We start from the raw sequence: 72089 nt of genomic DNA on the forward strand, positions 1-72089 counted from the left end.
AACATAATTAGCCATGCACAAGACTTAATATTATACCGAACTAGCAACTCTAGTGGAGAAGTAGGAGGAGGAGGAGGGTCACTAAAAATAGAGGAGAATTAGGTTTCAAAGAGGGAGAGAGGCTTGGTCATGTGCGAATTTTCTTTTAAAAATAATTATACTATTTGTCGTATGTTTTGCACATAGGTGACATGTACATAAAGCTTAAGGTTAATTTTAGTATAATATTAAGTCATATGTATGACTGATTTAGTTATTTTGATGGGAAAATCTAACAAATAATAGATTGTAAACTCAACCATTTTTAAGGATAAAATTAACACAATTAAGAATATAAATACAGACTATACCATTTCTTCTATTTTTTATTAAACCTTTTAAAATTTATTTCATATAAAAAACTTATTACATGAAACATAAAACAAACAGCTTCCCAAGTTTAATAATTTAATCATCAATAATGGAAATTTGTATTCAAGAAATTTGTTTTCAAGGATCTGTCAATCCTAAGTATATTTAACAAGTAAAAATAAATTATAGCTAAATTGAGTAGATTTTATAAGGAATTACACATCTCGGACAAGTGTTCTTTATGAAGAGTTGAAAAAAGAATGAGTAAAAATATATAATTGTGTGCATACATAATCATTAATTACTTTTAGATTACACGCGTAAGTGATTATGGTGTTAGAGTTGCTATATTTTGTAATTTGATATTTGAGATCAAGTTTTATACTTCATTAATGATTGTATTTTGATCAATAATTTAAAGCTCTCATGACCCCTTTTATTTTTAGGTATTCTATATTAAAGCAGTGGATGCTTATTGTACACCCCCTACTATTTATCCCCTCAAAACAACTTGTTCACCTCACTGTTCATTCTTATTATTTGAGGTTATTATAGTTTTGATGAAGCCACATAAAAACTTTACATGATTTCTTAGCTTTCCACAACTGACGAGGTTATTCTAGATGGATTGTAACTTGTAAAACAAAGTCCCCTTTGTTTGTCAGTGAACCCTCTAATGCTTGAGTTGGTTTGGCGAAAGATTTTAATAGAATGATGAATAAGGAAAATGATCAAATGATGCCTAAACTATGATCAAAAATAGGTATTCTTGTGTTGTAGGGTGCTGGGTGATTGCCTCATGTCATTCAGCAGCAAGAGTATTTAAACACCTTATCACTTACTTGAGAAGATTTATCCTGGAAAGATAAACATGAAGTTAAACTTATTTCTTATTAGGTAGAGTTATCTAAGTTAAGGTCACCTATTTGGCTGATTTCAATATTCTTTGTAAAGAAATTACAAGGATTAGGTAGCAACTTACCTACTTTAAAAAAAATATTGATGATAGAGCTAAAATTAATCTACTTAGGCATAATTATTCAAGTTAAAAGAAAAGTTATCTAAATTGAAAAAGATAGGGAACAATGCTAATGAATTTCACACTATTTATGAAAACACTCTTACTTACCATGATTGTGTGGATGATGAGCTAATAACTTTAATGGGTGACATTCACTTTGATAACATATCTAAAAACATTAATGCAAATATCTTCCATGTTTTTCACTCTAGTGTTGTTCTCGACTATAATATGCTTTACCCTATATGTTCTTAAGTTATTGCTCGAGAAGAGTAATTTGCCCAAGAGCTCAATGATAGAGAAAGAAGAGAATGAGGGAAACATAGGATCTTAACTTTTTTTTATCTAGATTGTATTTGTTTTACCCCAATCTTGTGGGGTTCATATGTCTATATTTTGAACATTTTCTATTTATATTTTCATGTCTATGAATGAAACATAATTTTTCTTAAAACAATCATTTTTGTAAAGAATTATATAGAGAAATCAATCATAGAGATCTTTAGTAGGGAAAACTTTCATCAAACATAGTATAATGAAGGCTTCACATGGAGATTTGTAATGGCGAAATTTTCAATCAAAGCATAAGTACAAATGTTAAGTGAAAATACATCTTCAGGTGACTAGAGTGACAGACATGTGGAAGATTCTTTCCATCCTTATCTTATAGATTGTAGGTGTTGGCTTTAATTACTCTTACTACTTTAAATGAGTCATAACACTTATAAGCCAATTTTCATTTTCCTTAAACATTTCATATTGCTTACAATCACCTTAACACCAAATCCTCTATTTTAAATTGTCTATCTTTTACTCTAGCATTATGGTACTAAATCATTCTATATCTAAAGGCTTCATTCTTCACCTCAATTGTCAGCCTAGCTTCTTTCATCAATCCAAGTTAGCTCTTAGTTCTTTCTCATTAATATCAGTGAAGAAATGCAATACCCTGTAACTAGGATATAATATTTCTATAAGAATGACCATTTTAATTATATAGGTGAGTGGAAAGGGTGTTTCTCCTGTAGAAGTCTTTTGGGTGGTCTTGTACGTTTATAAAATTTCAATGATAAGGTCAAATCATTCTCTTGTGGCTCCTTCTATCTTTTTGTTTAGGTAATTTAGTAGTAGCTTATTGGTGAGTTCTTCTTGCCCATTCATTTATGGGTGTGATATTAAAGAGAACTAGTGTTCAACATGGAGTTACCTTATCTTTTTATTATAAAATTGAGTGTTATTATCTATGATTAATGCCCGAGAAAGACCAAACTTGTAAATACTATTCTTTCACGAGAATGAAATAACCTTACTGGTAGTTATCTCTGCAATGGTTTCTATTTCCACCTATTTGGTGAAATATCCAATAGCTACTATGATGCATTGTTTTTTTCCTAGTGCCTTAAAGAATGGTCCCAATATATCCATTATCGTTGAGAGAAAGGTCATGAAGATGAAATGATGGTCAATTTAGTTGGTGAATGATAAGAAGTTGGGGCAAATATCTAACACTTATTACATTTCTCAACCAAATTTATGACATCTTTTAATATGCTAAGCTAATAGAAACATGCTTGTGTAGTTTGGGCCACCAAGCCCTAGCTCATATATGTATGCACAAATCACCTCATGTATTTCTCTTAGAATGTATTTGCTCTCATCTTTAAATACCTAGTCTCAGCATCTTGAATTACTCTACTAATGTAATATCTGTAAAGAAAGAGATCATCTTCTTATCATAGCTGTGATAGCTCTTTAAAGAGGACAAATAGGAATTTAGTTCTTTAAAAGTTGTCTGGTATTCTAGAGTCCACTTAAAATTAAAGATGTTCTTCAAATTCCTAAAGAAAGGCAAACAACATTATCTCATGTATGAAATAAACATGTTTAAGGTTTTTACTCTTTTTTATCAGTCTTTTTACATATTTGATGCGCTGAGGTTAGGTCATGTTCAATATGTTCTAAATATTTTTAAGATTAGGCTCAATTCCTCTACTATTAACAAGAAAGCCCAATAATTTTCTTTTTTTTTTTAATTATAAAATCATTTTTTTAGGGTCAAGTTTTATTTGGAAATGCAATCTTGGAAACCTAGATGCTTAACCTATGAAATAAGTAGTTGATCTTGGAAATGCAATCTTATTTCTTATTAGCCGTAGAAAATAGTCATTTGATTAGTTGTGTTATTGACCAATAAAAGTATAATAATATAGGAATATTTTTATTGGAACTTAAATGTGTGTGTTCAGTAACTTACTACGAAAATTATTGAAGTTTTATGGAAAAATAAAAGATAAAAAAGAGAAAAAAAATGGAAAGAGAGAGAAGAAATTCGGCGGGGTCAAAGCACAGCCCAAACAACTAAAGAGGCCAAGTTGTGTGTGTGTGTGTATTAACAAGTTTTATCCTAAATCTCATTTTTGTTACATTTTAGTCTTTAGAAGTTGAAAATGAGGGAAAGTCACTAAAAAAAGTTGGGAGAGACAAAGCTTTCGGGTGACCGAATTCTATCTACCAATAACTTTAATTTTGATGTATTTGGATTCACCTTTAAAAGAAGAACTCAATAGAGGTAGTTTCAACCTTTAATGATGTTAGAAAAATTAAATCGAGCCTAAAAGCTCTAGAGCTAAAAAAAGGTTGAATTGTTTTTTTTTTTTTTTAGGTCCAAGATTTTAAACCATAATTTTTCGATCACTACAGACAAATTCAATGAATGAAAAATGTTGAAGGCAAATTACGCATCATCTACAACATGTCACATATATATTTAATCTAGCTTTGCTCCAAAGCCCATGCGAATGGGATGGATTTCAAGCCCATGTATGCATGAGTTATCCTTTCAAGCCCAGACACTTCCTACGTTGATTCTTTAAATATTTTTTTATATTTTATATCTTAAAAAAAAAATCCGATGTGAATAATCAATTATGATGTTATTTAAAAAGTTGTTCAATTATTCCATATTTTTAAATAATATTTGTTTTTTTTATTATAGTATTTTCTTTTTTATGATTATATATGAAACTTATATGCACAAGTTTTATGAAACAAAAATCATGTATAAATATTCAAAGAGAATAGAATATATATATATTTTTATCAATTTTTATTATATTTTCTCTAGTTAATTATTTTATTATGCATTCGCATAAAAATAATCAAAACATTATTTTTCATTTCTTTTCTTTAGAATTGCTTCACGGATCATGATACATTTTTATTTGAATAATTGGGCTTTTGATAAAATAAAAAAATACTCCCTCTAAAATTAGAAAAATAACAAAAACAAAGTTTTGGCTGAAGAAATGCATTTTTTATTACTTAATTTAAATCATTTGAGTTTTGACATATATTTATTTTAATTGTTTTAAGTTTTCATTCAATCAACCATGTTGTTAATAAAAAAAAATCATAAATAGGTAAAATAAATTCTGAAAAGATAAATTCATATTTTTTTTTAGAATTTAAATCATTATATTATTTAAAAATATTTATTTTAATTACAGAAAAAAAATTAAATATTTTTTTACTTTTAAATATGAAATAGATAAGTTATATTTGCATGATATATTTATAAAAATAATTATCATATGTACTTAGCGATCAAAGTTAACCTTTAAAATAAATAAGAGAAAGCAAGTAAAATGAATTTGCATATGAATTTATCACTTACTTTATACAAGGATGATTAGCTTCTTGCTTTAGTTTTTAAATCATGTTGATTACTCTTTATTAAGCGCATACATTTTCTTCCCATTCCTTAATTAAAAAAACAATTATGATCCTAAAAAACATGCATTTATAACATCGATGCCTTATTGTTTAGTTGTGTTAGAAATTAACGTAGAATTTTACTCACAATCTAGTGTGGTTTCACTAGCTAATAGTGCATTATTTCAACTAATATAGTTTTCTAATAGAATGTTTAGTATTGTGGTTATGCTGTTGTTTTAAAAAATATATATTTAATTTTTTAAAAATTATTTTAATATACTGATGTTAAAAATAAATTTTAAAAAATAAAAAAATTATTATTTTAATAGATTTATAAGTAAAAACACTTTGAAAAACAACTATAATGCCATATAATTTCTAAGATGGCTGAATTTTAATCTATAGTACATAGGGATTGACTATAAATTTATTTCATTCATCAATGAAAGTATTTTGTTTTTAAAGGAAGAAAAATTCAAAAGGTTAAAATCATTTCTTGATTTTTGAATTTAAACCTTGGAGCCAATATTTTGAAGAATTTTTTTTTTTCTAAATGCTCCGGGCCAAAGTAAGAGGTGTGCTTTTAAAATTATAAAAGAGAAATTCTTAATCTTAATTGAAGTATAAACTAACTCAAAATATCCTTTATTGTCGGGAAAATAATAAAGCATAATTAACCCAAACAATTTTAGTCTATTAAAATTTAGAATCTAACAAGTTAGTGTGCCTGTGGGATGCCACAATGAATTTTTTTACAATTAAAGTAGTATTTTTTAAAAATACAATGATTTAAATTCTAGAAAAAAAAACCTAAAATTCTATTTTTTTTTTTTAGCCATGCATATTTTTTGTTTCAACAAAATATGCCTTTTTTATTAGGAATATCATTTTATGAATAAAATCTAAAAGTAATAAAATAAATAATTGTAAAACTTTCAATAATTTAAATTAATGAGAAAAAATTTATCTCTTTAATCTAAACTCTCTTTCCTTATTCATGTATTTCTTTTTTGAAGAAAATATTTTTTTTATATCAAAAGAATTGTGTTTAAAAAGAAAAACATATCATGATTTAAAAGGCAAGTTTCAATAAAACAAAGTCATGACAAGATATTTTTTAAGCAAGTATATGAAAAACAAAGAATAATTTATTTGATAAAATTATATAGAAGATTAAGAATAAAAAAATAAAAAATATATATATATTTTTTATTCTTATCAAATTTTCATGAGCTGATTTTAAAGAAAAATCTACATATTATGCTAGAATATAATTATTCATAAAATAAATAATTATTAATATTACCATCAAGAGCTCCAATTTTATTTAAAACCAATTGTATAATCAAAAAAAAATTTGAATATTATTTTCATAATTCTATTTAAAAATAATTGTATTCTTAAAAAAAATACAAAAAATAATAATTGAAGAGCCATTTAAAAAAGACAAGTGCACTAGAGCTTAGATGGTTATTCTTGTAATACATCATTTCAAAAAAAATAAAAAAATAAACAACTTGTTATCTGCTCATGTTTTTTTAATATAATAGATGACACATAATTAACTACAACAAATTTTGGTCACCTTTTAAGTCTAAATTTCATTCTTATAAAATCCAATTTTTAACATGTTTTCACATAAAACATCAATAAAAAAACATAATAAAAACCTCAATAATCTTATTTTCAACCCAAAACAATCTCTAATCAATCTAAATTCTAAAATCAAATTGAACAAAAATTATTTTTTGGATTCCAATATACTTTTTTTAGTATGGTTGAAGGTCGTAACTATCTATATCTACACCCATCTCTAAGACAAATACATTAACTCTAAGATCAATCTTCTATGTGGTTAGAATGTGACCAATCAAAAGGCTTCTCCCTCCTCCCTTCTGTTAGTGACTTTCTCACCACTCTCTTAACTTAAGGGGACTGCAATGTGAGAAAATGAAGTTTAAAGCCTAAACATACATATCCAAAACTACAAGGATTGTATACTAAAGACATGAATTACTAAAGGAAAAAATGGACTTTAACTAAAACTAAAGGGACCAAAATTGAAAAAAAAATAAAAATTAATAGATCAAAATGTAAAACATGAAAAATTAAGGGACCAAAATAAACTTTAAATGAAAATACATGGATGAAATAAGAGATATACAAAAAAAATTAAGGAACGAAATAGATTTTCATTGTTTAAACTTTTTAGATTCCGATATACTTTTATCGACTTGGTTAAAGGCCAAACCACCTACATTAAACACTCATCTCCAAAACGAACACATCGATGCTAAGATCGGTCTTTTTTTAGGTCAGAATATGACGAATCAAAAGCTTTCTCTCTTCTACACTCTTCTTGTGACTTTCTCACTCCTCTCTCAACTTAAAAGGACTGGAATGTGAGGGAAATAAAGTTTAGGGATGGAACATAAATATCCAAAACGAGAAGAACAAGATAATTAAAATATGAAAAATTAAAGGAAGACTTTAATCGAAATTACAGGGCCAAATATAAAAAACATTAGATATCAAAATGTAAACTATAAAAAATTTTAGAGGCCAAAATGCTAAATAAAAAAACTTAAAGGACTAAAATGAATTTTAAATGAAACTACAGGATGAAATGTGAAAAAAATATGAAAAGAGCCAAAATTAATTTTTATTTTCACTTTTCACTAAATAGTGAAGATCCATTTTGGTCCTTGAAGTTTTCACATTTTGTCCATGTAGTTTCATTTAAGTTTATTTTAGTCCTTAATTTTCATATTTTACATTTTGGTCTCTAAAAATGTAATGGATTTTCACTGTTATCCATTGTCTTTATAGAGACCAAAATGTAGAATATAAAAAATTAAGAGATTAAAATGGACTTTAAATAAACTATAGGAACAAAATATTAAAAAAATGTGAAAACCATATTGGTCCATTATTTTGTTGTAGAAAAAAAAATGTAAAATAAAAATAACTAAGGGACTAAAATGAACTTTAAATGAAACCACATGGATGAAAGATGAAAAATGTAAAAAATTTAGAGATCAAAATATATTTACACAATGAAAAATGAAGATCAAATAGTCAAAATTGACAAATATTAGTAAAGTAATTAGATCGTTGACATGTGATATGCCCCAGGTTGGATTATTTGTTTTTTCTAATATTAAAAAAAAAGGTCAGGCTTTGCTAACATATTTTCGAGGAGAAAATAAAATTCTGATAATGAATTAAGAGCATGATGCATATGAATGAAATCTGTTTTTTAAAAAAAAAAACAGAGAGAGAGAGAGACGGTCACATATTGGACAATAGCATACTGGATCGTCTTGAGTCAATCCAAGCTAACCTGCTAAACTCGTAACTCGAGTTATAAGACATTAATAACCCTATAAAAAGTTAAAGGAAACAAATTACAAAGTCCAATCATCAATCAACTCATTGTCAATTGATAAAAATTAAAAAAAATAAATTAAAAAAATAACAAAAAAATAGAGTAAACCTGGGTTAATTTGGCAAATCCATGGCTCGTGTCATTACCCAACTGGATTTAATAATTTTTTATTTATGAAATTATTTTTCATTCAATTATACGACAACTAGAGAAAATAATAACAAAAAGAATAATAAATTCATGACACTCTTTTTTAATCAAATAATAATTTTTTAAAAAGAAAAAACAAATAAAATAGACGTGCGGGACTGACATAACAAAAACAGACCTCATTTTTTAAAAAAACAATAACAAAAAGTGACTTTTAAATAAAAAGGATGAAATTTTTTAAAAGTATTACGGATTGAAAATACATCAAACAAAAAAATTAAAAAAATAGAGATTGTACAAGTGGGCATGTGCCTGACCTATAAAAAAAGGTTTGGCACACATGTGAAGCCTTTTTTTTTATAAATATTACTCGCTCAACCTCTAACTTATTTTTAAAAAAATTCAGACGATTCTCATAAACTAACAACGCTTCAGTCGTTGGAAAATCAAGGCAGGGGTATTTCATACCTAAAAAATCATTTTTCAATCATTTTTAACCCAAATATACATATAAAAATATTCTAGAGACCTACAAAAATCAATTAATGTATTCAAATAACCCAAAAAACATACAAAAATTACTCACATGTAAAAAAACTTTTCAAGCTCAGATCTACCTTTTTAGATAATAAAAAGACCCATGTGAAACTATTTTCGTTGAATGGAACCCGTTAACATTAATAATGACTTTTTTCATGGTCGAATTCGGTGCTAACTAATGAACAAAATCCAACAAGTTTCTCTCAACTCTCAAATTAAAAACTTAAAAAAAAAACAAAATTTTGTATTAAAATTTAATTTTTTTTTTTAAACTAAAATTACTGACAATGAACCATTTGGAAAGTAAAATAATTAAAATGAGCTTTCCATGCTAACTGCAAAATCACCATCTATTTTTTCTGTTTTATTTTAAATTGATTCTTTATCTTTGAATCTTTAATTGGTCATCAATTTAAATCTCAAAGACAAAAATTTGGAGGTAATAAAACATAGTACTATCGGTATCTGAGTTTAGAATTGCACAGTGCACAGAGTATCACCCGTCTTTTAGTGTTTGTTACTAAATAATAATGAACATTGTCGGAGAAAGGCCAGCTCTTGACCAAACAAACATTGTCCGTTGATGCAGCCTTTAATAATGTGATGGATTGGATGGATCTATCTCTGGCCGTATAGGATAATCACCACCGACCACTCACTTACTTACGAACATGTCATGTCACCTGGGCCCATAACACATGTATTGGACGGACGTTCCTGATTAAATGTATGTCTGATGAATAGAATATGCTAGGTCAAGCCCACGTGGGCACCACGTCCTAAACAGATGAGATGTTGATGATGTCATTTGATCGTGAAGAAAATTTGTTTTTTCTTTTATCTTTTTGAATTCAAATTATTCAGGAATGAAAACTATGGTAAGTTGAATCATGAAGGACCGGACAGCACATTTCTTTTTTAAAGTTGTTTGGTGTTCCTTTAAATCATCGTATAAAAATTAATTGTTTAAGGTTATTTTAATAGACAAATTTTTGTTTTATTAAAAAAAATAGGACAAAATTATCCAATTTTTTCCATTCTAGTTGATCCGGTTTAATATAAAAATAAAAATAGTTATTATCATAGTTTTAAAACTCAATTAAAAACTGACCAGGAGCAAGAATCAGGTCATAATTGGGGTTGATAATTGACCCAGGTCAACATAAAAATAATAAAAAATTATTATTATAATTTTTAAAGTTTGACTTGGGGTCAAACTGGGGTCAAGCCTAAATCATGTGTGAAGTTGACCATTGACTCAGGTTAACATAAAAATAAAAATAATAATTATTATAGTTTTAAAACTCAGTCATGGGTCAAGCCCGGGTTGCAAGTCGGGATCAGTAACCCGGGTTAACGTAATGATAAAAGTTGTTATTATCATAGTTTTAAAACTCTACCTAAAAGTCAATATAAAGATAAAAATTATTATTATCATAGTTTTAAAATCCAACTAAGAGGTTGACCCAAAACAACATAAAAATAAAAATAATTATTATCATAATTTTAAAACCAAACTCGAGAATCAACTTAGAATAAGACATAAGTCACATCAATTAAAAAAATCATAACAACATATATATATATATATATATATATATAAAAACAATTAATTTTAAACCTGTATTTTATCTCGGGTCAATTAAATCATAAATTAACACAAGTTTTTTATCGGATTAAGTCTGATTAATCTTTTCTTTATTATTTTTTAAACTCAGTGTGATTAGAACCTTTGTTCGGTCAAGTCTAATCTCCAGTAAATATAAAATAAAATATAAAAGATAAGATAATTATTTGTGTAATTATGTCAGTTTAATCCTAACCAATCAATATCATATGTACCAATCACTACCTAAGTTTCACTCGACTCACGGATTCATTTACATTTTTATTTAAAAAGAGGGTTAAAAAGGTTTAGAGTGACAGCGCAACTTTCAAGGAATTTATTTATTGATTGAGTCCATAAATTATTAATTATTACCAAACACGTGTCCATCTTCCACCGTTTTCACCATTATTAAACAAAAGAATACTGCAGCAGTAATTGGTCGGTGTCAGAACTTTTGGACTAATTGGAGTGTCCCATGCACGCTACTATTACTATCCTCTTACCCCTTTTATTTATTTATTTATTTGGACGAATTTTAAATTGTGTTGTTTATTGAAAAATAATTATTTTTTACATAATTTTTTTATAATAAATTCTTAAAAAGTAAATTATCTTTTGATATTTGATAGTATAATAAAAAATAAATTAGAAAAAATTTTCTAGTATTTGACTATATCATGAAAAACAAGTTGGAAAATAACTTATTAATATTTTTTTTCAAATTTATTAAAATAATAAGGAATAAATCTTACAAATTAAAAAAAGTTGAATGAAAATGAAATTAAAAAAATTAATTTCATAAATGATTTCAAATAAAATAAATAACAATCAAAATAATAGATATCAAATCTAACCGATAAAAAAGTTGAAAGATGATAGAATTAAAAAAAAATATAATTTCATAAATTATTTCAATTAAAATAAATAACAATAAAAAAAATAAAAATCAAATTTGATAGATAAAAAATTTCAATTAAGAAAATAATAAGACAAAAGCAAATAACAATCATAAAAATAAAGATCAAAGTTGATATAAAAATCAAATTTCAAAGGATAAAATTGAAAAATAAAAATAAATTCTAAACAAAATATATAACAATCAAAAGTTTGAGTACCAAGTTTGATATAATTAGCAAATAACATGATTTTTCTAAATTTTTCATAACTTTTAAAAAGTGTTTTCCGTCCAAAATAAAAGAAAAACACTTTCCTGAAAATCAAGTCAAATTTTTATTTGACTAGAAAATATTTTTTGTTAACCAAATTTTTCTAATGACAAACAAACGCAGGAAAATTTAGAAAGTTATTTTTAGAAAACTATTTTTATAAAACAAACGGGACCATAGAAGACGTATCTTCAAACTTCAATACAACTTTTATTTTTATTTACATATACAATACAATAAAAAGCTTTTTTTTTACTATTTAATGTTATATTTTATAGTATTTTTTATTTAAGAATATATGAAAATAATATTTTTTTAAAAATATTTTAACATCAATACATCAAAACGATTCAAAAACATAAAAAATAATTAAAAAAATAATAAGACAATAGTTCAATCCACATTTATTAAACCCGGACCGGCCCGGCGGGTCGAACCGGGACCCGGTCGACCCGGTGGATGGACCGGTTCGGGTTTGTTAAAAGACCGGCTAATGCAACAGCCCGGCAAAACCCGGTCGACCTGGCGGGTCAACCCATGACCTGGGCGACCCGAGCGACCCGGGCAAACCCGGATGAGACCCGGTGTTTATTTTTTCCTTTTCAAATGTCGTTTCTGTGTAGACTTGGGAAGAAGAAGGTTTTGGCCAAAAGGCCAGGGGATGACTGAGAGAGGGACGAGGGAAGTTGTAGCCGGGCATATCTGCAGTTTCAGGGACGCCATTAATACTTCTCCCCATCTTATCACAAACCTTAGAATCTCATATACAAGAGCTAATCTTGTGCCAGTGAAAGATGATGAACCCTAAAAGTGCGGCGATGATGAAGAACATAGCAAATAGGTAAACCCATATCAAGAAAGTGTTTTGATAGCACGCACCAGTGAAACCGGCTAAAGAAACGACCATGATTGAGATCCCACTTACTATCAACGGCCACTGTAAGAATTTCAAACAATCTGTGTTGTTGGCTCTACTGCTTAGCCATATACCACCTCCTGGGATAGGTATTGAGTACCCCTATCAAATGATTGCTAGTTCTCATTGTTGATCTTTCTCTGTTTCTCTCTCCCTATCTGCAAGACTGCAACAAGCGCTATAGATCTCTCTTTGCTCTGTCTCTCTTTCTTTCTTTACTGTTAATTTTTGGAACGGCCAGTTACAACTTGCAAGTGAAGGAGAGCATTGATAGCAACAAAGGTAAAGGTATAACGTGTGCAGGTGTGATATTTTGCTTTATTTGAAGGGATGCTCATAAATAATTAAATATCCTGCATTCATACGGGTTGACCCATAAAACCCGGAACCCGGTCTCTCGCCCGGGTCAGTTTCCGGGTTGGGTTTCATAACTATGGTTCAATCATAACACCAAACACCAAACTTTTCTGGAAATAAAGCCAAATTTTCTTTAACTTAAAAGTATTTTTCCTACGAGCTTTTCTAATAACAAACAAATACAAAAAAATTTAAAAATTAATTTTCAGAAAATCACTTTCGCATTAGAAAACGTTTCATCACACTTCAATACAAATTTTATTTTTGCTTCTTTTTTTTATATACATATATAATATAATAAAAAAGCGATTTCTTTTTGCTATTTGATGTTATATTTTATAGTATTTTTTTATTTAAAAATATATTAAAATAATATTTTTTTAAAATTTTATTTTTATCATCAATATATCAAATCAATTTAAAAACATAAAAATAATTAAATAATAATAAAACAACAACACCATACAACAAACAAACCCGTGAATCCTCATTTCAGAATCCTAAATTTCATTTGAATGGCATTTGATCGAGATTATCAAGTGATTAAGTACAACACCAAGTAAATTGCCAGCTAAACTAGGTGGAACCCACATTTAATTTTTAAAAATTAATGAAATATTAAACCTAAAAAAAAAAAAGGTGCCCTGGTCTGAAAAGAATGTAAAGACTACACAATTTTTAACGGTAATATTGAAATAAAATTGGCCCAAAATTTTATTTTAACAAAGATTGGAATATAGTTAATCGTCCTCTTGGCTCTTTCAATAAAATAAGTTTAGCTACGAAGTATAATTAAAGTAATTTGACCTAAAAGCAGATTCTTAGAAATGAAGTCAAATTTTCGGATCTGAGTGCCTTTGCTGGTTACCCCCCGGTGGTGATTTTATTATTGCTCACAACACCTCAATCTTAGCTATAATTCACGATTCAACCATTTTTTCAAAATTATTTTTAGCTTCAAATTAGTTTTTAATTTTTAAAATTGTTTATTTATTGATATTAAAAATGAATTTTAAAAAATAAAAAATATTATTTTAATAAAAAAACACTTTAATAAGACAACAATTGACAGGCCCTACATTGCAATTATAAGCAACAATTGATGCTTCTTTGTCAATCATCACCGCCAGCATTTGTCTAAATTCCAAGTTACCCTACCCCAAAATGACCAAAAAAATAAAAAATAAAAAAAAAATAGAGTAAAGAATACATGATCTAAAAAAAAGAAAGAAAAGGGCATGGAGAACCTAATGTCATTATCATTAAATAACAAGGAACAACATTAGATGTTCAAACAGTAGTAATAATCATAACAGCAGCCGCAGCAGGAGACACTCTCCTCCCGTAATTAAATTGAGAGATCGAAGGAAACAGGGACGAAAGTGAGTAAAAAGCCAAGAGGTTAGGGAGATTACACATCATTAAACAAGGTTGGCAACTACTAATCCGACTTGAAACTTTCCACCGCTTGCTCGGGCTGTCCTGCAACATAATCCAAGAGCCCCTCGCCGGCTTTGTCACTGGAAGAGTCGGTGCCCGGTAAAGAGGTCTTGCCGAAGAAGATGACAGCGCCAAGAAAGAGAGCTGTGGAGAGAAGTAGAGGACAAAAGTAGGCCAAAATTGTGAGGAAACTCGGCGCAACAACGATTATAGAGACAAGAATAAGAGAGAAAACGAGGGTGAAGAAGATATGATACTTGTAATTTAGTAGCTTTTCTTTGATCTCCATGGTAGCGATAAAGAGAAGATTGGTGAGCTGATGGGGGGTGCTGTTGGTTTTCCTAAAAAGAAGTTAATGGAGGTCTCTCTCTCTCTCTCTCTCTCTCTCTGTACAGAGATTCTCTGAGAGGAAATGTGTAGTGTTTGTGTTGATGGCTCTGAGTGGACTGCTGTCATTTTTTGTTTCTTATTAACTCATGAGTCATGGACTCCTTTTTTCGATCCAAGAGAGAAAAAGTTTGTTGCCTAAAGTACCCTCCTACATTTTACCCTCGAAACCACTTTGTGCACATACCCTGCCTTGTCGGCTACTTGAGCTTTCAAACGAAACTCGTTTAGCTTTAACGAAAGTTTTTGTATGCTCGTGAATAATTCATGTGCACAGCCCTTTTAATTGAGGGTTACTAGGTTACTAGTGATTTAGGTTGAATTTGAATTTGAATTGGGGTGCATATGTTTTTTAAATTTTTTTATATTTAAAAATATATTAAAATAATATATATTTTTATATTTTTATTTTTATATCAACACATCAAAATATTAATTTTAATTTTTTTAAAAAAAATTAAAAAGATATAGAAAAAAACGGTTTAGCCGCAATCCTAAACGGTTCTTTGACTAATCAAATTTTTTTCATGTTTTTTTATTAAGTTTTCACACACTAATCCTTGTTCATATTTTCTTTTATATGTTTTTTTTTTCTTTTTGCAATTTTTTTGATGGGAATATCTCTACAGCTATAATTTAAAAAAAATGAAAAATATTTTTCAAGAAATTAAGATATGTAAACGCTTGGAACACCAAAAAAATGCATTAATATAAGAAAAAATTGAAAAAATAATAAAAATCATGTATTGTAAAATTTATTTCTTTTCCGTATATGTAGATCTATTTACAAGAATTTATCAACATGGTTTCCTCTTTTTTTTTTTTTTAATATTCACAAGTTGGTGTAGTTTTTTTTTCTAGGTGTTTAGATTTTTTAAGTTTTCTTTATTGTTTTTATGGTTTAATTCATTTAGGTTTTTCTAGGCTTTTCAATTTTTTTTCTATATTGTTTTCTATATTTTTTATAATCCCTTCGAAGCAACATAAAATTACAAACACCACCCAAAAACTTCAAGATTCAGAGTAAACTTCTTCGATATTCAAAATGTGTAGGGCTCAACATGCTGTCATGTAGGCCTCTATCTTACTATCGAAAGTTTATTGGATTGTTTTGGCCACCTTTCATCACCTTGGTAGCCTCTATCCTACCATCAAAAGTTGATTTAGTATAAATTTGAATGATGTGTCTTTGGCATGATGGCTGTGTAATCCATCAAGTTATCACACTTGGTTGTTCCGAGCAAGTTGCGCCAAACTTTACGAGCAACCTTAGAAAAATAGGACTGGTTTTACTTGGATGATTTTTGCCACCCTTCACCACTATGGTAGGTCTCTATCTAATCATCAAAAGTTGATAGGGTATAAATTTAATTGATGCATTACCGATATGGTGGTCATGCAATCAATCAAGTTATCATATTTGGTTATCCCCGACACATCATGTTGAACTTTACGAGGATCCTCGAAAAGGTAGGACTGATTTTACTTGGATGGCTTTTGCCACCTTACCATCATGGTAAGCCTTTACCCACCATCGAAAGGTGATAGGTGTCGCTAGCTATGAGTGACCCGCCAACTCCCTTACTTCGCACTCCTTACGCGAAGAGCATAAAGATGAACTAGATAGAGGTCCCCCATGCATGATGATGAAATCACATATCATATAAAAAGACAAAGAGTCATCACCTAGGGTTAATAATCCTAGAAACCTAATAATTGGTCTACCAAAGTTTGGATAAGGGGTTGGTTATATGAAGGAAAGATGAACTCAATTAACAATACCCTTCTAACGTCTGGCCTAAGGCTAGCTGTAATGCACACATCAATAATAAGATAAATTTTTTGTTATAATGCTAATAAAGGAAAAAGGGTAAAACATAATTAAAAAAAAAACATGAAATCCTTTTATTGGAGAGATGGTGGTCTTATGACTCGATAACGCACCTAATAAAATAAGCATAGAATCACATAAGAAAATAAGATTCTACGTATCGATGTAAAAGATGGAATTCTTGATTACTACCTTTTCAAAACAAGGTAAAATGCCAAAATTGATGGAACCGGACACAGACTACATATAAAATACCATCATCATTAACCAACCATCCTTGAAGGACCTTTTTTTATTATTATTTATGTGTGTGTAGGATGCAACACATCATCACATAAAAGAACACATATATGAAAATACAATAAGTAAAATATATTTTCAAGTTGTCAATCAATAATGAACCATTAAAGATGGATCAATTAGAAAACACAAGTTTTGAAATGATCAATTTAAAACCAAATTGTTCATTGGTGAACCAATTAGAAACACAAGTTTTGAAAGGACCGATTTAGAAATAGATTGCTCATTGGTGAACCGATCAGAAAACATAAGTTTTTGAAAATAAATGGTCGAAACAAACTGCTTATAGGTGAACCAATTAAAAATAACATTATAAAAAGAATCAGTCAAAGCGAATTGTTTATAGGTGAACTAATCATAAAGCACAAGTTTTAAAACCAAATGGTCAAAATAAATCATTCATAGGTGGACTAATTAAATACAACATTTAAAATTAATTGGTTGAAACAAACCGTTTATGGGTGATTTAATTAAAAAAAAAGTTTTAAAATTAATTGGTCAAAACAAATCGTATACGGATGAACCAATTAAACACAACATTTTGAAATCAATTCGACAATCCTTGAAATTTATCTCATGTCAATAATTAGAATACAAAAGTAATCAAATAAATGATATTCATTGAGTCATTTTATATAGAAAATCAATTTGTATAACCGATGTCGACCGATACTCATCGAATCTTCTCGTATGAAAATTTATATCACACACACACAATCATATTGCAAACTTTGAGGTTTAAAATTATTTTTTGAAAAAGCATCATATCCACTTGGTGAATAAATTATCATGTAATCAAAAGCAATAACAATTAATCAAATCATCAGTCAAGCGAATTTAAGGTTAGTCAATCATTCAAATATCAATTCAATAAACATCAAGATCAATAATCATCTAAGATAATTTTCAAAATCGAATCACAATCTTATCCTCCCAGTTCTATACGGAACATTGATACCACCCTTATATCTCCTTAAAATTTACTTGGTGATCTCAGATCCCATGAGTTTAGCATACACTGATATGCTGCATACAATTCAAACAATAAAATATCCACACAAATACATATAATTATTACAAAAAGATAAATTTTAGGTTAAAAGAATCACCAAAATACCCCTCAGGTCTAGGTAAAATGATCAAAACACCCCTGGTCCACTGGAAAATCATGAAAATTCCTTTCATTGGCACGTCAACCCACACACACCATTGTCGATGGTTCAATGAGATCTCGGCAATCCAAGTAGTCCATCAGGTAGATATCGATCTCTTCTTTAACCTAATAATGGCCATGCATATCATATATAACCAAGAAAGAAGATAGATAGCTTGAAAGTCAGGTGACTGAATGGTTTCTCTCCTTTTCATGGTGGATTCTGATGACGTTGATGACTAAGAGTGGTCAAGTTTTGTACAACACAGGGCATCACACCTTTTTGTGGTGGTCTAATGTCAAATAGTGGCTAAATAAAGGAGATATAGAGGTTAGAACCAATGACGATGGCTGACATGGGTGAGGATCAGGTGCGTCATAAACTATACTAGATTCATTAGCTTAATTGATTTTTATTTTGATTAAGGTCTTGGAAAGGGGAGACTCTACTTAGTTTCCTTAAAACTATATAATTTCTTGTTTAAATATAAATAAAAGAAAAAAGAAATCTTTTATAAAAAAATATTGATGCGCCGTAAAATTTATATCACATGTGATAATGAAGGTGATTCAAAATGATAAAGTTCCCTAAAAATATTACATGACTTACAATTATATGATTGTAGAAAAATGATCAAAGATGCATTAGAAATTATGGGGTGTTACACCTGGTTATCATGAAGAGTATTTTCAACTGGCCAAGGCATAAAAGCTTTTTTTCTTCAAAATAAATGGATAATAAATGCACGCAATGATTGTCTTCCCTTTCAAAGGCAATCATATACTTGGTCACCCAATGTCATGATCTTATTAGGAAATCAAAATGGTCCCCGATCTTAAAGGTGAAGCCAATGCAAGAATTATACCTTTCAAAATCAAAGATAATACCTTCAACCATTCTAATGTATCCAATCACATCCCTTCCCTTCAAAGGAGTGCCTACAAGTAGGACCAAGTTTTCTACTTTTGGTGCGACTTGTCTAGTGTATCTGCATCATGTTTTTTATTCCTCACCTTTTTACATAGACATATGGGGCAATGACCTATATCCAGGAAATTTCTAAAGCTAAGTTATAGTATGTCCTAATCCACACTGCTTTTGGACTTGAACTTTGGCATGGGTCATCCTCTTACCTTTTTTAAGACTCTCATTCCTTGTACGTTACCTTTCTCATATTTCCACATTTGTTGTTTAAGCCCAAAGACCTCCAAATGTTACTCGATCACATCCTAATTTCCATAAAGCCATATGTTTTGAGGGGCTTTTAGAGATAAATCAAAGTGACATGAGGCTAAATCTTAGTGAATCATGATAACAAGGATATTTTCCCACTTACAATACCCCATCTTATATTTAAGTCATCTACAAAGGATTCACCTTGTAATGGTGAGCAAACCAGGAAATGCCCAGTTTAAAAATTGACTATCTATAGTGTTTGAATTACAATATGGAGAAGCATCCTTAATGGTAAACCAGGTTTAAATTCCTTGGAAGCGTCTGAGAGGGTGAGAGCCTTGTCATGGTTGGACCTTGTCGCACCATGAGATGATATCTACAAGTTGGGTTGTTTGGAAATATAGCCCCAAATTAGGTTATAAATTTTGTCCAAAGTTAAATATAGACGAGAGACTGTTAACAAATAAGTACTGCAAGGAAAATATGAAATGGACTTTGAAAACAAAATAAAAAAAATTGTTTAAAATTGTTGGGAGGGAAGTAAATGGGGCCTGACGATGTGCCTCAAGTGGATATGGAATGACAATAGTCATTCTATCGATTAGATCGTGGGGTGGACTGATACGGATCATAATGGCAGCCCAAGCCTATGCCTTTAAAATACCCACAAAGACATCATGATTATGATCGTGGACTACAACCCGTGTCGTCATGGCTTGCCTTGGCACATGTATATTTTAGACATTGACCTACGAGCTTTTGATTCACCCTATTTCGAAACATGAACCAAAAGGTCTAACACGTGTGTGAGTCAACGAGTGAATAAAACTATAAGGCGTAAGAAAATGTATTGGTAGGACCCTCCCGAGGGTCGCGCTGTCAAGTGACCTTGATCTTCTAAAAAGGGTTTGAGTGAAAGAATAAATGTTAAGACTAGAAAAATGATGAATTATGCCCAAGCAAGGCAGAGATAAAGGAAAATTTGGTGAAGGCCCACAATGATAGTGATGTGCAAATTGTTTATATGATTTAGGTATAAGGGGAAAAAACTAATCGAACCATCTTGTAGTTGGTTTCCTCTAAAGTGTTCCTCATGATAACTAGAGCTCAATGTGAGTTCTATCGGGTAAAGACAATGATTAAAGGCATCGAGGGCATAACTCCCTTAACCTATTCTCAAACTTTAAATATGTAGGGAAGACGTGGCTACTTCATTGAGTCGTGTCACATAATCAAGGGCTCTAAGTGGGCCATTTTTGGTAAGAGGGATTGATGATGCAGGATAAAATAGAAGCCAGGTTATGGTGCCTAACTACACGCTAACCTAAAACCCACAAAAGATTATGGTTAACTAAGATAGCAATATGGTGGTCATGCAAGTTGAAATCCATTAAAAAATATGTAACAACTCACTTATTAAATCAACTAGCCTTAAAAATATATGGCGTTGAAGCACGAGGCTTAAAATCAGCTGTCGAGGCAAGTATAAAGACTCAATAAGTAGAAAGGTGTGGCGGTTGCTGCAAATATTAAGGTGCAAGCTAGGATGGAGAGGCCAACAATGCAGATATTAGTCGTGGTAGCATATATTAAATGAGAACTTTAAAGGTTGAATAAAGGAAATGATCCATGTGAATGACACTAGTATATGGGATAGTTGATTCTAAGAGATGTGAGAAGCCCATTTGACAGCGCATTTGCGTGCGGACTTCAAAAGAGAATCAGGTTAAACTTCATGAACCAGGATATGATGACTAACAACATTGTTAGAGAGTCCAGAGATATCGACAAGGGCCTCGAAAAAAGTTATCTTTTATACTTAACAGCTTGCCCACCTTTAAAATGACTTAGTCACAAATATGATTCAACGACTAGAAAAACACATTGTATGGTGTTTGGGGTGCCTCTTGTGATCGAGGACCAAGTGCCTCCCACGTTCGGTTGTACTCACATGTGCATTAGGTCTCCAAAGCGAAGTGGATCTGTAATCTCGGGAAAAAAATTGGTTTTGAGGATCGGGCTTGGGGGTCCTAGTCCTGAACCCTTTGATAGTTGGTGAACTGATCGAGTTGCTCCTGTAGTCTTGTGTTGATTGGTAAGTGGACAAAGATAGATAAAAAAAACTAAGAAAACAAACTATTATAATTAGTAATGTTTTGTAATGTAATGTGGTGTAGAATAAAAATAACACTTCTTTTAATTTTTATTAATAATTAATAATAATAATAATAATAATAATAACTGATTAAACTGACTCATGGGCCTGGCCCATCGGGTTAAATTATACCGCGTTTGTATAATCGAAAATATTACAGTCGTAAGCTGCAACCGTTCAAGCTTTTCAGTTTTTGAAAGTCTATTGCTTCGCATATGCTACAATGGCATCTGTAAGAACCACAGGTGCTTTTGTAGCAGCCATCTCTATGTCCATAGTATTGTTCTCTTACTTTCTATCCAATTACAGATCCAAAAGAAAGACTCCTTCCCCCCTTTCAAAGAATAAAAAACCAAGAAACGGACTCATTCATGCTGTTGGTAACACTCCCTTGATTAGAATTAATAGCCTCTCTGAAGCTACTGGTTGTGAAGTAAGTTCAAGATATGCTCTTTTGCTTCATATTATGATCCAGTTCTTCCATTATTTCCATTTCTAATATGTTTTCATTGGACTTGTGGCATTGTTGTATCTGTTTATGAATGAAATACATGTCGGGGGTATGTGCTTTTGATCAAGCTATGTTTTTTTCTTTGAATTATGGTCTTGATTATGGGTTTATGGTGTTTTATAAACAAGATATATGTTTGTGGTTGATTATGGTCACTTTTTAACTCACACTCTTTGATACTTCTCTCGAAGATAAGCTTTTTTTTTTCTTTCAATTTTATTAATTGTATTTTCCTATGTTCCCCAAATTGATGCTCAATAATTTTTCTTCATTTTCTGAAGTGGTTGTTCATGTATATTTCAGGGTTGATTTATAGTACTTAATAGATTCATGGTTATTGGTTATTGCTTTTGGTTTCATTTGTTCTTGATTTTTCTTTCTTCAGATTCTTGGGAAGTGCGAGTTTCTGAATCCAGGAGGGAGTGTTAAAGATAGGGTTGCTGTGAAAATAATTGAAGAGGTAAATTACTTGAATGCTTTTGTCAACTAACAATTATGAAAACTTTAAGACAATGAAAACTTTAAGACAAAAAGCATAGTTTTGGTGATATTATCAATTAATTAGGAATTTAGGATAGGAGATATGATTGTTAATTTCAGACATGATGATGGATGGTAATGGTTGTGGCTTGTAAGTTCAGTGTGACCGATCACAAAATGTAAGTTAATATGAAACTTCTTTTTATCAAAATGCAATCATGAGAACAGAACCGAAATCTAATGTTTTTTGTACTATGAGCAAACCACAGCACTACGAATTCAAACAAGAAATTTAGTGCCATATAGAGCTTAAGCTGGAGTTAACAGCTCAGGGGTCATTTAAGTACTTCCCTGTCTTAAATGGCGGGCACCTGAAGTTTCTTCTTTAAATTGAATTTAGGCACATACAGAAATCCTTGCGATGCTATTTATGAATCCAAAATCTGTGTGAAATATTGAAATCTTTGGTTTCTACATTGTTCAGATGGTGAAGTGGAATTACTCACAAGGACTACTAATTGAACGAAACAATTGTCTGCTCATATTCTATTTTTTGACATTTCAATAATCCCATTTGTTAAATACATTATATATTGTTTTTGTGTAAAAAGAAGCCCTAATTAGCTTATGCAAAACTTTAATGTCACAAAGTAATTAAAGCTTGTAGCTGGCATTATTTTGTTATCCTCTGTTACACTTTCTATATGTTTGGCTGCTTGGCTCTTTGACAGGCACTGGAATCTGGCCAGCTAGTTTGTGGTGGAGTTGTTACTGAGGGAAGTGCTGGAAGCACTGCAATTAGCCTGGCTACAGTGGCTCCTGCCTATGGATGCAAATGCCATGTCATTATCCCAGATGATGTTGCTATTGAGAAGGTTTGGATATTGTGCAGCTTTTCAGACTAATTTTCCATAATTGAGTTGTGTTAGGTAAATGTATTGTAGGAAACTTAGCAGCTATAGATAAGTTGCAAAGAAGTTGCATAAATACAATGATGAAGTTTTAGAAGTGTTCCTTGAGTTTACTTATGAGGACCTATGAAAAATTTATGTTTTTTTATGCATGTCGGTAAAATAGACATGTACTAGAGAGTTTCCTTCTTCTGAGCATGTACCTGAATCCTTGATATTCCTTTTTCCTGAGCATTCTTTTTACCATTCACATTCTGTGACCAACTTGAGTTTGTTACTCTTGAAAACTTTTGCTAGTCTCAAATTCTCGAAGCTCTGGGAGCTACTGTTGAAAGAGTGCGACCGGTTTCAATTACACACAGAGACCACTATGTCAACATTGCTAGGAGACGGGCACTGGAAGCAAATGAATTAGCATCAAAGCTTAGAAAAACTGAAAAGATTGATGGCAAAGTCTTAGAGCAAATTAACGGTTGCATTTCTGATGGAGAGAAAAAAGGTTCTATTTTTTCAAGTTACTGTAGTGGTGGATTTTTTGCTGACCAGTTTGAAAACTTGGCAAATTTCCGGGCCCACTATCAGGGCACTGGACCTGAGATATGGGAACAAAGTGGTTGTAGTTTAGATTCATTTGTGGCAGCTGCAGGCACAGGCGGCACTGTAGCTGGTATTTCAAGTTTTCTCCAGGTAAAATTCTTCCCTTTGTTTTAAACTTTTTCATTTATGTTGTGCTAGAGAAGTTCCATCGAATCCTTATTACATGTCCTACAGGAAAAGAATCCGAACATCAAGTGCTTCCTCATAGATCCGCCTGGTTCTGGTTTGTTCAACAAGGTAACAAGGGGAGTGATGTACACGAGAGAGGAAGCTGAAGGAAAAAGGTTAAAGAACCCATTTGACACAATAACGGAAGGAATTGGAATCAATAGATTAACACAAAATTTTAAGATGGCAAAACTTGACGGAGCCTACAGAGGCACAGACAAAGAGGCTGTTGAAATGTCAAGGTCAAACCATGCTTTCTTTTTCTGCCTTATTTCTATATAGTAGTTCTTGATTGCTTAGAGGTTGAGAAAGAAGTAACGAGGAGGGAGTTATGTGACAATGTCCTGGTTGGTGGGATAGTTGCACAAAGAGATATGGTCTCTTGCCATGTCTCTTCTTATGTCTTAAACTTTTTTCTCTCAGCGAGCTTTTTTATTTCCTTCAAAATGGAAAATTTCCTGTAATTTTTCATTAATTTTACTTGTTAATGCGAAAATTTTGAAATTAGTTGACCTTTCTTCACATTACATGGAATGACTGCTTTTAAAACTTGATTTTATTTCCATGCATTTGCAAGCTAAAGATTTTTCCCATGGCACATGAACTGTTCTCCTACTAGTTTTACTTCATTCAAAGTTTCCATACTACATCTTTACTTGAACTTCTTTTCAGGTATCTTTTGAAGAATGATGGCCTTTTTCTGGGGAGTTCTTCAGCCATGAACTGTGTTGGAGCTGTTAGAGTGGCACAATCACTTGGTCCTGGTCACACAATTGTGACCATTCTGTGTGATAGTGGGATGAGGCATCTGAGTAAGTTTCATGATGCTCAGTATCTGTCTGAGCATGGTTTGACACCCACAGCAACTGGATTAGAGTTCCTTGGTATTTAAATGAGATTTGGTCCTGACCATATTTTTATCCAGAATCATAGAAGCATAATGAGGCTATTTTCGTTTGTTGTGAAGTTTCTTGGTAGGGCCGGCCTCCACCCTCCGAAGGTTTGATGTGATTTTTGGTGATGACAGCATATGGAAGCAGTAACTTTACCGTGGATCAAAAGACCATTTACTTCATAAGGATTAGGACACACATTAATGCGTATTAGGCTGGCAGGATATGCTTTAGAATCATTTGTATTATTGTTGATCATCAAGTTTTAGTTGAGACCACTGTCAAAATCTTGGGACCTCTCTGTCTTTTATTGTGTTTGTGCCTGCATGTGTCTAATTTTTAGAGCATCATAGCTTTTTCCTGCGATTTTTTTTTCTTTTTCAGTCTCCAGGATCATTTGAAAGCTTTGTTAATATTAACTGTAGGTTCTAGAACGAATAGAAACTGCTTTCTTGCAATTCATTTGACACTGTAATGGAATGGAATACAACTGAGATATAAAATTATCGTTATTTTTCCAATCTGTTCCAAATTCAATGTTCTTGATGCCAATCACTTGCCAGGAAGAGAACAGCAATGAATTATCCATGAATGCTTTTCCAACATGGCAAGATGCTGGCTATATAATTAACTTGTGGATTTTAGCACTTGGCTAAGACTGAACCTTTGGCTGGTTTATGTGAAAAGAATATACTAGGATGGCACATCCCCTGTAAATTAAATTAATAAATGAAAGATGAGCTTGGATGAAAGATGAGCTAATTTAGTAGAATTGCATGAAGTTTACAGAGCATCGCAAAATCACAATTAAGAAGGAACTTGAGACAAGTAAGTCTCTATTCTAGCACTTGACATCATCCTCATACGCCATGTTAACTTGTTGAATTGAAAAATAGCTAGATCACGCTTCAATCTCAAACTTTCAACACTTGATGGATCCCATGGAAAGGTCAATCTCTATCAAGTTTTCCTCTTCATTCACCTCAGCAATCTCTGCAAATAGCTCCATAAGACCCTGTTGCCTGAAAATGGATTCAGGCAAATTCGAAACTGACTTTTTCTTTGACTCTTCATCAAAATCAACAGAGTTGTTCAGTGGAAGACTAATCTCAATGAGACCATCACCATCCTCATCAACGTCATTTTCAGAGATTGAGCTTTCAGAGACTGCAATACTTTGACCAACATTTTCTGAGCACCTCCAACTGAGCTCAAAATTCTCACTTGCAGAGAAATCATCACTGCTATCACTGTCTGATGGGAAATCCGTTGGTTCAACTTGATACTCATGCATGTCGCAAACATCACTTTGCTGGGAAGCATCGCAATGAATTATAGGTTCCACTTCTGGATTTAGTTCCTCCACAACTTCCTTTTCAAGCATGCTCTGAGGGCGACATGTGGGACTTTCAGCTTCTGCTGAATTGCTAACAACAGCCACCTTTTTCTTTGAGAATGTGACGATGAAAATGGTTGACAGAAACAAAACAGATATTGTGATAAGGTAAGTAGAGATCCCAAAAAGGAGGAAACAAGTGAAAACAAGAGAAGCGACAAGGACTGAAACACAAAGCAGTGAGGGTTTGAAGAAATACTGTGAACTGATTTGACTCTCAGGTGTATTTCCCATTTCCAGGGATCAAAAGTAGCTTGAATGTTGGATTGGATAATATGGAGTAGATCTGTGTAGAAGATCGAAGAAAAGAAAAGAAAACACTTCTGGGGTCTAATATTTCTTGTAATGCAACACAAGAGGAAGCAGAACTGCTGGTACAAGTAGCTGCTTAGTGCTTACATATTAAAGAAAGGTAAACTAGTACAATTACAATTACAATTACAGGAGAGGAGATTGGATACAGAAGAATAGTTTAGCACACCTGGAACGAGCTAGTCATCAAGGAAGAATCCAAGTATCTGGTTGGAGACAGAAATAAATAAGTGTTTTATATATATATAATTTTCTCTAACAGGGAGCTTTTTTATCCCTCTCACTCACAGTGTTCCTAATAAATTAACCTGGTCTTCTGTTTTCACTGAGACCAAGCTGTTGCATCAGCTACTGAGACTCTTGATTCTTGAAAAGGGCAAGACCATTTTAATTTCTCAAATCTCAAAGCTTTGAGATTGCCAAATCCATGTGCAAGTGCAAGACACCTGTGCTGATCTCCACATGGCACATCCACGAAACCCATCACATGGAACTCACTAACCAAAGTCTAGATATATATCACTCCTTCTCGAGTTATGTCCATTTGCTTTTGAGTTTTATCCACAATCAAACAAAAAGTAAAAAGGTTTTTACTCAAGAAGGACTCGCTTTGAGGGATTGAAATGAAAGAAACCAACTTTTCAAGCTAAAGTAGAGTGAAATCCATTGCTAGCCAACACATAGTACGTAATTACCAAAAAGAGCACAGTGATAAGATGATGACCCATTTTCTATTGTCTGCAATTAGAGGGTCAAAAGAGTAATGATATGATGATAGGAGTCCATTTCTGCTACTGCACGCTTTGATAAGGGTCTTAATGGAGGCCCGTTACTTTGAAGAGATCTTTTGACGGGAATGCCAGGCACCATAACTCCCTGGTGAAGTAAAATGGCATGTTAAAGACTCAGGGATATAGTTGAGGTTAAGATTTTATGTAAAAATATTCATAATTTTTGATTGAGTTATCAAAAAATTCTAAATATTTACATGGAGTCTTCTAATATGATGATTTATCTTGAGTTAAAATTTCAGAATTTTTGGAGAAATTTAGAAATTTAATGAAAAATCACAATTTAACTAGTTTTACGTTATTGAGCGTAATTTTCAATCCGACCATCAGATTGAGCTGAAATTTTATGAGGGATCTTAAAATATATTGAATAAAATCTAGTTAAAATTTTAGGATGAACGGAGTTTGGTAGTGCTAAAAAAAAACCGTCAAATAAAAGCAAAATGACTGATCACTAAGGGTAAAATGGTTATTTGTCGTTAAAAATAAAACAAATCAGATTTTCCTTCTTTTTATATATTCCCGACTCGGCAGAAGCAGAATAGGAAAATAAAAAAAAGAAAAGGCGAGAGAGAAAGAGAGAAAAGTAAGGGAAAAACATAAAAAAAATCTAGGAAAAAAAAAGTGAGAGAATAACCTTGTAAACTTACAAAGTCCAACTAATCTAAAGAAGAATCAAGTGAGGGAAGGAGGAATTGAGAGAGGAAAAAATTTTAATTACTTTATTTTCCAGTTGACATGAGATTGTTATTTTATCCCGGTTGAGGGGTTGTTACAATAGTGAGTTTATTTTTACTTTCACTTCAATTTTATGTACTTTTAAATTTATTTTTTAATATTTTAAATGATGTATTAGAATTAAAAATTTACTGTTAACTTTAAAAATTCATGTACATGAGTTAATAATTAATCTTAAAAAAATTATATATTTATTTAATAGCTCAGAGCAGGAAAATTTTTGGCTCCACCCTTGATCAGGTTCATAGTAGGCTTTGTGGAGAGACTCTGAATGCATGCATGTCGGTGGCTACATAACTTACATTTATTATAACATATTTTGCTGATTAATAGATTTTTTTTAAAGTAAAATAAATATGAAAAGTATAAAGTATCAAATCTAATAGTCTTAGGTGTGGTACTATCCTAGATGCAATATTTGTGGATCCCATTGTCGAGCCAAGTCCAAAGCTTTTGGGTCTGGTTGCAGAGTCTGATCTAATATCTTTGGGTTTGGCTACAGAGCCAGATCCAAGATCAGTGAGTCTGGCTGAAAATCAAATCCAATATCATTGGGTCTGGTTGCAAAGCTAGACCCGACAATATTTTTTGACCAAAAATAGAAAAGACAATGCCCCCAGGTGCTACAATATCGTTCACAGTGCAAACACTCTATGTCTACAATGTGATCCACAGTGCAAACACTCTATGACTATTTTTAGTACAATATTAATGTCCATAGTACTATTTTTTAAAATATATTGAGATAATATTTTTTAATTTTTTAATTTTATATTTTATATCATCATATCAAAATAATACAAAAATATCAAAAAATATTAATTCGAAGTGAATAAAAAAATAAAAAAAAATTCAATTTTTTAAAAAGTATTTTTGAAATGCAAAAAAAAACATGCTTTGATAAGAAAATTCAACCAAAAATAAAAAAAACAAATTATCATCACCCAACTTTTGTACAATATAAAAAGGTCTCAACCTCTCAACCTCTTACTTGCTAGTTAATAAGGCGAATTTTTTTTTGCGTTTTAAAAATGCTTTTGAAAAAATTTAAATTTTTTTTATTTTTTTACTTTAAATTAATTATTTTTTGATGTTTTCATACTGATTTCAAAAATAATTTTTAAAAAATAAAAAAAATTATTTTGATGATTTCCGAATAAAAAACGCTTTAAAAAACAACCACTACAACACTCTCAAACACCCTTTAGCTTCATCGAATGCCGGATTGACAGCACAGAACAAAATAAATTGCCACTTGCCAGCAATCTCACTTGTCTTGCTACTCAAGGGATCCATTTCCCCCACTCTAGCTATTTTTATGGTGTGGATTCTTGAAGGCAAGAGGTGGGCTAATGTTCATGCTCTTTTTGACCTTGCAAGAATTGCCATTCATGATACTTGCCTTCTTGCCCCCGTTGTAGAAAATAATCATCCCCTCGTGCAGCTGATGTAATAATGTGAGCTAGGGCTGCAGTAGAAGAGGATCATACACTAACTTTTTTTTCTCTCAAGACGACAAATATGGGCATGCAGTTTTCAAAGTTCTCTAGAACAAGCAGCAGACAGGCATCATCCGTTTGCCCTACGCTGGTTCCTGTGATGTTGACTAGTAAGAGTATAATCAGAGGAGAGATCTTCGTAGAAAGTGATAAGCTGGGTTCCTTTTACCACGCGTGTAAATTGAAATCATGCAATCTTGTGGTATTTCCTCTCTTTTTTTTAAAGCAATTAAGAATTTAAATTGAAAAAGAATGTAAAATATATTATATAAACATATTTTAAAATTACATTTTCTTATTTATTGCTTTTATTTCTTTTAATTGTTTCTTCACTGGTTCCATAAAAAAAACTCAACCATACCTCTATCCCAAAAACTTTGCCGAGATTAATCAAATCATCAAGTCAAAACAGGTTATAAAGTGTTTTTTGTTTGAAAATATATCAAAATAATATGTTTTTTATTTTTTAAAATTTATTGTTAACATTAGTATATTAAAATAATTCAAAAACATAAAAAAAATTATTTAAAGCAAAAACAATTCAAAAACTTTCAAGAACATTTTTTTACTATAAAAACAAGCACACTTGATTTGGCTTCTGGACCTCGGGAACGAGCAGGATCAAGGTCTCCATGCACCAACTCTAAAGGAAAAGTTGTTGTAGTAAAAGCATTCTGAACCAATAAATGAATTGTTAATGCCAATTATATCCCAAATTGTTTTTTTTGAAAAATATCGGTTGCAAACTATCTAGACTGGGACTTTTATAAGATTTCATTGTTTTAAGATAAAATAAACAACTCCTGTTAGGTAACAATCTAAGAGATACAAAAGATTAAGGGCATAAAGGAGAGTGGGGGAGGGAGCCTAGTTTTGGTCAAAATTACAAGTGCACGATTCATAACAAGTAATAAAGTGAAAGAGTAGAGTATCATCCCACAAAGATTTGCAAAAATTATCAATAAGTACCAAAATTATTAAATCCATACCTATTTGATGATTCAATTATAATAGTTTGCAAAACTACAACAAAGAATTGAAACAAACAAGCAAGTAATTAAATGGTGTTGAAATCAAGTTTAACGGGTCCTAGGATTTCTGACTTTGCCGTAACTAATCTTATATGAATTTCTCAATTGAATTAATCCTATCGAAATTTTTTTTTTATTGTTGATAATCAGGTTTTACTAATTTAATCACTAATCTCTCTTGAGAATCAATAAATTATTTTAACAAGCAAACTTCTTACATCTCTGTAAAAATTCTAAACTCGTAAAAAATCATTAGAAGCGATAAAACTCTTAATGATTACACAAGTTCCATAGATATCTCTCATATGGATTCCTTATGGTATTTCAAGCAACATTTAAAACAATTATCACTTCCCAGTCTCAAATTGAATCCCAAATCATGCACATGGTGATCAAACATACACAAGCATTAAGTTCATGATGAAATACTCAACAAAAACTAAATTAATTCAATCAAAGAAATATTTGCATAATCATAGTCAAGTTACATCAAAAATCCCAAATAAAGAACTACTCCATAGCTAAATAAAAAAAAAAAACTTAATTCGATGAACATAACTCCATAGTATAAGAATATTAAAGAGTTAGTCATCTTGAGGGGCTGTATATAAAGGAAATCACCACAGATTCAACAAATAATCCCTTGCCTCCTGCACAGAATTGTGCAACCATCATTCAAGCCTAATATCAAGCTTGTAACGGCAAATAATCTTCAGTGTAAATGCTAGACGTAATCTTAGCTCTGTTTCTAAATTCAAACCTACAATCCTGTGTATATATATGTTAACAGTTGTATTATTCAAATATCAAAACATATTACTCTGAAGTTTATCAATCAACTCAATTATCTAAAACTTCCTATCTTCATCATGATATTAGAGCAAGAAATCTCCAACGAGAATTCGATCCCTCACAATCATAATTCAATCTCAACTCCACCCTCTCCAACTGAAACACCCTTAATTGCTTTCAACATCACATCCTAGATAAATGATAAACTTACTCCCTCTACATTTCTTCAATGGCGCGCTCAATTTGAAGCCTTACTCATTGGGTATGATCTTCTTGACTATGTTACTGGAGAAAAAATCTGCCCCATACCCACCAGTACATCAAACTGTGGTGTCCAACGAACTCACTAGATAAGGCAAGATAAGCTTATCATCAGTGCCATTTTGGCATCTACATCTACCGTCATCACTCCTCTCATCTCAATGGCCAAGACATCAAATGATGCATGACATAAATTACATACACTGTATGCAAGCAAGTCCAGAACCAGAGCAATGCAGCTTAAGGAAGAACTCACAATGATAAAGAAGGGTAACTAGTCAATTCAAACATACCTTCACTCTGTAAAATCTTTGGCAGATGAAATCTCCCTCATAGATCACCCAATCTCTGAAGATGATCTAACGCTCTATATCATAAATGGCCTGGGAACTGATTTTCATGAAATTGCAGGTCCTATTCGTGCCTGAGAATGACCACTCACTTTTGAGGAACTTCATGATCTCCTTGTCAGTCATGATGCATATCTTCATCGCCTTGAAGCCTCAACTCATCCACTAATTGCTTCTGCAAACTACACGCACAGACGGGCTTCTTATCTTGCGGGAGCGTATAAAGGAAATCACCACAGATTCAGCAAATAATCCCTTGCCTCCTGCACAGAATTGTGCAACCATCATTCAAGCCTAATATCAAGCTTGTAATGACAAATAATCTTCAGTGTAAATGCAGTGTAAATGCTAGACGTAATCTTAGCTCTGTTTCTAAATTCAAACCTACAATCCTGTGTATATATATGTTAACAGTTGTATTATTCAAATATCAAAACATATTACTCTGAAGTTTATCAATCAGCTCAATTCTCTAAAACTTCCTATCTTCATCACTGTAGTCCTTGGCTTTTTTCTTTCAGTTCTGATTGCTTTTGCTCCTAGATGCCACCTCCTCCCTCTTGTAGTGTGTTTAGGTTATAAAGACATCCATGTGTTGCCTTCTAAAGGTTTTTTTTTTTTTTATGGTTTGGATTTATCCTTTAAAGGAAAGAAAGTCACTTTTCTACTCTGTCACATATTCTAACTTTATTTTCTTTCCTAATATTTTAGGTCAATTTTAGGGCCAAAAGCGTGTGAACTAAGACTTCTCTATTTCTGTAATAATCGTAGAAAATCAAAAAATCAAATATTCTTTTCAACAAAACTTGTCTTGCAATTTTTGGATTTATGAAACTGGAGATATGGGGAAAAAACCGAGACAATGTCTGGGTTGCAAGGATTTCAAGTCTGATCTGAACTCTATATTTTAACTCACTTTTTGGACTTTAAAACAAAAAAAACTGGGTTCTTTTCTCTACATAAGAATTGTAGGCCTATGTCTTAGATTTTCAAAAAGATAAAGAACACATGAAACAGAGTTATATAACTCCTGTTATACCTAAAAAACCAATCAGTGCTCAGGATTGTCTAGGATAGACCAACCAATGTTTGAACTCTAAACTCAACTCATTGTTTGTCTCCTCATATGATCCCAAATTCAGCATACTCTAATAGTTAAATATCTGAAAAATACATTGAATCCCTAAAAAGTAATAATTTTCAAAGATATCCAAAACTCTAGATACCTAGCTAAGAATTACACAAATTCTCTAAAATAAACTAGGAATGACTAAAAATATGTATGCAATATATTCCCTTATCACCTAACATGCTCTTTGCATCCCGTATCATCTATCTCACCGTGTTTCTGAATATCATTTTTATACACAACCTCTAGTCATGTTTTAAAATGTATGTATGTTGCAAATTAATTAACCTAAACAAAAATAAATCTAAAATTTTATAAAAATCCAATGGCTAAAAAACAAGATCCAATGACCAAGAAAAAGAAAGGAGATAAGGTGATGTGGCAGGAAAGAGAATTGAAAGAAAAAAAAAAGGAAAGAAAGAATGGGTTACCATGAACATACACGTGCTTTATTTTTTGCACTCCCGATATTGTTAGAAAAATTTTGATGAGACGATTTTAACCACACCTTGAAAGACCACCAAACAATGTCGTAATTAACCTTAAATTAACCCTGAACAAAATCCCTAAACAATTATAACCTCGTTTAGTTGTATTATAATGTATGGTTAGAATCATCTCGTCTAAATTTTTTAAACAGTACCAGATGTGTCGAAAACAAAGGCTTGGTGTGTCACTGATAACTCATTTTTTCTTTCCCTCTTTCTCTATCATGTTATACCACCTTATCTCCTCTTTCTTTCTTAGCTAATTGGATCTTGAATCTCTTTTCTTGGCCATTGAATTTTCATAAAATTTTAAATTGATTTTTGTAATGTCAATTAATTTAAATAAGATATGATAATTGATTTTATTTTTGCCATTATAAAATCTTATTCTCAATCGTGGTTGTGTTCCAACTCTAATATTTTTCTAATTTGTGTTATTTTACCGAAACTTATATCAAAATGTGTTAGAATAGAAAAAAACAAAAACATAGAAATAAGAATAGCAACGATACCAGTAGAATTCCTAATGAGCAAGATAGTTTCCTTACTTGAAAATGAAGCAATCTTGTCAGGAGAAGCTCGAGATGAACTTGAAGAAATCAAGCAAGGGCTAGTAAGTATGAAATATTTTTTTGAAGGGTGCTGTTATGAGGAGACCTCACATAGAAATGAGAGAAAACTTGAGTGGCCAATGTGAGGGATCTAGTCTATGACTAGATAGGTGGCTTGCGATATGCCATGGGCCACGCCAAACTTTTTCCAAACCTAAAAAAAGATATTTAGAAGACGATAATCTGAGATAACCTGAGTTAAATTTACTAAAACATGATCCAGGATATGAGACTGAAACAACTCGCATAGAAGAAAATGAAAAGAAATTGTAAAGTTTAAGGTCTAATAATCTAATGTCAAAGATGAAAACAAAAATAAATCTTCAAAAAATATAATGCCAAAGAAGAAAACCCAACTCAACTCGGGTTAATTTAACGAACCCACTAACCGCGATATGAGATCGAGATAAAAAAAATTAAAAAGAATGACCTAGTAAAAAAGATCAAAGTTCAATAAAAAAATGTCAAAAAAAACAGAGGTAACCCGAGTTAATTTTATCAACCCGCTCTCAGAATAACTAAACAAAGAAAAAGTGAAAAAAATGACAAAGCTCGACGGAAAATAACTTAATACAAAATGATGAAACTAAAAAAAAAGTCATAAAAAATCAAGAGAAAAAACATTTGAGTCAACCTAGGCTAACTTAACTAACTCACCACTCGTGACATGAGGTCGATATAAAAAAAAAAATTAGACTTTCAAAAGAAGGACTTAACAAAAAAGACCAGAGTTAAATAAAACAACATTGTGAAAGAAAATGCAAGCTAACTTAGATTAGCTTGACCAACCCGCTCTCAAAATAATGAAATAGAAAGAAAAGAGAAAAAATGTCAAAGCTCCAAAGCAAATAATTTAATGCAAAATGATGAAATCAAAGAAAACAATTTAAGCCATAAAAAAATCGAGGAAAAGAAATCAAATTAACTCAGGTTAACTCGACCAATCTGTCATTCGCGACAGGGATTAAAAAAAAAATAGACTTTTAAAAGAAGGACATATCAAAGTTCAATAAAAAATGTTAAAGCCAACTTTGATTAACTTTACCAATCCAGTTTTGGAATAACTAAACAAAAAAAAAAGGTGAAAAACTCACATAGCTTAATGATCAATAATTTAACACCAAAATATGTAATTGTGAAAAAATATTCATAAAAAAATTAAGGAAAAATTCATAAAACATCTGAGTTAATTATTAACCTAACTAACTTATTATTTAGAATATAAGTTGGAAATAACTTAACATTAAAAAAAAAACAAACAATAAAATTAAGAAAATAATAATCAAATCAAATGTCAAATAATAATTTTTTTAAAAAAATTCAATAAAGAATTGTCCTCTTGAAATGCGACTACACCACCCTTAATAAAGAATGATTAAGAGGTGTGATAAACAAATGAAAAGATGGAAAGTATGATTCAAAACGTACCAAAGATAAACAAAACGGTATGGTATTGATCAAATGAAAGGCCGGAGCTCCAGTGATACCAGTAGAGTGTCGATTAAGAGGTGGTGGTGGGTATTGAAGATGGAAGAGATTTATTAATTCAACGGCTCACAGATGGTGAAAGGCAGCAGACCACTATTTCAGTGGTTGGGATGGGTGGCGCTGTCAAAACAACTCTGGCTGCAAGGCTTAGAGCATGAAATTGTGAAGAGATATTTTGACTGCAGTGCTTGGATTACTGTCTCCCAGACTTATTCCATTGAAGACGTGATCAGAAACTTAATTAAGCAATTCTACCAAGGAATGAATGAAGGATGCAATTCCCACTGATCTTGTCGCCATGGGAAATGCTCAGCTTGCAGGTATTCTTGTGAAGTACCCAGAACAGTAAAGCTTCTGGATGATGTTTGCGATACAGATCGGAATAAAATGAAGACTTCATGAGTTTATATCCGGAACACGGAATAAGTAAATCCAGGATATCTCGGCTAGGACAGGAAATTTAAAATAATTTAAGATTTTAAATGAGAAGAAATTCATTCTATTTTGTTTTGTTTTTTAAAAGGATACAAGGTATACTGGTCAATGGAATATAATTTATATCCTTGATTTTAAAATAATAAAATACAAAAAAGGTGGTGGTTGAATTGTTAAAAAAAAAAAAAACACTTTGTTGCAAATATAATGTCAATTTTGGTTCTTATAATTTCAATTTTTTCAAAGCAAAAAAATCATTTTTTTTTTATTTTGCAAAGGTGAGCATAACCAAATATTGAGACTTTTCTTCGACATCTTAGGAACTTTACAGTACAAACAAGTGATTATTTTCGGTTCGGTTTAATTTTTATTTATAAAAATAATCAAATCAAAATTTTATAAAATACAAAAAATAAAATCGAAACCGGTTTAAACCGACCGGTTTTGATTCGGTTCAATTATTTTATATTAAAAACCAAAACCTAACCAACCAGTTTTGGTTCTGTTCGGTTTTAGTGTGGTTCGGTTATTTTATATTAAAAACAAAAAATTATATTGTTATTTGGGAGTTTTTTGGACTTTATAATGGGTTTGGTTTCGGTTCAGTTTGATTTTTTATTTTTTTGATTCGGTTCGATATTTTTATTTTAGACTTATATTCTAAAATATTTTTGATAAATTATTTATTCTAATTAACTTTTTGATTTTTTAACTCTCCTATATATATATATATATATTATTTCTTATTGAATATTAAATAATAGTTGAATAATAAATATTCATATAAATTTTTAAAATTTGATGGATAGTGTATAGATATATAAATTATTTATCTGATGAGTAATACAAAAGACATAAAAATGGAGAAACTCCATCTATTGTCATCCTTAAATTCTTTAGGCATTTTTAGTTATTTTCTTAATTTTAACAATAAAATTAATCTCAAATAATTAATTAATTAATCAATACCATGGACGTGGTTAAATTAGGGTAAGGGTTTAATTTAAGATTTAATACTAAAAATTAGTAGGCTTGATTAATTTCCCATGTTGTAATTAATCAACAAATGATTTAAAACCCTTCTACATTGAAAGATTCCTACGCTATGTTTTATTATCAAAATATCAAACCTCTATCTGCTTCCGACAATAAGAGTTGTTTTTTGTTGGGGTTAAGGAGCTGGTGAATCTCTGCCTTCCGATCTCATCTGGGCTTCACCGCCCTGTGGCCATTGAAATCCATGATCATCAGTGTCTCATGGACCCCTCTCAGCATCACACCACTCTTACCATCGATGATCATCAAGAAGATGATGAGTGGGGTATTTCTCACTCTCTTTGTTGTTTCTGTTTGCTTCCCGAGAAAGTTGGCAAGTTTGAATCTTTGTCTAACTTTCTGAATTGAGGTTATAATTGATATAAAAGGGTTGTTTAAGAAATGGGTTTTCTGTTTGTGAGTAATGCTAATTGGAATTTTAGTTTTTGAGTGGATTGGTGTTTAGGTTTTGACGATTTGTTATTGAATTTTGAATCTGGGGTTTAAATTGGAATTTGGTTATGTTTATGATCATGCTATTGTTTTTGTTTTTTGCCACATTACGTAGAATTTGTTCTGATTTGCTCATCTTGGTTACAATCCAAATTGGAGTAACTCTGTGTTTCTTGGAGATTTGAACTGGTGATATTGTGTTTCTAGCTAAATCAACAAGTTCATCCTCTGCCATCGCCGCTGCACCTAAAGTGTTTGGTTAGGCTTGACAAATTCTTACTATTTGTTATTGTGATTTATCATTACCCAAAATTTAATATTCCTAAACTATTTAATGATTGAATGGTCAAATTAAATACTAACAGTTTCTCTCTAGTATTTCCATGTGAAAGAAACAAGTATCTGTAAATAACTCCATGACACAATAAGGGTACAGTGCTAGAGTAAAAGTTGTTTCATCCATAATGGTAGATGCATTCATCGTCTGTGCTCTGTCTCGTGTGTAACGATTGTTGGTGCACTGATTTTAATGCAATAATCTTTGCTTTGGATGCGATGTCACTTTTATGATACTTGGTATTCTTTGTGATAATTTATCACAAGCTCACAATTGTTATTGCATCTAGTGCTTTGGCCATTCCAGTATTTGGGGTTGGCATCATTTGGTTTGACCGAACTACTCGATCACTCACCCTTTGCTTGAATAAGTTCTCTTTCATTTGTTTGCATCATGTCATCAGTCATTTGAGTGAAAGAGAGAAAATGTTGAGGTGGATGGGTCATGCTTGTTACTCGGAGGGCAGCTGTTCTCTTCAATTCTTATTTACATGCTTTTGTTCATCACAAGTAGTTGACCAATTTATTGTAGTGCAATTTCTGACAATTTTCGTTATACTTTTAGTGATGAAAATTTTTGGACTTTGATTTTGTGTTAGACACTGATGGATTTGTGATTCCTAGCTTGGGAATAGAAGATACATATCAAACTAAACCTGATGCTTCTGAAGTTGAAACCTTGAAACCTCCACCTCCAAAGGTATATGTTTCGTCACTCTCTTGAAACTTGAAAGAAAAGTAAATTCATGGTTGCAGAAGATCTGATCTGCCTGCTGATTAAAATCTTGCATTTCTGGATGTAAAAATGCTTTCTAGTTGTGTGACCTGTCCTGCTTTTTCCCAGGCTAAGATAGATCAGAACATTTACCTGGGACCTCACGGGGCCCCGCCTTCACAATCAAAGCAGCAAGAGTTGAACTCTTCTGGCCGTAAACAGCGGTTCAAGCACAAATTGAAGGAAGCTGATAAGAAGGTTAGCAGAACTGGGGGGGAGAACAAGGTGGAGAACTTGAGAGAGCTAGTGGGTGTTGGAAAAGTGACTGAAAATATTGCAAAGGGTTCTCCCAGTGATTGGCTAGATCCACATTGCAATGAGTCACAGTTTGAGAAGTGTCCCCAGTGAGTGGTTTAGTTGATGTCTACTATATTTACCTTGGTTGTTGGCACAACATCTATTTCAAGTTTTCTACATCTTTGGAGATCTGAATTTCCTGAGATCATGTACCTGACAGTAATCCTTCGTGTGAACTATTTGGCATTGATACTATTGCAGGAATATCATCATGGCAATTAAAATCAGCTATTCGAATGGAAGTTTTTACGATAATCTGCTTAGGCTTTTTAAGGCGCTCAGTTTTCTTATTTTTATTTACACCTTGGTTTTGCCAAACTAAAAAGGCAACAATCATTACTTTTCTTTTCATTCTCTCTCTCTCTCTCTCTCTCTCTCTCTTGTGCTAAAGAGAATGCAACATCATCTAGCTATGTAGTCCTAGATTGCACATGAATATAGAAGCATGATGTTACAGTTCGTTCTTATACTTTGTTCGAGCAAGTATCTGGGGGTTGCAGTCTAACCAAGTAACTTGAAACAGAGAATACATGCTCGTGGAAGAGCTAAAAAGGCCAAAAACAGAGAATACATTAAGTTCAACCGGCAAGATTCAATTCCTGGATAAGCAGTGTCATGACCTTGTGTACTTTTTCAGTTTTTTGTGCTTTTACTGATTTTTCTTTCATAAATCCCAAAAGTTCAACTGGCCCAGTTCAGTTTTGCATAGCTTTTGCACATCTCCTGCTCCTGGGAGGCCCTGAACTTCCAATCCATTAAGCGATCATAAATATTAAATAGCCGATCCTTTGCTTATTGTGTAGCAGACTGGTTGTGGAAAACATTACTCTGATACAAACAACATTTTAAGTTCTGAACTAACCCCGGTTGGTCGTGTCCGTGTGTTTTCTTTCTGGTTGTTTATGTTTTGCCATCTCCCAACAATTTTTTAGGCTGTCTAGAAACTGAAGCGAATGAGGAAACAATTCTCTTCAGTTAATACGAGTCTTCATTTTGTTTTTTCCTCCTCTGACTGGTAGTCACAGCACAATGCTTTTATATGGTTCTTTTCCTTGTTGCCTACTGCCATGGAGCAACATGAATTTGAGATGTTGTGGGGTTATTTGCTTGAATTTAAGGGTAAAAATGCTTTCGTACAGCTATGGTCGGGAAGCTTAATCTTCCTGGCTGCCAACCAATACGTTTGTATTGGTCATGTTTATCAGACCACATAGACACTCGTTTGAGTTCAAACAGCGAGGAGTGTTCAGGAGAACCTCTGACTTTCTAAGGATGGATTATATCTTAAGCGAATTATGGGTATGACCTAAAATCAGAAAGCCCACTCCCAAAGGTAAGTTTCATCAGGATTACTTTCTCTGAGTTTTTTTTTATGTTAAATATAGGAGTTTTTAAGTCTAGAACATGTCATCCATTATCAAGTTTAGCTTAACTATATCAAATAACTCGTTTTGAAAAAGAACAATAATTATTCTTTAATTTAAAAACAAATTAACCCATCGTTGTTTAAATTAATAAAAAAATTAAAAATAATTTTCTGATCAATTTTGGAACATAATAATAATAATTATTTAATTCTAGAATTAAGTCTAGAGCCAATGACAACATGCATATCCCAATAGCAACTACAACAAATCTTGCTCCATCGCCAACTCGGAGCTTCATCTTTTCTTAACCTAGTCTTCTAGTATATTTAAGCACCTACACATTTAAACAAATATGGGATCCACATCCAATATCAAATACCTAGTTATTTTACTTAGAAATAGAAAGATTGACCTCGATAACATAAATTAATACCTGAAGGTTTGGCTTATAAAGCCTTCATCTCGTCCTTCATAGTATATATTAAGGAACTTTTTGCAGCTGCGCTTCCAATGTTTGGTTTAACTGTAATGGAAGCATATGCCCTTCTAATCCTTTTTGGTCAGAGGATTAGCTGTAAAGGAAGCATATGCCCTTCTAATCCCTGCGTGCAACAAAGCTCAAAAAGAAAGAAAGAATAGGAAATGGAGCCGTTACCTGGTCCGGGGGTGATAGCTTGCTGGTGGAGGAAGAGCTGGCGGCTGGCACCGCTGTTCAGAGAGGATGCACGCCGCGGTGCTAGTTGTTGCGCCACTGCTGGAGCAAGCTGATGTTGCTACGCCTGGGATGATGAAGCTTTGCTGCTGCTATAACTGGGAAGAACCATCTTTGCTGCTGCTGTAGGAGGGCGGTCTTACAAGAAGTTACTGTTAATTGGTGCTATGTTGTTGCTGGCGTGGAGGAGCTACCAGCATGGAGAGGCTGGACGTTGCCACTGGCATTCACGTTGCTGAGCAGCTGGAACAGGAGAAGAAGAAATGCTGGAACTGGAGGACCACGGTGGAGGATGAAATTTACAATGACAGCTCGGTCACAGCTTGCTATGGTGGATGAAATTGCTGCGGCTGAAACTGGTGGACTGCTACTGGATTGGCTGGTGGTACGTTGGAAGGAGGAGTTCACGGTTGAATCAGCTAATATGTGTTGTCCTTGGTTGAAGCAGGAGTTGTAGATATTGCTATGGCATTGTTTTTGGCTGAAGCATGAGCTGTTGATGCTGGAGATTTATGCTGCTTCTCTCGTCCTTTGACGTTAGCAAATGGAGAATGGAGGCAAAAGGAGAGTGAGAGCATGGGGAGGGTTAGCAAAGATGTCGATCGGGCTGTTGGTGTTGTTGTTCTTCTCTTGGTTGCTGATTACGAAGCAGAAACTAGTGATCTGCTAGAAGAAGGCTGGTTTGATGAGAGGAGATGGTGAGGTCAGCTGGTGAAGTATAACAAAGCTCACAGTGAATACCCTGCCATGAACCATGTAGAAAACCGATCTCGGGGTTCTTCGTTTTAGCCCTTTAAAAGAGACGGAGGGATCTTTTTTTATCCCTTTCTTTTGCCCAAATATGGGTGTTGGATTAGTAGAGTGTGTGGCTAATGCTCCCCTCAAATTTCTCCCCTTTCCTCTCTTTTCTTCTCTAAATTTCTGCCCCCTCTTGCTTGCGTAACCACGTGATTTGTTTTTTTTTATATATTTTTAATTGCCTACTCCAAGTAAACTTGGTAAACAAGCAACCTACCAAAACAAATTCATGCTTCAACTTCTTTCTTTTCATATTTGCTTTCTTGAAAATTTTGATTTTTTTTTTATTTAGAATCTTTTTTGGAAAAGAGTAATTTTAATGTCGACTTAAAAGGTGCGTTAACAACTGAACGCATAGAAAAAAGACATTACAAGTGACACAAAAGCGTCCAAAATATATTTTTTGGATTTTTGTTGTTTTCTTGCTATTTTTGGTTTTTTTTCGAAAGTATATTAATAATTAGGTCAGAAATTGGATAGCGACAATAATTAAGTTGACTGAGGAGGTAATTTAATATTTTAATAATATAAAATAATATTTAAAAACTAAAAGTTGTTGGCAAATGCAACACAAATGTTTACTGCTGGGAGACGTTTATGTTCCTCGAGCGACGTGTAAGACATCTTTGAATGACCAAAAACCGCCTTCTACAATAATGTTGGAAGCGTCCTGACATTTTCTTCCTGATGGTAAGGCGCGTGTACATGATGGTGTGGTACTTAGGCTATGTTGAACTTTTTCTTTTCTTCTTTTTTTTTCTCTCATCCCCTTGGGTTATGTGCATGCCTTTTAAAAATATCAAATGTGTCTTGTTAGTTTGTATTTATATCAATTTTAGTCATATTTTTTTATTGCTATTTGTTTTACTTTTTATGCATTTGAAAGTTGATTTTGTTTTTTAATTTCGTCCCTCAATATTTAATTTTATTTAATTTTGTTTTTATCCAATTCGATCCTTCTTTTTATGTTCTTTCAATCATTTTCTTGATTTATTTTATTTTTTAATTTCATCCCTTCTTATTTTATTTCATTTATTTTTTATACCAGATTTGATCGTCATACTTTTTATTACTATTTGTTTTGTTTTTTTTTTAATTTTGGATGATTTAGAATTTTGCTTCGTGATTTTTTATGCTTGCCTTTTATAGGTTAATTTTGGTTTCATAACTTGGATCACGAGTTTTAAAAATTAGCCTCATTTGATTTTGGTCTTTTTATTTCAGTTATTTTTTAAAATTTTGTTTTTCAATTTCGTAATTCAATATTAGGTTATTGGGTCTTGAGCTTCATGATTGTTTTAGCTTTTCTTTCAATGAGGTTATCTTAATCTCATATCCTAAGTCATACATGAGTCAAATTAACCTAGGTTAGCTTGGATTTGTTTTGGCATTTTTTAAATTGATTGTTTTTCAGTTTTGCTTTTCATCATTTAGTATGTTTGAGAGTTGATCTCCATTATTTTATTCAATATTTTTGTAGGAGGTTTTCTAAATCTCATGATTAAGGCATGAATTTGGCATGCTGACTTGAGTTAGGTTTTTTTAAAAAAAAAATTGATTTTTTTTAATTTATCCTTCAGCATTTGATTTGCTAGTAATTTAGTTTTATTTTTTTGTTGTCAAATAAGATCGTTGAGACCTTTTAAGAATATTTAGAAGGTATTTTTTTCATAATATTGACAAGCGTTCATTTTTTTTCTATTAGTCAATATCTTTTTTTTAATCATTGTTGGCTTTTTTTTATAAACATATTATTAAATTAATTGTGATTATTGTTCTTGTTCTAATAAATGAATTTGGTCCCAAAATGTTTCTTGCTCTTTTAAAAACATTATCATCACCTTGGTATTATTTTTTAATGTTAGGAAAAAATTAAGTGTGAGTCACCCATCTAGTTTACTCTATTGAATAAAAGATATCTTTATGTTTGAGAACAATTCTCACATTTCACTCGCAACCAAGGAAGTTGGAACAATTAATGTTAGCTCAAAGGTCCTTAATCACCTATAAATTATTTATTTTGATGATAACAACATACTATTGCATTTAATGTGTATGTCAAAGTATTATCGCTGCACAAATTTTTCTACATCAAATTAATGATATGGACTCCTTGGATACAAACCTGACTTGAAGATTCTCAAGCTTATATCTTTATGTAAGCAAGTCTTTATAGGATTTAATTTTACATTAAAAAATAATTTTCATCATCCTAAAATATTTTATTGCTAAATTCCCATCTAAAAATATTTAAGTGCACATAATATTAAATAGTGAAAAAATAAACACCTCATGAAAGATTATTTCATAATAAATTTGGGTATTTATACTAAAATGAAGAGCATGATGTGTCAATTATCCTTCTCTAGGATGTGTCATGGGGGTAGGTTCTTCGTCATTTTTCAATTACATAAGTGAAATTAAAAGTGTAATTGGAATAATACTAGATGTGGGTATGCGTTATGCCATGGGGCCATATTATTTTTTTCATAAAAATTAATGTTTAAGTTCTGCAAGAGCATTTTGAAGAAAGAAGAAAAATATGTGATTCGATTTATAAACTGAATGTGTCAAATAAGTTGGTTTTATTTTAATTAAATAAAAAAACTAGCAACCCAAGTTAAATTGGGTAAAAGGGGGAAAAACAATATAGTTCAATTAATTAAATATGAAAAGATGAGATTGAGTAAAAAAAAAAGGACAAAAAAAAAAAACCAGCTCGAGTCAACCTGAGTTAACATGACAGACATGTAACCTAAGTAATAAAAGGCAAGTCAACTCAGGTTAGCTAATCAAACTTGCAGCTTAGGTCATGAGATCAAGATGACCCAATAGAGATAAATTGAAGAAAATCATAAAGCTCATTTAAAAATAACAATGTTGAGTGATGAAATCAGAAAAGATAATAAATAAATAAAACATAGATGCTAACCCACATTAACTCATTAGACTTAAAGCACCATATATGGAATAAAGTCTAATCCCCAACCAAATCAAATGTTAAAAGATAAAATCAGGGGGGGATCAATTATACAAAAGGATTGATGATCAAAATTGAAATAAAAAATAAATTAAAAGACAACTATGAATTTTTGATTGAATGGTGAAATTGAAAAGAAAAATCACTTTAACATAAGGACAAAAAACAAAATTAATAAGGACCAAATTAGAAACAATAATGTATTATAAATTTGGATTGAATGATAAAATTGAAAACAAATAAAAATTATACAAAAAGTTCAATAAAAGAAATTATAATATATCAGAATAAGGACCAAATTGGAAAAAAAATAATATATCACAAATTGAGATTGAAGGATAAATTAAGAACAAATAAAACTTTTACAAAAGAGCAAAAAACAAAGATAAGAAATATAAAGAATAAGGACCGACTTTGAAATATCAATAAATAAAAGGATAACTCTGAAATCATGGATGACCAAAGTGATCTTCAAGGAGAGGATAGAGAAAAGAGGAAAAAAAAGCCACTCTAGCAACACAGTAAAATGATGTTTTTTTATCATTAAGAAGAGCCACATGCACTGCTAAAAGATTGTCGGTGCCTCTAATATGTTGGCACATATGTTACATGCACTAACAACTTTTTCATTTTAATATTATTTTATGTTTATTAAAAAGTCAAATTGCCTTTAACCAACTTGATACGAACAAAAAACCAAGTTGAAAAAAATAAAAAAAACCCCTAAATACAAGCTTTAAAATTTTGCTTATAAAGTTAATTGAGTCATTTTATTGTGTTTAAAAAAGTGAAATGATGAAAAAGCCTCTACATGAAAGTCTTAAGAGTTTTGCTTTTAAGGGTAAACTAGTAATTCCACTATACTTAAAAAAATAGAAAAGATAATTATACCCTTGATCAATATGATAATGACCATTGGTTTTATTAAAAGGGCAAAACAACAAATAAAAAAAATGTATAAATGGCCAAAATCTTTTTGCTTTTTGTTTTAGATTTTTTATTATTTAATCAAAATACCTATTACCTTTTTGTTTAAAGGTTTGACTCCTACCAATTTGGCTAAATTAATAATCTTCAATTATATATAAAAAAAGGGGGAAAATCTCATTAAAAGATTCTTTAATGGGCTAGGACTCCATCTAATTTGATTAAATTAGAAGTTATTTCAATGAATTAAATTTTATTTGATTACATAGAAACTAACTTGCAATTGCATCTCATCTAACTCCTATATTAGTTAGGGAGGCAACACTTATTATATACATCTCATGTATCTCTTAACCTTTACATGCAGCATTGTTGAGCTAGGAGTTATCTTAATAAGCCCAACAATCTATTTAAACTCGATCCATTAAATGATATATAATATCTAGTACTACTCGTATATTTAATGTAGTTGTGAACTTGAATTATCTCAACAAGTTAATGACGAGCAATTACTTATATTTTGTAAACCTTAATGAATTGTAAATGAGCTTAATATTGTTTAACTAGCATTCAAATATAATTTTATTACACTATTTAGCTAATCATTTAGCATGCATAATCATAAACTAATCAACACATACAAACTAGGTTTTCAAGTTTGATCATGAACAATTTTAGCACTAAAATCCTCAAAACATAAAGGAAATTAGTAGGCCAAACCTAGGGAATTTCATGTACTCGACTACCTTGTTAAGAGCTCTTATTAGGTTGAATCCATCCTTCGGAATCTCCATCTTCTTTCTTGATTACAAATCTTTAACTCCTTGCTCCATTGCCAACTCAGAGCTTCACCTCTCCTTAACCCATAATAGTTATTAAACCCGGCCCGGCCCGGCAGGTCGACCCGGGACCCGGTCGACCTGGGGGCTGGACCGGTCCAGGTTTGTCAAAAAACCAGTCAGTGTAACGACCCGGTCAAACCCGATCGACTCGGCGGGTCAACCCGTGATTCAGGCGAGACCCGACCAAGACCCGGTGTGTTTTTTTTTTTTTTCAAATGTGGGATTTGAAATCCATTAGTATATATACTCTATGTTCTCAAGAAAAAAATTATGTTTTTTCAATGTGGGATAAAAAAATTTTGGTTTAAATATTTCAACTTGAAAGGATAACATAGTATCAACCCATTAGTATATATACTCCATGTTCACAAGAAAAAAACAATGTTTTTTCAATGTGGGATTGGAAGTTAGTATATATACTCTATATTCCCAAGAAAAAAGTTGTTTTTTTTCAATGTGGAATTGGAAACCCATTAGTATATATACTCTATGTTCCCAAGAAAAAAAACTATGTTTTTTCAATGTGGGATTTGAAACTCATTAGTATATATACTCTATGTTCTCAAGAAAAAAGTTATCTTTTTTCAATGTGGGATTTGAAACCCATTAGTATATATACTCTATGTTCACAAGAAAAAAACTATGTTTTTTTAATGTGGGATAATAAACTTTTTTGGTTTAAATACTTTAACTTAAAAGCTTAACATAATATCTTTTTAATGTGGAATAAATATTTTTTTAAAAATATTCTTTTAAACTTCATTATTTACAATATGTATAGCCTATATTTACATGGATTTTTTTCTTAATTTTTTCATATAAATATTAAAATTTTAATTTTTTTTAATTTTTCCGGGTTGACCCGAGTTGACCCGGGTTGGCCCATGAAACCCGGGACCCCGCCCCTTGGCCGAGTCATCCCTCAAGCCAGGTTTAATAACTAGGCCTTAACCTAGTCTTTTACTATCTAAAGCATAACAACTTTATTGTTTATGTTGATGTCTAGTCTCAACAATGCTATAATTAAGGACATTTAATAATGTTATCCATAATGTATGAAATATATTAATTATAATAAGCTTACAAGATTAAAGAATGACGTAGCAATTTCATTAAATAATTCTACTACATTTACACCTACAAGCTAATATATTGGCTCCTAGGTCATAACACTTTTATTATTATATCTTTCAACTATGCTTTCTTTACTTAACATGTCTATTGATTTAGTAAAAAATAAACCATGGTTAGTTTAGAATAAGTGGCATGGCATGCTTTTTTTTTTTCCAGTAAAATAATGAGTTATACAAAAATAAAAAAAAACTTAAAATTTTAAAATTTAAATAAAAGAATCAATTTCTTATTCATATTTCTCAATAAAATAATAATTTTACATAATTTTTATTTATTTAACTATATAATATTTTAAAATTTCTTAAAATAATTTTTATATTTTTTATTTAATTATAATTTTCTAAAGAAATTATTTATTTATAATTCTTATTAAAATTTTATTTATTTATTTATTTATTTATAATTGTTTTTGTTTCTAAATAAAATTATAACTCTAAATTAATTTTAAACATGTGTCAACTTACAAGCATGCCATATATCTAATTATAGTTTTGTTATTTGTTTTACCAAAAAACTTATTAAACTAAAAAAAAATTAAAAAACATAATAAATCAAAGCAATAATATTGCCAAAAATACTAAAATATATGGGGGTGATGACACTATTTATGTGAATGATTTTTTTTTCATTTGGATCATCAGGCTTTTTATTTGCAATTTAATCCTTTTAGATTACATTAACATGATTTTATACCTTACTACTTCTTTTAATTTGCATTCTATCACATATACAAAGTGTCAAGAAATAATTTCGTGGTGAATAATATCTCATTTGGTGTTGGCATGAAAAGCTTAAATTTGCTCTTAAATTTCAGTTTAGCTATTGTTTGGTTATTATTATACGATCGGTTTATATTTTGATCTCAAATTTTATTTTTTATTTTTACATTTTCATCTCTCAATATTGTATGAGAAAAGAGAAAGTGGTTGAACATCGATATTTTAGCCACCAAAAAAACTGTTCATGATATTAATAGATTTATCTTTTGAAGGGGAGTTCAATGGATGTGATGTTACCCTCAAACCATGCCGGGAAAAACAGATGGATCCTTAAAGTTTTATTGGATTTATATTAATTTTAGTTCTTAGAGAGATTAAAGATTATTTTGGAGTTAAAAACAAGTTGAAAGTGGATTTTTGAGATCTTAAAACTTGGACTCTAATTTTGATTATCGAAAAATATTGTAAAGGACAAGAAGTCAGCTACCACATTGAAAAATAATATTTAAAATAAAATAAATATAAATTTGTAAAATAAAAAGGATAGCCAGATTAAATACAACTATTTTTTTTTCTTTGTATAAAAAACATTACTTTTTTAGTTATTATTTAATAACCAGGAATAATATTTTTTCTTGATTATTGGTTTATATATTTTTAAATTTATTTTGTGAAATATAAACAATATCCTTTTATTTTTCAATTAAAAAAGTTATTATGATGTTAATATTACGTTAAGAATTAATTTAAATCGACGTAGTGCAGGTGAAGATTAAACAAAATGGATATAGGAGGTGGCGTAGTGTTACGACTCCATGTAGCCTCTACAGGAGAGTGTGAGTACTTGTCACTGTCACTCGAAGACAAATGCGCTTTTCTTTTGCCCATAGTGTTTTATGCTTGGACCCCACCAACACAATACGCCAATCCTGAGAGGGCGAATATAAAATCAGGACCGTTAAAATACCAGATACTGAAATAAAAGAATCAGAGTCGTCCATCAATTCCCCAGTCTCCCCACATCTGCAGTTTCATCCTAGGTGGCGTTCAACTGCATTTTAAATCCGGATTTCGAGTCCGAACTATAAAAATAGACACCCACCTCATAACTAGGAAATCGAAGCTCAAAAAAGAAAAAAGAAAAAAGAAAAAAGAAAAAAGAAATTATGTTCACAAAGTCAGAGAGTGGAGTTTAGTGCTTCTTCTTTAAGCTCAGTATCAAATCAACATATTAGAGTAAGTTTCTATTTTGATAGCTCTTTTTGTCTTAATTATGCTTCAATTTCATGTTTTTTATGTAGAATTGTGGTTCAATTTGTTGTTTGTTGTTGTATGAGTGTGCGTTTTTAGTGCTGTTTAGTTTTTTTCTTTTTTTTAGTGTTTGTTTTGGTGAAATTTCACTCTTGATTTTTGGGTTTTGTCCTGGCATGCAATTAACTTTGCATGTTGCGTTTGGTTGCTGTGAAAGTGCTGGAAATTATGGGAAATTCTTGATGTTTTAATTTAGGTTTTTTTATTTTTATTTTTAAGACTAGGCTCACTTGGGAGCTTGAGTTTTGGATTTATTTATTTTTGCTTAATTGAGCTTAAGAAAGTAACTTTGGCTCAATTTAAACTTCCTTGTAAAAAAACGATACGACGAGTAGATTTAGAGATCTGATTTTTTATCTATTTTTTTCTTTAGGTTTCCTGTGGTTTTTGTGCAAGCAAACTTACGATTTTTTTTTGTTGTAAATCTTGTGTTTCGGGTTTTCTCTAAATTGTGTGAAGTTTAGTACTTCCGCAATCCCCTGGCTTGTTTTTCCTCTGGAGGAAAGTAGCTTTTATTCTTTCAATTTGAGCATTTTGTGTACTTTTTTTTAAAATGGGAGTTTAACCATTGGGCTACATGATGATTCATGTTTCAAGATCCCCTATGTGCATATGAACTTGTTTTTTTTTTGGTTTTCTTCACGTGTTACTTGTTAATTGTGACCTTCTTCTAATTGAATGTGATTTTCTTTTTTCCCTGAATACAGCCTTTTGTTGTCCAAGCAAAACAAATGGGCAAGGAAGAAAATGAGACCAAAGTTCCAGAGGTAGCAGCAAATGGGACTAGTGCACCTGAGAAAGAGAAGTCCAATGAAGTTATGACGGAAAAAAGAGAGGAAAATAATGGAGTAAAAGAAATGGAAGAAGAACAAAATGATAGCGAGAACGCTGAGACAGATAAGATGGATGAAGGCCCCAAGGTGACTGAAGAAAAGGAAAGCAAAGAGAAAGAAGATAAGGAAGAAGGAAGAACTGAAGCAATGGAAGAAGAAACTGAACCCATAGTAGATGAAGAGATGAAAGAAAAGGAGAAGGAAACCAAAGAAGATGTGGAGGAGAAGGTTGATGGATCCAATGAGGAAGAAGAGGTGGAGGAGGAAAAAACCGAAGAAGAGGTGGAGGAGATGGTTGAAAGATCCAAGGAGGAAGAAAAAAAGTTGGAGGAAGGGAAACGGTCAAAGCAACGTGGGAAAGGGAAGAGTGATGGGAGGAAAGCTGAAAAGAAGAAGAAGGTAGTGGAAGAAAAGAAGGAGCCAGAGCCGAGGACCCCTGCTTTCGATAGGCCACAGCGTGAACGCAAATCTGTTGAAAGGCTGGTGGCAACTATTGACAAAGATGCTGTCAAAGAATTCCAGATTGAAAAGGTGTTTTTTTACTCCATTTTCAGTGTGTAAATCTTGTTTTGTATGTCATGTGGTGATTTAAATTATTCTTGGTTTATGCTGAAAAATGCAGGGCCAAGGCATCCCGCTGAAAGATATACCTAATGGTATGGTTCATCTTTTAATTTTCTATCCCTATCTCTCTTGAATATCAATTTTGATGCTGTCAGGCTATTGTTTTGCTTTTGCCTGTGCTCCTTTTGTTGTTGCGGCAGCTATATGTAAATTATAGAGCTCATTGATTATATATAATGCACGGGTGGCAGGACTGGGGGGTTAAAGTATGGAAATTTCATTACTGCTCCCATAATTCAGGATTTTTTTACCGGTGTTAGAAGCAATTCAATTGAAGAATTGATGTGGCATCACATTCTGTGTTTCTTGTAAGTGTAGTTCAGAACAGTTTCAAGTGTTCGTGGACTTCACTGGGATAAAGCTTTTAAAAGGTCTTCTTTTTCCAAATCTTGAGGTTCTTGCCAACAAATAGATCAAATGAAAACGGATCTTGAAAGTATTTACTGTGCAATATTGATTATATTGCACCTAGCATATCTAATTTCTTTTAATATGGTGTTCATCCTATTTGGACTGCTGGCCTTTCCTTTGTAATATTCAGAAGTCAGAAGTGCTTGTTTTATTTTTGTTGTCGTCTATACGCTTGTTATGGACACTTTAATTGATGTATGTAGTCTAAATTACTGTGTCTAGTTGTCCTGGTTTCTTATTGATCTTCCTTTTAGAGGGTTGTAAGATGATTGTATGATTTCTCCAATTTTCATTATTGCTCCTGTATTATTAGCTAGAAATTGATTTGCAGGTATAGTTTTTTTAAAGATGGTTGAAGAAATAAATAGTTAGTTCGATTATGTAATAAATTGTTGGTTTTTGTGCTTGTGAAAAACTCTGGATAGTTGTTATGCTGTCTTGTAATATATGCACTTTAAATGACCAAACCAGAGTTAATTGGAAAGCTACTCTCCCCCATGCATGACGTTCTGGATCATATGATCCAGAATGTGGTGCGTTCACGATCCAGTTCACCAAAAGTTGCAGCCCGGCATTTTTTTTTAGGATGGTTGAAGAATAAGGAAATTCATCTATTTAGTACATTCTTTTGTCATCTTGTACTTTCTCATTCACCCTCCCTCTTGGTTTAGCCTTGTGAGTTTTGTGGTACTCCTTTTCCTTTCTGCATGTATCGATTTTGTCTTTTTTGAAATAGTTGCTACCATGTCTTCGAGGATGGTTGATGAAGAAGAGAGTATCTTGTTCAAGGATCTTCCTTTTTATAATGGCTGTATTGAACATATCCATGCAGAGCTATGGGTGATGTAAATGACCTCTGAAAATGTTTTGTCTACAGTGGCGTTCAAGTTATCAAGAAGGAAGATTGATGATACATTAAAACTGCTTCACACAATTCTTTTTGGAAGGAGAGGAAAGGTAATCAGTTTCTGTTTACTTTTTATTTGCTCTTGTTATGTTATTGTCTTTCTCACGTTGTCTCTTGTAATTGATATTGAGGATGCTGAACACAAATATAAACTTGGTTGATCTTCATTGTTTGTGAGATGGAACGACCGGGGTTTATTGTAATCCAATCTTTGCTTTATGCAATTTCAGTTCCTTGCTTTTGCAGGCATTGCAGATCAAGAGTAACATATCCCGGTTCTCTGGTTTTGTGTGGCATCAAAATGAGGTGAGAAAGATCATTTTGTGATGAAGATGAGTTTTTGTTATTTCTACAAGTACTAATTTTAGATTAAGAATGTTAAGAAGGTTTCAATTAGTTTTTATCTGTCATTTATTGTTTGGTTTCATGTACAAAGTTAGTCTTTTGAAACAATTATCATTATTTTCTTCTATAATTATTACAGGAGAAACAAAAGAGTAAAGTGAAAGAAAAATTTGACAAGTGCAATAAAGAGAAGTTGTTGGAATTTTGCGATTTTCTTGACATACCAATTACCAAGGCTACTACAAAGAAGGTGAGTTGATCAACTAATTTTGTGTGTTAGGTTTCAGCTCGTGTTCCAAGGATTGAGTTTTGCACTATGTTTTCTGATCTTCTCTCTAGCTGTGAAAATTATTTTCCTGTTATAGTTATCCAGAATTTGTGAGGAAATCAGTTAATTCAGAGGTTTAAACTGCTTCCTTGATGCTGTACAAGGGGAAGGGATTTATCCAAGTTATTTCTAACTTTGTTAATTGTATATTTTTGTTAATATGTAATCTGATTAACTTTGTAATTCTCATTAATTAGAAAATCATGGTTTAGCCCAGTGAGGTCTAGGTTTTTTAATCAACACTGCTTCTGTCTCTGTGCACATGAGCACGCACATAAACAATCTAGCATTATGGGTGAACCTACAATCCTACTGCTTGTGGGATGCATTGGTGTTGATTGCACAAACACCACTGTAGTTTCTCTCTTGCACAGGAGGCCTATCCCTAAATGTCAGGGCACGCTTTTTTCTGTGAAGTTCAGTTAAATATGCTACTACAATGGTCTTAAATTGTAAACACAGGAAGATATTGTTATGAAGCTGATAGACTTTTTGGTGGCTCCCTGTGCGACAACCACTGAGTTATTTGCTGAAAAAGAGAAGGTTTGTGGACTTTTATCCTCCATTCCTATGAAGTTTAGATGTTGCAAATTAAACTCATTTGCTTTGGCATCTATTTGAGTTTTGATGTTCATTTGGATTTGTCCCTTAGGAAAAAACAAGCAAAAAGCGCAAGAGAGTGGCCAAAAGTTCATCCTTTGGGAGCACACCATCAAAACGTTCAGCTAAGGTATAATTTCTTTTGTTAACATCATAATCATGTTTTTTGATTCAATGTTATACACATAAAGATGCTCCATAAAATTTGGTGTCATGTCGCATATTCTATGATACCATTGCATATTATTAGCCTTTTGGATAAAAACCTGATGTGAATTTTGTATGTTCTGCTTGTGATAGCCTTCTGCTGAAAAGCTGTTGAAAGCTAGATTAATAACAGTACATGTTTGCTGTTTGTGCAATTCTACTGCTTTAGAAGAATCTGATAGGTCACAGGATTTTACAACAGTCTCTCCCTTTGTGCATCTAGAGTGTTTGCATTATTCCCCTTTTAAAAGGATTTGGGTTGTTTTGCAGAGTCGAGGAAAAGCTGATGATGATTCAAAGAGAAGAGATAAAAAGAGTACAGCAGACACAGAAGACGAGTCAGAAGAAGAGAAAGATGAGGAAGATGAAGAAGAAGAAGAAGAAGAAGAACAGGAACAAGAAAACGTAGAAGAGGAAAATGAAAATGGTGCTTTAGATAAATCTGATGCTGAAATCTCTGAACATTCTGAAAGCGAGGAGAAAAAAGAATCTGAAGAAGAATCCGAAGAAGACACTGGAAAACGCAAAAAGAGGTCAGCTGCATCATCTAGAAAAAAAGCATCTTCTGGAAAAGCTAAAACCAGAATCTCAGTGTCTGGTAAGTCCAGTCCACCAGTGAAAAGAACACCTAAAAAATCCTCATCAAAGCACCCTCATTCTGATGAGGATAGTGATGCAAGTCCAAAGGTTTCCTCAAGTAAGAAGAAAACTGAAAAAGTATCAAAGGAGAAGCCCTTGACTCCAAAGAAATCTGCCTCCAAGGAGAAAATGGGTAACTTTGTTTTCTGTTTGGTCCATGGTTTTAAATTGAGGTATCGCAGGCATAAAATAATGGATGCAGCTGTAACTGTTGCAAATCTTTTAGCAACTCTTAGAAAAATTTTATGATTTTACTAAACAAGCTCAATAACAACACTTCTAATGGTTCTCACTTGCTTATTATCATAGTAAAATAATACATCACAACTTAAAGTTGTGCAGAATATTCATCTCCATATAATTTAAAAAATTAGTTTAGTCATAACAAGATCCTTGTCTGATACAAGGGTAACAAAAACCCAAAAAAATAAAAATAAATCAACGTTCAAGTTAATAAAAATCTCAATATATTAGTAAAACATAAGATACTAACCAAAAGTTTTGATAATCATTTAAAAATAATATCAAAGCCACTTAGATCTGCAGTAATCTAATAAATCAATACCATAAAATGTTGTAATTACTAAATATTTGCAAGTTAAATATCAACAATTTTTTGTAAGTAATGTAAAAGAGTTGTGATATTACATCTACCATCCAAACTTAAAGTTAGATATTCACTTTCAGAAAAAGCAATGAAAATTTTACATTTAATTTTGGTCCAATTATGTGTTTTTTAAGAATTTGTTGTGGCTAAGTAGAAAAGTTGTGAAAGATGAAAAGATCAAATAAATGAAAATAATAGGTAAGGAAACATGTGAAAATGGAAATAATAGGCAGAAAATAGTGGCCTTGATGCTGTTGTTCTTGTGAAATGGCTAGGGTAATAGATTGTAAAAAATCCATTAAATAAAGGCTATTACATAATGTAATGGCCTTTTTTAGAACCGTGATTTTGTTAGTCAATTCTTCTCATTTGGAAATGTATTGTTATTGTTTATTTGGTCAGAAGATGATAACATCTAAAAATGCTATAATTCACTATTTGAATTCATCATAGAAGTTTCTTTGAATTTAATCATGACTATTGTATTATTGTGAAATTGAAACGGAATTCTATTGTTTTCCTTTTCGTTGACATATTATTTTTTTTCTTGACTTTAAGGTAAAAAAGGTGGAAAAGAGAGGGAAAAGGCTAGAGTTAAAGAGGACAAATTGACGCCAAGTGATGATGAGCTTAGAGATGCAATATGCAAAATTCTGAAGGAGGTTGATTTCAATACGGTAAGATCTGTCATCATTGCTGCCTTTGGTGGTAATAGGCTAATAAACTGTTAGAAAGGAGGCCATAAATGCAGCATGCTGGATACATGTCATTGCCATCATGGTTGTTAAAACCATGTTCCAAATCATGAAAGTGTATGTATTAATGCATCAAACACCAAAAAAAAGAGCTAACTTGGCTAAAAATCAGCCATGAGCAAAATCGTTTGTGAGTTGCTTGCTAACTCGTTGAGCTCAATGAGTTATAGGCTGGTTTTAATGAGTTCCTTTTTAGCCCATTTCCATGGTGATTGAGCAACTTTTTAAAGCCTGCACATATCTGTTTGCCTACTCTGCACTGTTTTAATGGCCACATATATAATCCCACATGGATGGCAACCTTTTTTCTCAGGCAAGACCCTTTTTGTCATCCTTATCTTTAACACTCATGCTCCTAAGATATATATGAAAGGAAAGGGTACTAATCATTTGCTCCTATGCTTAACTTAAGAAATACATATAATCTTCTGTTTTTTTCCTTGGGTTTAATGAGTACGTTGTTTATGGTAAAATCTCGACTTTGTAAAATACTTAATATTTTTTTCTCCCCGGGTCATGTAAGTGCTGCTGTTAATTATTTATTGAATGAAACATGATGCATGAGTTAATCACTTATCTGCGTCGAACTTTGGCGGTTCTTTCTTTTCAGGACAGATTCTATGTTCATCAAAAAATTAATAGTCTGTATGAACTTTGGATTTAACCAAGTATTAAGCATTTCTTTGGTAACCATGTAGTCAAAATTTGTTGAGAGCTTTTGTGTTTATTTTTGCATTTATTATTATTAGGCCTTTATGTAGTAGGTAAACTCTTGCATTTTCACGATCAGTTTTACTATCCTAGTCATTCAGACCTAAAACAATCCAAGTGAAAAAAACAATTTTGACAACCTAGATTGCCATGATGATTTTATGGCCCTACTTTTACATAATCACTTAAAAAAAGGTGTTGTAAGCAGCTCCTAAATTACCCCCAAGGTCCTTAGAATGGAATTATTTGATCATTTCTTATGATGATAAAATGATAAATTATGTCTGTGTTTCCCATTCGGCTTTTTCTTTAGCATCATCAATTACATAAGTTCCATGTGTTTGCAGTCTCTTGAAATTGTACAATTTTTTACCTGTAATTTTAAATCTGGCACTTCAAGAATCTGCAAATCATTTAGATCAATTAAGGCTGGTAAAATGGAGCAGTGACTGATTATGTTCTGTTGCTTTGAAAAATTGCTAAATTGTTTAAAAGAAAGAATCTAGCTATTGTATTTGTTCTTAGCGATCAAACTTGGTGACTATCATTTTCTTCAAAGAAATCTGATTGAATTATAATGTCATTTTCTTCATCTCTTTATTTTAGTATCTAATAATTTGTACTTGACTAATCTTTAATTTTTTATTTGCAGGCAACTTTCACCGACATTCTAAAGCTACTTGGTATATATTTTTTACCATAGTTGGTTAGAGAAAAGTGTGGTTCTTATCTGGGAAAATACCTTGACAAACATTCATGTGACAAACTGGCATGGCCTGTAAAGTGCAGGCCATCTATGTTTCAAGTAAATAAACAAGATGACCATACTCCTGATTCTCTAGTTGTGACCAACCATGCCTACTTCAACCTAAAATTGATCGACAAAATGACTGGATAATATACAATTGTACCTCAATTCTCTACAAGCAGAGTGATTGTTATGGTCCATATGTAAGAAAGATCTGCATCTTGATTGACTGTATGTCAGTCAAGGTTTTTTCCTTAATTATGAGATTTCTTAAGATGGACAGACCTTCAAACGAAATAGCAACATTTGTCTTAAATTTTGATTTTTTTTTTTTAATTTAGAGAGATCGTGTTTGTATATTGTATTTTATTCGTGGTACCTGAAAGTAATCTGGCCGATTTGCAGCCCGGCGATTTGCTACTGATCTCACACCAAGAAAATCATCTATAAAGCTTATGATCCAAGATGAGCTCACCAAACTAGCGGATGATGCTGATGAGGAAGATGGAGAAGGTGATGCTGAGAAAGATGAAACCCAGTCTACTGGTCAAGAGGTTGAAGCCTGAAACATGTAACATGACTGTCTGGAAATAGTGTAGCCTTGTCTTCTATGTTTTTATTTCCACTCGAACGTAAATGCACTGTTTGTTCTGTTAGGATATCCAGCTGTAGTTCATTGTTAGTGTTCAATTAGCTGGCAAGAAGACAAGCATTTACTAGAAACCAGAGAAGGTGAGACAAGTCATGCTTTGGTGTATGACTTGGGCTTCCCATGTACACATTAACTTTAAATTGTAGTTTTTCCTCCTCCTTAAAATTAACTTACCCTTGTACTTGATATTACACCTAAATTATGTGAGGTCAGTTGTGACAGGATATTATTTCTCAACTGTGTAATCTTCAATCCATTTGTTTTATGCCTAGCTGATTAGCTTCTCTTCCTTTGTTTTTTAACCTCTGGGGCCCTTGTGTGTTGATAATATGTATATATAGTGTTTTGATGTGTTTCATATATTGAACTGAACTGAACTGAACTGAACTGAGAGGTCTGTTTTGGTACCATTCATATATTTGTTCGTTTGGTCATGATACAAGGAAATGGAACACAAGGAAGGCACTTAAAAACCAAGGCAGATGCCTTTATTAAGCATCGTGTATTTCACAAATCTTACCGGAACAGTTAGCTAGCTTATGATCTTGGTTTTTGATGCTGAGGAAGGAGGGAATTCTCTGTTTGATGGTCGGTTTCTGCGGCCTGGAGACTTGTTGGAGCTACCAATCCATGGTCGTTGATCGTGCTTCGTTTGTGGCATGCAAATTCTGCTAAATGGAATGGTAAATCAAAACCTATTTGCCCTTGTAACCTCTGCTAGATGCCTAAACCGTGTGAATGAAAAGGAATTAGGAAATGGAAGGTTGCTAATGAGTTTACTATGGCAGCAACTCGTTGTTTTTCAATCATTTCTTTCTCCTCTTTTTATCTTCAAATTAACAGAAAACTAGAAGGGATGATGATGCTGTGCATCCCCTCACGAGACAGTTTTACAGTTTTTTTTTTGTTTTTTGTTTTTTTTTGCTTTTCTAAATCTATGTCCATTTCTATAATTTTATATTTTTTAATATGATTTTAGAAATTAAATTTTATGATTTGTTGTGATTTATTTTCCATGTAATTACCTAAATCTCATTATCTGCACTCCTAATCTAGTGATCTTTCTATAAATCCATCACTCTTTATGTCAACGTAGCTAAGTCAACATTTGACTTTTTATAGTTATTGCATTAATGTGTCATCCACACATCATATGCAAAGATTTAAATTTATTAAATTTGGGATTGCTAAATCTAAGTTATTAAATTTAGTCAATTCATCCATGGAATTTGTGATTTAAATTTCAAGAAAAAAATAACATCCTAAAATAAACCTAATTAACTTGACAAAATGATTAGATCTTGATCAAATCAATAACACATATTTTTGTTAAGAAACGAAACAACATTATTTATTAAAAATAATGATGGACTCAGTGACCTATAACTTGATATAAGAACTCGATAATCCAGGCTCTTTACGATGTGAATTACGAATTGAAAGTCTTCCGGTATCAAAGAATTAAAAATTTATACCCGAGTCTAAAAAGATAATTAAAAAAAAAATGTCAAATTTGCCATGCTATATGCAAATTAATGCTCCACTTCGGCAGTGGAAGTTGAACATGGTCTTTTTTCTTTTTAGCTAATAAAAAAATTGAATGAAAGAATGGGAAAAAAAAATCAGGTTTTAAGTGGTGGAGGGCACATGTGTTTACCTTCTAATAGTGCTTTGATTTGAACTATGGACTATATCTTTAATAATCAATGTTTGCTGAGTAATCATTTAAAAATGTAAGACAATATAAAAAATAATAGTGTTTTAAATTAGGAAGAGAGATGTGTTTAAATGACTGAATAGCCCCTACAGCTTACAAAACTAATTAATCCAATCATGTAGTATAAAAGATAATTAATCAAACCCTTCACAAGCATTGACCCTTCTCAATTTAATAGTTATTTTCTTATATTAAAAAAATTGTTTTCTTTCTACATCAAAACCTTGCATGGAGCGGAGGAGCAAGAAAATAAAATTAAGAGGGCCAAGATTTTAATTATTTAATATTTAAACTAAAAATATAAATATTATCAACGGAGGGGCTGGAAAAACAATTTTCTTGCAGGGACGCCCCTGCCTCCGCCCTTGCATCTTATCTACTTCTCTTTTCCTATTTTATTATTTGCAAAGGAAAACGTCAAGGATTAAATATAAAGTTTCTAGAAATACGAGGACTAATTAAATTAGTTTTGCTATCCTGTAAGATAGGGCTACACTTCAATGAAAGGGATGCACTAAATGAAGAGTCACAATCCAAATGGGTCGGTGACTCACGTCATTGTCCACATTTATTCACTAATTTTAAATTAAGTTTTTATATATATATTTTTTTATCGTTTTAATATGTTAATATTAAAAATAATTTTTTTAAAATAAAAATAAAATTATTTTAATATATTTTTAAATAAAAAACATTTTAAAAAATAACTATTATTGTACAATTTAATAAATTAGAGTATTTATTTAAAATTCAAAATATGACACATCTTTTAACTATCCTATCTTTTTTTTTTTAGTTTAACGTGGGTGTCCGGGCCAGCTTGCCGGCACCTCGACTAATCCCACGGGCCCTGAAGTTAACGACCATGTAAGCCTCCAGTGACCATTATATGAGCAACCACAAGGCTCGAACCTGACACCATAAAAAAAACAAACCTCTTGATCCCAAATTTTTACCGCTGGACCACCACCTAGATGGTTACTATCCTATCTTTTTTAGTTGCCTATACGGCAGGTTACTCTATCAAGTCTCAAGTTTCATGCAGGAGAAGGCATGTAACGTGCATTACCTTTTTGAATTATTATATTACTATTATTTATAAGAAAATCATTGCAAGTTCTTGAACAAAAGCAACTCCTTCAAAATATTATTTTATTAAATATTTTCTTGAATAACTAACATAAATTATTATGTATGCACCAACTATCAAGCACGTGTTGGATAAATTCTCTTGGAAAACAAAATACAGAAAAATTTATGTATATTATAAAAATAAAAACAAAAATATTAAGAAGTTTATTCGATTTGGGGTAAAATAATTTTTTTTAAAATAAAATAATAAATTTATAGGTGTTATTAACATGTTTTTAACTTTGAGTAAGAAATACAATTTTGAGTCAAAAAGTCGATACTTATATATAATAAAATAAAATAAAAATTATATACTTTAATAAAAACATGTAAGATCTCAAGTTAATTTTTTTAATACAATAAAAAATAAAATAATATTGCAATTACTATAATAAAATACCCTTTTTCTTTTAAGAGTGGGATAAAAAAAACAGAACAGAAACTCAAATCAAATCGAATATATTTTTATTTTTTTAATATATTAGAATACTAACCAAAAGTAATTTTATGAATTTGTTTTAATAAATTGCTATTTAGACAGTTTGAAAGAGAATCCACGTCAGAGACAACCACGTGCGAGATACGAAATCAACGGTGGAATTCCATCAGCACTTACACAGCACTTATCGAGAAAAAGCGGTCTAGAGCCACCCACGTGTCACGAACGATAGACCTTATTTAACCCCTGAATTCCATCCAACGGACCCAACTCATTCACTCCCAAAAATTCCTTGAAATAAGCAAAGCATCCAAGTTTTTTTTTTTTTTCTTTTTTCTCTCTGCTTATTTCCACACCCTAATTTTGTTTTTTGTTTTGGTCTTACGTTCATCTTCTCTACTTTCTAGCTCTGAATTTGGAACTGAGTTCTTTAATAATAATAATATTGCATGCTTTCTCTTCACCAAACACTCAATTTCCTGTTATTTTTTCGATTTCTACACTTGAGAAAAAAAAAGATCTGTTCGATACTCTCTGTTCTTGATCATTGAGTGGTGTTTATCCATCCAAACTTCCCCATGCACCCAATCTCCAATCCCTCCACCGTCAATTCTAATTCACTTCTGTACCTAGCTACTCTAGGGTCAAAGCCACTCTCTCCACCAGCTTAAATACTTGGTAAAAAAAAACATAGAGTACGTACCCTTTATCCCTAGCTAGCGAAGTGATTATTAGCTAATCTTGAGTTGATCATGGCGGACTCAGACAACGACTCTGGAGGACAAAACCCCACAAGCACCAACGAGCTGTTTTCCCCAAGAGAGATGGACCGTTTCTTGCCGGTGGCCAACGTCAGTAGGATCATGAAGAAAGCACTGCCAGCAAACGCTAAGATCTCCAAAGAAGCCAAAGAGACAGTACAAGAATGCGTGTCCGAGTTCATCAGCTTCATCACAGGAGAGGCCTCTGACAAGTGCCAGAGAGAGAAGAGAAAGACGATCAACGGCGATGATCTCTTGTGGGCCATGACGACCCTGGGCTTTGAGGAATACGTGGAGCCGCTCAAGGTTTATTTGCAGAGGTTTAGAGAGATGGAGGGGGAGAAGAATACCGTGGCGCGTGACAGGGACGCTCCTTCTAATGGGAGTGGGCCTGGAGCGGAGGGGTTTAGTGGGTACGTGTACGGCTCTGGTGCAGGGTTTTTTAATCAGGTGGGTGGTGGTGGGGCTGGAGATAGCTTGGGTAGGCTCAGATAGTGGTTGATTTAATGATGGGCCTAACAATCATGGACTTTGAGGTTGCTTCCTGCCCAATTGATTATTCACGATGATGATGATGATAAGGTGATTGAGGGTGAAAGACGATGAATCAATTGTCGTAATCATGTATACGTGTATGGTTCTGATGGGCTACATCGAACAGCTGTGAATGGTGGGCCTGATAAATTTGGGTGTAGGCCCAGATAATTATATTGTTGATGATGTGTTATTTATTGCACAGCAATATCACTATACCTAATTACACTATTTTGATGGAACTTACTTTCCACTCAATTCACTATAGCAATCACCGGGACCCTTTTTTTTTTTTTTAGATTTCTCCTAATTAGTAACGGTCGTGGCAAAGGTTTTTACTATTTTTTTAAAGTAAATCTCATTAATCTCACGAGCCATGAAATTAACGATTATGTATGCCTCTAATGACCTTAAAATTTATGAAACTCGAATTGATGATCTCTATAAAGTAAATTTAGGATCTCAACCAGTTAAACCACACCCCGTAAGATTTCTAATTTCTTGGTATTCTTCATCGTGTTAGCAACATTAAATTTGATATAGATAAGAATTATTTTTTAAAATATTTTTTTTGAAATATATTAAAATAATATATATATATATATATTTATTTATTTTTTAAAATTTATTTTTTAAAATTTATTTTTAATATTAACAAGTTAAAACAATCTAAAATATTTTAATAATATTCATGATAATCTATAGGATAAGAAGAAACCTCCGAGTGAGACGGTCACATCATTTTTCATCACTAATAAGATATGGGTGCACACATAATCATCGTCGTCGTCATCATCATCAACCTGTTCTTATCTCGTAGCCCCAAGAGGAAAGATGTGATCATGATCCTTGACATTATTTTGATACAGAGGGCCACATGTCTGGATATATGGTATTGCATTAAGAAGAAGGCATTGAGGTTGACTTGCTTTTATGGTGTATACACGCTCATTTGACATCGTGAATTTGAAGGAACATATTGGTAGAAACTTGCATTACTGCGTTTTGTTTTGTCTAAGAGCTCGAAAACTATCCTTCGAGGAATCTTTTCTCCTGAGAAAAGAAGTGCTAACAAGGTGAGAAATCATTGGGAACTTGTATTTGGATCTGTGCATAAATCTATTCCTTCTTCTTCTCTGAATTTTCTTTTGAAGTGTCAGGATAAAGTAGGATTTGCCGTCATGTCGAGACACAGCATTTGGAGCATGTTTTGCCTATCCAAAAATCGGCTCAAGCCCATTGTGGATTATGCGATGTCGCGTTGGAGCATGATCTGATATGCTGCAGTCTATGGGCAGCCCATCATGCTCCAACGCGACAAGATGATGATGCTCCATCAAAACCTGGGGATTTTCAAGGACCCTCTACCCCAGCACGGCCCTGTTGCTTCGACAAACCCATATGCCTCATCTCCACAGTAAATTTCAACTCCTGTTACTAAGATTAACCCGTAGACATTAAAATGAACTTTCTATTATATGGGATGATCAAACACTTTTTTTTTTTAAAAAAAAAATGATTTTTTCTTTTTTTTTACATCCAGAAACTGAAATATGATAAAAATAAAGTTAGAACTAAAATATAAAAATTTAAAACAATAAGGATCAAATAATATATAAATGAAGACTTCAGGGATCAAACATAGATTTTTTGCACACTTTGAACAATAATAACAAAAACTATTGTGTTTTCATATGTTAATTTTATTCTTGTTATCTTAATTTTGCTAGCTATAACCTAAAATTCTATTTTTTATGGAATGTTTTTGTTTATGAGATGAGGGGGTGTTTGAAAGCGTAGCAGCAGTTGCTTTTCAAAATGGATTAGAACTCTTCAAGCATGGTTGATTTCAATGTTCATGTTCATGATCAATTTCAAATTCTTTTTCCTTGTTTAAATATGAACAATTACTATTCTTATCTAGTTGATATGTAAATGTTTATTTTTAGTATAAATAAACATCTATTGAATGAAAATGCATGTCGACAAAATAGCAAGTAAAAACATATAAAAAGAAAATGAGCATAACATTACAAGCAAGTGTAAATAAGATAAGGTATAATTTTTGAAATTCAAATCAAATCAATGTTGTTGCTAAATTCAATTTTTGAATAAATTTAATTAAAATTAACCATATAATATCTTAAACATGAATTTTTTTTTTTGAAAAAGTGGGTTTTACAAAAAGTTTGAATTGCAAGAAAAAATAACAACACACTACATAACTTATTTCATTAAAACCAACAGTTATATCTCGAATTGACCATTCACATCAATTTGTAAATCCCATCCACCAAACCTCATTGTAAGGTATTCAACACCAATCTTATTTTGCCTTAATTATCCAAGTTCTTTAGGAATTTAGCACATTAAAAAGAAATTGGTAAAAATAACACAGTTCAAAAAATATTTATAGAAATAACATAATTTAAAGGGTCACAAATGACATCTAGAACTCATGAGTTGTATATGTTATTAGCGACTCTCAAATTGTAAAATGGCCTGGAACAAATTACAATAAAGAGATGAGAGAGAAAAAATAGAAATAAAAATAAAGAGACCCTAAAGTCACACTTAAACTCTAATGATGATACCACTGATACTGTCAAAAAATCTTGATGAGACGAATCCAATGTCATCAGGTAAGGTTAGCAACGGTGACCAGAGTGGATTACACAAGCCGTCTAAATATAGCAAGTGACTCACTTGCCTTTGGGTGGCTCATGTGGCCCACCCTAATTATCGTTGATGATATTTCTTGGTGTCTTTGGATTCATATCTTTAAGATCTTTTCAACAATATTGATGATGTCATTATTGATGTTTTGGTTGTCTCCAAGATCTTTTTTGTCTCTCTCTCTCTCTCTCTTATCCTCATTGTAATTTTTAAGAGAGATGAGAGAGAAAAAAGAAAAAGATCTTGAAGGCATATCAAAACTTTCATGATAACACTATTGGTATCAAAAAAAAAAAATCTTGACGGGATAAATCCAATGTCACTAAGAAGAAAAATCATCAATGGTGACAGAGTGGGCACACGAGCCACCTTAAAGGAACTGATCCATCCGCCACCTTTAGATAACTTGTGTGGCCGACTCCGATCACCGCTGATGATCTTTTTTATTGTCATTAGATTCATCTTATGAAGATCTTTTTTACGGTACTAGTAGTGTTATCATTGGAGTTTTGATATGCCTCTAAGGTCGATTTTTTTTTTTAATCTCTTCTCTCTATTTATTGTAATTTATGCTGGGTTATTTTACAATTTTAGAGAGTTGCTAGTGACACATGCGACTTACGAGTCACAAATATTATCTACAATTCTCTAAATTATATTATTTTTCTAAATATTTTATGTACTGTAACATTGTACCAATTTCTTTTTTTTATTGTGTTAATGTATAAAAGCACTCTTAGTTATTCCTTAGTGGCATCATTAAAGTTTTGGTATGCCTTTAAGCTCTATTTTTTTCTCTATTTTTTTTATCTCTTCTCTCTATTTATTCTAATTTATGCTGGGTTATTTTACAATTTTAGAGAGTTGCTAGTGACACATACGACTCGCAAGTCATAAATATTATCTACAATTATCTAAACTGTATTATTTTTCTAAATTTTTATGTGCTGTGACATTGTACCAATTTTTTTTTCTTATTGTGTTAATGTATAAAAGCACTCTTAGTTATTCCTTAGTGGCATCAGACTCCCAGGATGTCACTTAACAGCGTGAGCAACACTTCAAATATATGAGTAATAAAATAATCTAAAATAATAACATAAAAACTATTTAAATAATGAAAACTATTTCAAAAGGTTTTTATTCCATATTGAAAAAACACAACTTACTTCTTGTAAACATAGAATATATATAGGGCTTTCTATCCCACATTGTAAAAATAAGACCTTAATCTAGTGTTTATATAGTGAACTTTGATATGGAAAAGTAACCAACAAGGAAAGGATAATAGGCCCTTAAAATGAAACCATAATTTTTAAACACTTGGAATTAATTTTCTAAAAGTCACAAAATCCTAACAACTATTTTATTTTAAAACCTTTTTAATAGCTACAACTCTTTAATTCCCTAACAACTCTTTTATTTTTTTGAACTGTTGTAACAACTCTTTAATTCTCTAATTGTTTCCTGCCTAGCTGTTACATTTTAGTAGCTTATATATACAATGCACTCTTACAATCAAAATGTGCTGAAAACCATTGTATTTTCTTGTGTTTGTAAAACTTATTGGTATTTCCTTTCGCTCTTGATCTAACTGTTTTTGTGACCCTCGTATTAGAGGAGGAACTTGTTGAATCCTGGAGGATAACCTTGTGTTGAAAAAATATTCTTAAGGACAGTATCTGTACACGCTTTAAGTTTTATTTTGTTTATGTTCTTCATCATATTTTCTTACAACAAAAACAACTAAGAGGATGGAAATAAGCCACTAGAATAAGGCTGGAATATTGGTAACATATAGGCTCGCACACCATTGCTACTATTAGGATCACTCACTATGGCTTTTTGGAATTTGTCAAACTAGAAATCAACATTGATTGAATCTTTTACTAGTTGATAAGACAATGTTTCTCATTACCACCCAACCAGGGAGATTGAGATCTATTTGTTTGAAATTTCTCTCTTCCTACTTCTTTGATGTTGCCGCTATTTATGTGTGGTTGCTAACATGTTACTGTGGTCAATGAGAGTGTAAGTGATAGTAGCTGTGTGGTTGGTCATTAGTGTTACTAGGGTTGCTGTCTGTTATGATGGTCACAAAGATGATGTTTTATCGTGACTTGAATTGATGACAACTATGTTTGGGTTTGTTTAGGTTGTGTTTGCTGGTCAAGGTGGAGAGAGAGGGTTCATTGGTTGGTGTGAGTTGTGGTGGTGGTTGGAGCCTGCTATTGGTGACTTGTAACTAAGGGGGTGTTTGAGAGCGTAATAACAGTTGTTTTTTAAAGCTACTTTTCGCTTAGAAATACATCAAAATAATATATTTTTTTTATTTTTTTAAATTATTTTTTATATCAGTACATCAAAACGATAAAAAAAACATAAAAAAATTAATTTTAAACAAAAAAATCAAAAGTTACCTAACCCCCCTTTGAGACAATACTAAACATGAGCTAAGAGTGGTGACTAGTGTGGATTTGAGGTGAGAGATTAGGGTTACTGATTGGAGTTGCTGGTGGGTCGCAACTAGGTTTGGCTCGATAGTTGGGTGCCGTTATGATCAATTTAGTTAATGGTGGCTATGACGTGATGCTGGTGTGTGGTTGTTTATGGTCATGGTTTGCCGGTGTGGAAAAAGGGTTGATGTGGCTGAGCAACTACTAGCTAGAGCAATTGATGAGAGAGGAGGACTGGCTAAAGTTTGAAGGGTAGATCGGTCGAGTTTTAGGGATAGAAAAGTGTTGGCTTGGAAAAAAGGATTTCTCATGCTCGCTTGGCCTTTCATTTTATTAAGAAAAAACTAAAATTGCTCAGTGTTTCACTGTGCAAGTCCACAGTGAAACGCTAAGCAGTCCTATCCTTTTTTTTTTGTTTTTTTTTCTTCCTTTTTTTTTTGTTTTTATTTTTTTTCCATTTTTTTTGTCTTCTTCTTCTTCTTTTTTTCTTTTTGTTTTTTTTTTGTTTTTGTTTTTTTGGTTTTCTATTGTCTTTATGGGTTTTTTTTTTTTGCTTTTTTTTGTGTATTTTTCTTTTAATGAATTGTTTTTGTTTAATTTAGTTTGTTAATGTTAATTTTTTTATTTAGTTATCAAATTTTCATAACACGGATCCCGGGTTTGACGGGTTAACCTGATTTGACGAGTTAACCTGAATTTTTTTTCTTTTCTTTTTAATTAATTGTAACATATATTAAAACGGATCAGTGTTTTACTGTGGACTGCACAGTGCAGTCCACAGTAAAACACGGATCCGTTTTTGGTTTTTTTTTTTTTAAGTTGTCTTATTTTTTTAGCTATTTTTTATGCCTTTCGGGATTTTTTTTGCTTCTTTCTTTATTTTTTTTCTTCTAACAAAATTTTTTTGTTTAATTTGGTTTATTAATGTTAAATTTTTTTATTTAGTTATCAGACTTTCATGACACGTTTTCCGGATTTAACAGGTTAACCTGATTTGACAAGTTAACCCAGAAATATATTTTTTTTGCTTTTTTTCTTTTTAATTAATTTTTTTCATTTAGTTTAGTTTGTTAATGTTAAATTTCTTTCTATTTAGTTATCAGACTTTCATGACACATATCTCGAGTTTCACGGGTTAACCTGGTTTCACGGGTGAACCCAGTTAATTCTTGGTTGACCCGTCAATTTTTTTTTTGTTTTTTATTTTCATAATTTTTTTTTGATTAATTTAGTTTGTTAATGTTAAATTTGTTTTATTTAGTTATCAGACTTTCATGACACGGATCCTAGGTTTAACGGGTTAATATGGTTTGACGAGTTAACCCAGATTTTTTTTAATTTTTTTTTAATTTTTTTCGTTTAGTTTAGTTTGTTAATGTTCACTTTTTTTTATTTAGTTACCAGACATTCATGACACGGATCCCGGGTTTAACGGGTTAACCTGGTTTGACGAGTTAACCTGGAATTTTTTTTTTTTGCTTTTTTTTTTCTTTTTAATTATTTTTTTTCGTTTAATTTAGTTTGTTAATGTTAAATTTGTTTCTATTTAGTTTTTTTTCTTCTTAGAGGTTTTTTTTTCTTTTATTTTTTCTTTTTAATTAATTTTATTTAATTAATTTAGTTTATTAATATTAAATTTTTTTTCTAAGTAGTTCTCGGTTGATGCCTTTAGTTTTTCTTTTTGTTTTTTTTGTTGTTTTTATGCATTTGACTATGGACTGCACAATGCAGTCCACAGTGAAAAGGCTCATCCTTTTGTTTTTTTTTTAATTAATTTTTTTTGTTTAATTTAAATTGTTAATGTTAATTGTTTTTCTATTTAGTTATCAAACTTTCATGACACGGATTTCGGGTTTGACAGGTTAACCTGGTTTGACGAGTTAGCCCAGTTAATTCTGGGTTAACCCATTAGTTTGTTTTTTTTTCCTTTTTAATTATCAAACTTTCACGATGCGAATTCAAGGTATGACGGGTTAACCTGGTTTGAAGGGTTAACCCAGTTAATTCATATTTTTTTTCTTTTTCTTCATTAGTTTTTATTTTCCTGTTGGTTTTTTTTTCTTTTTAACTAATCTATTTAATTATCACACATTTATGACACGACCTTGCAGCTAGACCCACGTCCAATACTATTGGGTCTGGTATTGCAGTCAAACCCACTTAAATTTAGGTCATGCAAGTTTAATGTTATTATTAATATTATAAATATTACTCTTGGATTAGGCGTTGCAACTAAACCTAAGACTCTTGGGTATAACTTTGCAAAAAAACCTAATACTTTTAGATCTTAGTTTTTTATGAAATGCAAAAAATAATTGACCCGCAGCATCGCGCGGGGCATGTAACTAGTTATGTTCTATTTTCATTTCACCTCCTTCTTGTTGTCGTTTTCTTTTTTGTCATTTCTCACTTGTCATTTCTTGCTTTCTATTCTTTTTTTTTTTTTTTGCTCAAACTCCATTTGTTTCTTTTATCTGCTCCCTCAAAGCTAAAAATAAAATATATTAAAGCTAAAAGGTATGAAAATGTTGTATTTTCATATGGGGGTAAAAAACGAGATATATATATATATATATATATATATATATATATATATATATATATATATATATATCCTTTTAAGAAGATATAAAACAAACACTACTTCTCACGTTTATATAATTCAATCTACATTAATGGATTTGAGAAATAAAAAATGCCTATAAATAGGAAAAAAAATGTTAATATGATGTAGAAAAAGAATAGAATGAAGAGAGAAAATCTTGGCGAGACAAAATTTGACTAAGAAACCAGCCAATACCATCACTAAATAAAAATTCTCATCGCAAACTTATACAATTTAATTATGGTGTAAATATTAAAAATTAACTCGAAATTGTTTTTTTTTTATTTTTTATTTTTACGAAATCATGCAACTTTGACCGGATTATAGCCACCTTTACCTTTACAAGATGACAATGTTGGGCTGTAACTCACCATGCCTTTTTTCAGCTCAAGAGTCGTTTTCTTTTCTTATTCTATTTCTTTTTATTTTTTATTCAAATTATATTTGATTTTCTCATTTTTATCATCTTCGAAATGAAACTGTTATTTTTTTGTGGAGAGATAAGTCTTATGTCATGTCCTGTCAACAAGACAAGAAGCCGCCCCCCTCAATAACGGCTACTTCACTGCTTCCCATTGAATCCTGTCGTATAATCGAATCCAACGGTCCCATTTTCCCCAATAGGAGCCAAAAAAGCACAACGTTCAGTTTAGTCACATACCGTTTTATATACCTCCCTCGAGACTCTTGCCATCTCCACTCACTTCAAATAATCAAAAAGAAGAAGAAGAACAGCAGCGACTGACTAACATTCAGAGGGTTCAATCAAGATGTTGCAGCATATGCACAGCGTTCTTCTTCTTCTTGTTTTTGCTTTCTGTATTTCAAACTCTAATTTTACAGTAAATGGGGACAATGCGCCTGCGCCATCGCCCACATCCTCATCAATTCCAAAATCACCCTCTAGTTCTTCTCCTTCTCCGTCCACAACTTCACCCCCATCGTCCCCTTCAAAATCACCGGCTACATCTCCATCCACTTCCCCACCAACTCTTCCCGTCTCCCCTTCAAAATCTCCGGCCACATCCCCATCCCCATCCACTTCCCTACCAACTATTCCCGTCTCCCCTTCAAAATCTCCGGCCACATCCCCATCCCCATCCACTTCCCTACCAACTATTCCCGTCTCCCCTTCAAAATCTCCGGCTACATCTCGATCTTCATCCACTTCCCCACCAAGT

General features: G+C 31.8%; 7 protein-coding genes across 7 annotated transcripts in view; 5 read left to right on the plus strand and 2 right to left on the minus strand.

Moving 5' to 3' along the window:
- Window positions 1–14451: 14451 nt before the first annotated feature.
- On the minus strand, window positions 14452–15128 carry LOC7487539 (uncharacterized). Its single transcript, XM_002300341.4, has one exon. The coding sequence runs from the start codon at window positions 14939–14941 to the stop codon at window positions 14654–14656; it is 288 nt and encodes a 95-aa protein (XP_002300377.2). The 5' UTR covers window positions 14942–15128; the 3' UTR covers window positions 14452–14653.
- Window positions 15129–21815: 6687 nt separating this feature from the next.
- On the plus strand, window positions 21816–25736 carry LOC7485110 (cysteine synthase 2). Its single transcript, XM_002298827.4, has 6 exons — window positions 21816–22088; window positions 22552–22626; window positions 23378–23521; window positions 23855–24244; window positions 24329–24564; window positions 24995–25736. The coding sequence occupies exons 1-6, from the start codon at window positions 21879–21881 to the stop codon at window positions 25212–25214; spliced, it is 1275 nt and encodes a 424-aa protein (XP_002298863.2). The 5' UTR covers window positions 21816–21878; the 3' UTR covers window positions 25215–25736.
- Window positions 25737–25957: 221 nt separating this feature from the next.
- Window positions 25958–27430, minus strand: LOC7487540 (uncharacterized). Its single transcript, XM_002300342.4, has one exon. The coding sequence runs from the start codon at window positions 26843–26845 to the stop codon at window positions 26138–26140; it is 708 nt and encodes a 235-aa protein (XP_002300378.1). The 5' UTR covers window positions 26846–27430; the 3' UTR covers window positions 25958–26137.
- A 10160-nt stretch (window positions 27431–37590) lies between these two features.
- Window positions 37591–39687, plus strand: LOC7485111 (uncharacterized). Its single transcript, XM_002298828.4, has 3 exons — window positions 37591–37857; window positions 38960–39060; window positions 39205–39687. Exons 1-3 carry the CDS (start codon window positions 37794–37796, stop codon window positions 39481–39483), a joined length of 444 nt encoding a protein of 147 aa, XP_002298864.2. The 5' UTR covers window positions 37591–37793; the 3' UTR covers window positions 39484–39687.
- A 10285-nt stretch (window positions 39688–49972) lies between these two features.
- LOC18095375 (DEK domain-containing chromatin-associated protein 3) lies at window positions 49973–58826 on the plus strand. Its single transcript, XM_024605332.2, has 12 exons — window positions 49973–50147; window positions 50930–51586; window positions 51678–51711; window positions 52968–53047; window positions 53244–53303; window positions 53482–53592; window positions 54133–54213; window positions 54323–54400; window positions 54748–55249; window positions 56282–56400; window positions 57842–57872; window positions 58343–58826. The coding sequence occupies exons 2-12, from the start codon at window positions 50954–50956 to the stop codon at window positions 58501–58503; spliced, it is 1890 nt and encodes a 629-aa protein (XP_024461100.1). The 5' UTR covers window positions 49973–50147; window positions 50930–50953; the 3' UTR covers window positions 58504–58826.
- Window positions 58827–62161: 3335 nt separating this feature from the next.
- Window positions 62162–63413, plus strand: LOC7487543 (nuclear transcription factor Y subunit B-3). The gene has a single exon (XM_002298831.4). The coding sequence runs from the start codon at window positions 62629–62631 to the stop codon at window positions 63130–63132; it is 504 nt and encodes a 167-aa protein (XP_002298867.3). The 5' UTR covers window positions 62162–62628; the 3' UTR covers window positions 63133–63413.
- Window positions 63414–71429: 8016 nt separating this feature from the next.
- The window catches only part of LOC127905106 (predicted GPI-anchored protein 58), a 1140-nt gene continuing 480 nt past the window's right edge, over window positions 71430–72089 (plus strand). The window contains exon 1 of the mRNA XM_052451525.1: window positions 71430–72089. This exon is cut by the window's right edge and continues 480 nt beyond it. Coding sequence (XP_052307485.1) covers window positions 71679–72089 — 411 coding nt within the window. The 5' untranslated portion in view covers window positions 71430–71678.

Source organism: Populus trichocarpa, chromosome 1 (assembly GCF_000002775.5).
Source record: "Populus trichocarpa isolate Nisqually-1 chromosome 1, P.trichocarpa_v4.1, whole genome shotgun sequence".
NCBI lineage: Eukaryota > Viridiplantae > Streptophyta > Magnoliopsida > Malpighiales > Salicaceae > Populus > Populus trichocarpa.

Bases quoted from the DNA above. Each gene is read 5' to 3' on its own strand.
- LOC7487539 (XM_002300341.4), bottom strand. From the start codon at position 14,941: ATGGAGATCAAAGAAAAGCTACTAAATTACAAGTATCATATCTTCTTC.
- LOC7485110 (XM_002298827.4), top strand. From the start codon at position 21,879: ATGGCATCTGTAAGAACCACAGGTGCTTTTGTAGCAGCCATCTCTATG. The intron at 22,089-22,551 runs GTAAGTTCAAGA...TTCTTTCTTCAG, and splicing joins CTGAAGCTACTGGTTGTGAA to ATTCTTGGGAAGTGCGAGTT. The intron at 24,565-24,994 runs GTCAAACCATGC...ACTTCTTTTCAG, and splicing joins GAGGCTGTTGAAATGTCAAG to GTATCTTTTGAAGAATGATG.
- LOC7487540 (XM_002300342.4), bottom strand. From the start codon at position 26,845: ATGGGAAATACACCTGAGAGTCAAATCAGTTCACAGTATTTCTTCAAA.
- LOC7485111 (XM_002298828.4), top strand. From the start codon at position 37,794: ATGGACCCCTCTCAGCATCACACCACTCTTACCATCGATGATCATCAA. The intron at 37,858-38,959 runs GTATTTCTCACT...ATTTTGTGTTAG, and splicing joins TCAAGAAGATGATGAGTGGG to ACACTGATGGATTTGTGATT. The intron at 39,061-39,204 runs GTATATGTTTCG...GCTTTTTCCCAG, and splicing joins TGAAACCTCCACCTCCAAAG to GCTAAGATAGATCAGAACAT.
- LOC18095375 (XM_024605332.2), top strand. From the start codon at position 50,954: ATGGGCAAGGAAGAAAATGAGACCAAAGTTCCAGAGGTAGCAGCAAAT. The intron at 51,587-51,677 runs GTGTTTTTTTAC...TGAAAAATGCAG, and splicing joins AAGAATTCCAGATTGAAAAG to GGCCAAGGCATCCCGCTGAA. The intron at 53,304-53,481 runs GTGAGAAAGATC...TAATTATTACAG, and splicing joins TTGTGTGGCATCAAAATGAG to GAGAAACAAAAGAGTAAAGT.
- LOC7487543 (XM_002298831.4), top strand. From the start codon at position 62,629: ATGGCGGACTCAGACAACGACTCTGGAGGACAAAACCCCACAAGCACC.